At 46.9% G+C, this 70,998-nt stretch overlaps 3 protein-coding genes across 4 annotated transcripts; all 3 read right to left on the bottom strand.

The window, feature by feature from the left end:
• Positions 1-18,757: 18,757 nt before the first annotated feature.
• On the bottom strand, positions 18,758-29,729 carry BUB3 (BUB3 mitotic checkpoint protein). 2 transcript variants are annotated; one of them, XM_060126219.1, is made up of 8 exons: positions 29,594-29,729; positions 28,951-29,145; positions 28,260-28,329; positions 26,314-26,465; positions 23,651-23,809; positions 21,801-21,978; positions 21,340-21,556; positions 18,758-20,339 (listed from the first exon to the last, which is right to left on the bottom strand). In XM_060126219.1, exons 2-8 carry the CDS (start codon positions 29,143-29,145, stop codon positions 20,324-20,326), a joined length of 987 nt encoding a protein of 328 aa, XP_059982202.1. In that variant the 5' UTR covers positions 29,594-29,729; the 3' UTR covers positions 18,758-20,323. The 2 variants fall into 2 exon arrangements, with proteins under 2 accessions (XP_059982202.1, XP_059982203.1); XM_060126220.1 differs by having other exon boundaries at positions 18,758-19,103.
• Positions 29,730-33,849: 4,120 nt separating this feature from the next.
• HMX2 (H6 family homeobox 2) lies at positions 33,850-35,656 on the bottom strand. The gene is made up of 2 exons (XM_060126720.1): positions 35,389-35,656; positions 33,850-34,406 (listed from the first exon to the last, which is right to left on the bottom strand). The coding sequence occupies exons 1-2, from the start codon at positions 35,654-35,656 to the stop codon at positions 33,850-33,852; spliced, it is 825 nt and encodes a 274-aa protein (XP_059982703.1).
• Positions 35,657-46,234: 10,578 nt separating this feature from the next.
• HMX3 (H6 family homeobox 3) lies at positions 46,235-47,892 on the bottom strand. The gene is made up of 2 exons (XM_060126678.1): positions 47,505-47,892; positions 46,235-46,908 (listed from the first exon to the last, which is right to left on the bottom strand). Exons 1-2 carry the CDS (start codon positions 47,890-47,892, stop codon positions 46,235-46,237), a joined length of 1,062 nt encoding a protein of 353 aa, XP_059982661.1.
• Positions 47,893-70,998: the final 23,106 nt, after the last annotated feature.

Below are 70,998 nucleotides of genomic sequence, written 5' to 3'. Positions count from 1 at the left end.
ATCTAGGCTGCTTTGGAATGACCCCAATACATGATCCTTTCACTAATTAAAATGGAGACCTTTCAGGTTCCTAAACTCTTACAGCTCTTCTGCTGGAACCCGTGCATTTTCCAGAGGAGGAAACTGAGGCTCGAAATGGTCGTCACGCCCAAACCACACAGCCAGGTGAGGCAGAGCCTAAAACTCTAGCACCTGACTCCCAGTTCTCGGCTCTCTTTTTCTCTTTCCATCCCATTCTGCTACCTAAGAAATGTTTCTTCTTCAGAAACAAAGACCAAAAAAGCAGAAGCACACACACACACACACACACACACACACGCATGCATGGACACACATGCACACACACGTACTATTCTAAAATCAGTAAAAATATGACATGACATTGTCCTTAATTAATTATGTTCTCTTCATATTTTTCTCTCTTCAAATTTGCTTTTTAACAACAGCAAGAGTGAGGGAGAGTGACTATATTAACTCTGAATTTCTTGCCTTTTAATAGTTGGTGTCACCACTTTCATGTGATACAAATTTAGTTGCTTTGCATCTAATTGAAGCACTGCACCAAAAAAAGGTAATTTGACATCCAAAGGAGGAGTGAGGGGAGAGCAGAGAAAGAAGGGACATATTACTTAACTTTGTGATGATAATTATCCGAACACAAAGACGCTTACAAGAACATTCTACGTTGGATATCAGCCAGAAAAATTAAACCTATGTTGCTGCTTCAATACATCTGAATACTAGGAATTGGCAGAAAAACATCTATTCTATGAATAATAGCCTCTACAATCCCAGAGGACAGCAGTACATGAATTTAAAAAAAAAAAAAGAAAGAAAGAAAAGAAAAGAAAGAAAGAAAGAAAAGAAAAAGAAAAATAGTCTGGAGCTTTTTCCAAAATGGTGCTAATGCACCACTGAAACTTAATTTTATAATTTACTGGCAGTCAAGATGGCAGGAAATAAAATAATTTGCTATATTCTGTGCAACAAACCCTGCTTTTCCTGGGAAGGGGTAATTATCCCCATGGGAAAAAAAAAAAGAAAAAAATACGCCATCTCATATTAGGCTAAAGTCTCATCAAGAAGAGAAAAAGTGCCTCATTACACGTAATTACCAGGGAATTAGAAACATCATTTAACTAAATGAGCGAATAATGCTCAGGATATTGAAGAAACTTGCCTGCACTTCTGCAAAGCACTCTAAGTCCCATTACAAAAATTGCCCCTCTTTAATGGAATAATTTTAGGCCTTGTCTGCCTTGCTTTAAAAATAAAGAGCCTCCGAGAGGCAGAAAGAGGCTGAAACTGCCATAAACAACTGTTGAAAGGGACTGAAGAGAAGGCGCTGTCTCTCTTGGAGACCGAGACGCAGAATGCCTCATAATCTACCGTAATCATGAAAATTAAACCTGAGGACTTGAAAAAAGGATTACGCCTTTTAATTGTACTTCCCCAAGACTGCGATGTACTTGTGAGTATGTATTAGGGCTAACAGATGAAAGGTTTTCAGATTTCGGTCCAGCTTTCCTACTCCAATACAAAAGCAGTTACAGGTAGAAATGTTCTCTAAAAAACATAAAACTATAACATACCTGCAGACTGATGTTTATTATGGCTTAATGCAATGATTTTTCTAGCCACTCAAAAGCTTCCTGGCTTGGGTTGGGATCCCCTCCCCGTAAACTCTTCACTTTTAATATTTGTCAAGATTCAGCATCAAAGCAGTGAATAAAATATGACTGTCCCACCTTCTTGCAACGATAACCTTCATTCATATGGGGAACCAAGAGAAGAAAATGCACCGATCCTGGTCGCTTCATCTGAGTTGATTTGGCTTTAGAGCAAGTTAAATTCAGAAAGGAACTGGTATTGGTCAGATTCTTAGAAAATGGCCAAAGAAGGAACTGAAGAGGCCACTTTAAAGAAGACACCAGAGTCAGGGGTACTGCAGAATCATCCTGAGGACCCTGCCCCAGGACCCCTCAAGGAGCTTCCCTGCAGTGAGGACCAGCCCCCTTCCCCAGGACAGGCACAACCAGAGCAATAAAAAGTGCCATTCCCTGTGCTGTGGACTTTGAGCCGCATCCACAACTGCAACATCCCCATGTTAGCGGTGAGGAAGCCCAAACCAGCCCAAGGCCACAGAGCTCCTCGCTCAGGTTCCTTGTGGCCAAGTCCATATTCTTACATGTAAATCACGGTCGCCTCTCAGCAGGGCAGGAATGATGTTCCTACTTACACACCACGTCTGAATCCTCTGTCATTTTGGAGGTTCCATGGTCCACATGCATTCCTTCCTGGTGCAGCTCTCATGAATGACAGTAAGAAGAGAAAAGGACAGACAGCCCGCACCGTGAGTGTGCTCATCACAAGCACCTGTCCTCAGGAAGCGTGGAGGTGGTGGGCAAGGAGGACAGGGTGCTGGGTAGGAAACCAGCACCCTTAGCCTGATCTGCCTCCCTGGGCCCCTTGGGCATGTCCCTCCGAACCTCTTCCAAGTCCTAGGGCCCTGTAGCCAAGGAATCAAACAACAATGAAATGCAATTGGTTAGTTTTCTCAGGGATGAGAATGGCTTCACATAGATAAAGCTCTGGAAAGAGAAACCACTTTGGGGGTTGATAAAGGGCAAAGTGCCTGGGCTTCTCAAGTCCCCTATTTAACTCTGAGATGGAAATTGGCCCTACTGAAGTTTCCAGATGAGACAAAGGAAAGTTGACCTCTGATCCTAAGCTAACAGAACAAAGTAAAAGGACTGAGGAGTGACAGCTACTGTCTATCTCTTCTAAAGAAGATGAGTCAGGTTAACTGATCTACCCACTAAGATCACACAACTAGTAAGAACGTAGATCCACCTGCTTCCAAAACCGCTTTCCAGGACCACACAACACTACTCTCTCCAATGAGAATTAACAAGGAGTATTAATAACAATACCACTCACTGTGGCCTAGCTCTTCAAAATGTTTTTCAAAGTGTTTTCACAGCTGTTATTTCCAATGACGTAAATCAGGATGGCACAATCTCCATTTCACACCGAAACATGAAATGATCTGGACAAAATCATCCTGCCATTAGCCAACCAAGACAAGTGGCACTTCCTCCTGACCTGGTGGTCATAACAGTAGTGGTAGTAGAATAAAATCCGAGAGAGGATCCACCTGGCCTAAGATTTGCAAAAACAACCCCTTGGTTCATTTCATCAACCAAAATTTATTTTCAATGTAGGCAATACCAGGAGACTCTAAATATTTGAACCACTACTTTTGTTTTCTAACTCTTTCCAGTCAGATCATCCATCTTATGCCATTTGTAAAGCAAAAATGTTTAAAACACATGAGCTAGCTAGTCAAGACAACACACTAAGCTCACATTTTGATCACCCCTCTGCTCCAGACACCACAGCAATGACAGCCAAATTGTAAGGGAAAACAAAAAGCGACAGATTCAGACTCCAAAACAAGAAATAAACATTCCTATGGACTTGGCCAGCTGATCTCTGGGACTGGAAGCAGGAAGCAGCAGCAGGGAGTTTAATTTCTGCTGGGTAGAAGGGGACTACTAGACAGGAAGAGGGAAGTATAAAGAGAGAAAAATCAACATCAACAACGAAGGACCAAAAGTTAAAACCCCTATTCAAAACTCGGTGGGGGAATCCTGTCACAATGTATACGTATATCAAATCATCACACTGTATGTTTTAAATATCTTATAATTTTATTTGTCAGTTAACCTCAGTAAAGCTGGAGGGTAGGGGAAAAAAGGTCTAAAAAAACAAAATTACAAGTCAGCCACCAAAATCAAAATTGAAACATGTATTAAACTCCAGATGAAACTGATTTTACAGCTCCGTCAACCAAAGATTTTATTTATGTTCAAAATATTCAAAGAGGTAAATGAAGGCATAAATTCATTTAAAGCAATTCAAGGAATTATACAATTGACCCTTGGACAACATAGGTTTGAACTGTGTGGGTCCACTTATACGTGGATTTTTTTTTTCAATAAATATGCACTACAGTACCACACAAGCCACTGTTGGTTGAAGCCACAGAGGTGGAACTGTGGATACAGAGGGCTGACTATAAAGTTATACACAGATTTTCAACTGCAAAGGGGTCAGTGCCCCTAACCCCCACATTGTTCAACGGTCAACTGTATATCAAAAATAGGCAAGTGGGGCTTCCCTGGTGGCGCAGTGGTTGAGAGTTCACCTGCCGATGCAGGGGACATGGGTTCATGCCCTGGTCCAGGAAGATCCCACATGCCGCGGAGCGGCTGGGCCTGTGAGCCATGGCCGCTGAGCCTGCGCATCCGGAGCCTGTGCTCCGCAATGGGAGAGGCCACAACAGTGAGAGGCCCGCGTACCGCAAAAAAAAAAAAAAAAAAAAAAAAAAAAGGCAAGTGTAAAGCAAGAAGAGGTAGATATGAAAAGAATTGAAACCCTAGAAATGAGAAAAACTTACTAGGTGGAATAAATTCTGGACTAGATACAAAGAGAGAACTAGTAAATTGGAAGACTGTTCTGAGGAACTCACCCAGAACACAGCATGGAGAGAAAATAAAATTAAAATATGAAAGAGCAATTAAGAGACATGGAGGAAGAATTATAAGATTCCAACATTCATCAAGCAGGAGCCAGAACAAGAGAATACAGGGAATACTGGACAAGCAATATTCAAAGATATAAATGCTGAAAATCTTCCAGAATTGAAGATTTGTACTATATGTTGAGTATCAAGCAGGGATATAAATAAATCCACACCTAGAAACACCACAGTGAAACCACAGAATATAAAGGATACAAAGACAATATTTTGCAGAGTGTGATGGTTAATTTTATGTGCAACTCGGCTGAGCCATTATGCCCAGATACTTGGTCAAACATTATTCTGGCTGTTTCTGTGAGGGTGTTTGGGATGAGACTTATACTTAAATCAGTAGACTCTGAGTAAAGCAGATTGCCCTCCATAATGTGGGTGGGCCCCATCCAATCAACGGAAGGCCTGAATAGAACAAAAGGTTGACCTTCCCCAAGCAGGAGAGGTTCTGCCACAGACTGCCTTCAGATTTCATGTGCAACATTGGCTCATTCTACTTCACCAGCAAGCTGCCTTTGGATTTGAACTGCAACTCTTTCCTCAGTCTCCAGCCTGCAGCCTATTCTATCAGATTTTGGACTCACCAAGCCACCAAAATTGCATGAGCCAATTCCTTAAAACAAGTATCCACACACAAACATACACACACACACACACACACACACACACACACACACACCCCTTATTGGTTCTCTCTGGAGAATCCTGACTAATACACAGAGGGGGAAAAAAGACAGATGTTCTGTAAAGGAACAATAGTCTCACAACAGACCTGTCAACAGGAAATACAGTTGATTTTTAAAAAACAAGGATGCTGAGGAGAAAGTAACTTTCAAGTTAGAATTTTATATCTAGCTAAACTATCCTTCAAGAGTGAGGACAAAATAAAGGCATTATCTGGAATACAGACATATACTCAGGTTCTTACTAGGAAAACAAAAAAAACTACTAAAGGATATATTTCAGCAAGAAGAAAAATTAACCAAAGGGAACAAACAACTATGGGCAAAGATAAAAAATATATATGTTAACACATTTAATTAACTGCTAGATTATACAAAAAAAACTTTGATAATTTAAAATTGGGTAAAACTAAAACTATAAACATCAATTAAAGGATAGTGGAATAGAGTGTTCAGTGAGTAGGTAACATATGAGAGACCACTGTGGTTGATGGGAAGAGGCTAGAATTACTGAATAATTATAGAGTATGACAGAAAATTTTACAGTTAATTATGAGTGTTAACATTTTAAGGGTAACTACCAACTTATAGTTTCCAAACCAGAAGTGAGGTGGAAGAATAGGGAGGAACATGAAAAACTCTATCAATCCAATAGAGAGCAGAGAAAGAGGAAAGAGAAAACAAAAGCATAGTAAACAAAAATGTGCAACAAGACAGTAGAAACTGTAGAAATAAACTCATATGTTCAGTGATCACACACACACATACAAAATCTAAATGGATTAAATTCATCAGTTAAAAGACTGATATTATTAGATTGCTTTTGCATTTTTAATCCAGGTATGAGATACTTAAAATAGATATACGTGGGCTTCCCTGGTGGCGCAGTGGTTGAGAGTCCGCCTGCCGATGCAGGGGACACGGGTTCGTGCCCTGGTCCGGGAAGATCCCACATGCCGCAGAGCGGCTGGGCCCGTGAGCCATGGCCGCTGAGCCTGCGCGTCCGGAGCCTGTGCTCCGCAACGGGAGAGGCCACAACAGTGAGAGGCCCGTGTACCGCAAAAAAAAAAAAAAAAAAAAAAAAAAAAAAAAAAAAAAAGATATACGTGAAATCCCCAAGGCTGAAAACATACATATATATAAATATACATGACATGCAAATGTTAACCAAAATAAAGCTCACAGGGTAATATTACATCAGATAATACTTAAAGCAAAAGGTATTCATAGGGATGAAGAGGCATACTTTGTAATAATTAAAGGAAAAAAATCCACCTAGAAGTTATAATAATCATAAACTTGTATATATCTGATAACATAGCCTCAAAATATTGTAATTCATAAAATATATAAACATACATAAAGTAAAAGGCAAAAAAATACACAAAGAAAAATCAGAATTACAAGCAGAAACTGACAAATCAACATAGTGGGAGAGCTTAACACATCAGAAAACTGACAGATGATATAGTTGAAAATTAATAAGAACATAACAGGACTTCCCTGGTGGCGCAGTGGCTAAGAATCCTCCTACCAATGCAGGGGACACGGGTTCGAGCCCTGGTCCAGGAAGATCCCACATGCCACGAAGCAACTAAGCCTGTGTACCATAACTACTGAGCCTGTGTGTCACAACTACTGAAGCCCCCGTGCCTAGAGCCTGTGCTCTGCAACAAGAGAAGCCACTGCAATGAGAAGCCTGCGCACCACAACAAAGAGTAGCCCCGTTTGCCGCAACTAGAGAAAACCCACGTGCAGCAACAAAGACCCAACGCAGCCAAAAATAAATAAATAAATGTATTAAACAAACTAAAAAGCAATTTAAAGATTGGGTCTATTTAAAGAAAAAAAAAGAACATAACAGATCTGAACAACAAAATCAGCAATCCAATAAATATAAAAACTGAACCATGCACCTGACAAGTAGAGAAAAAAAATCTTTGTAGATGTATAAAAACCTACTTGTGTCACAATGGAAAACTTAAATCACAAAAATTGGTATCATTCAAAGGGTAAGCTGTGACAAAGTGAGAGAGTGGCATGGACATATATACACTACCAAATGTAAGGTGGATAGCTAGTAGGAAGCAGCCGCATGACACAGGGAGATCAGCTAGGTGGTCTGTGACCACCTAGAGGGGTGGGGTAGGGAGGGTGGGAGGGAGGGAGATGCAAGAGGGAAGAGATATGGGAACATATGTATAACTGATTCACTTTGTTGTAAAGCAGAAACTAACACACCATTGTAAAGCAATTATACTCCAATAAAGATGTTAAAAAAAAAATTGGTATCATTCAGACCACTCTTTCTGACTACACTGTCATTAAGCTATAAATCAATTAAAAAATAACCCACATGTTTGGAATTTTAAATGTACATCTCAATAATTCATGGGTAAAAGAGGAAAACTCAGTGGAAATAATTATTAAGTATGTGGAACCAAACAACTATGAAATAACTCATATCAAAACTGGTGAGATACAATGAAGAATGTACTTAAAAGTAAATATATAGCTTTATATACATTTATTTTAAAATAAGACTGAGAATTAGTGAGTTTTGTGTTCCAGTAAAGAAGCATGAAAGAGAACCAAAGAGCCAGACTGATCTATAAAAGTCACAAATAATCAATATCAGGAATAGTAAAGTAAACAGTAAAGATTTTTTAAATCAAAAGAATACTATGAACAATAAATTTGAAAATTTACATGAAATAAATAGGTTTTTAAAATATATATGTTCAAATTACTAAAATCGACTCAAAAGAATTTGCCTAAATAAATCAAACTGAACTGCTAATGTAGAGTCTCTACCACCCCTAACACTTAAAGCCTACAAGGTCCAGATGATTTTCTACACAGCTTTTACCAAACTTTCAAGGAATTTATAATCATTGTTTTAAATCATTTCAGAGACTAGAAAAATTAAGGAAGCTACCCAATTTATTTTATAAGGTGAACATAAACTTGATACAACTGGACAAGGTCCGTACAAGAAATAATAAATGGACCTATAGAACTGCATCTCAGAGACTCCAAGAAATGCAAGTAAGGCAAGAAATACAAAAGAAGACACAGCCTACACACCACTGCAAAAAATAGCCCCAGACCAAATATGTCGGTGGAAGCAAGATCTCCATTTCTCAGGGGCCCCAAGGTCTCTGCTCCTCGGTGCACACCTCTGTTCCCTTCTCCTTAACTTACCTGCTTGCACGTGGGCCAGAAGTGGCTTCCCCAGCCCCTAAATATGTAGGACCCACCATTCAGTTGTGGAACCCACCACCATTGCCTCAGTCTCTTTAGTGCCCTAGGAGGGAATTCCATTTGATCCAACTCATCTTTCTTCAGCAAGACAACAAAAGTCCAAGGTCACTACTCCGGGTCCAACCAGAAAGTCAGCTGCCCTTGAGTCAAGTATTATCTTAAATCATTTAAATGTGCTGGAGAGGGGTGAGCTGAGGTTATATACACAGTCCTGTGGCTTTGTGTCCATCCCATGGAGCCTTGGTCCAGGACTGAAAGTGCAATTGTGCAGAAGATATGTTGGGGGGTGGTAATTTGAGAGACTTTTTTTTTTTAACAATGATTATTATCATGATATGTAATATATTTACATTTGGTATGTATCCACATAATGTTCATTCACTACACCTCCAATATCTCTAGGCTTAAGAGAAAAATATCTAATTCTTATCTCCTTCCTCTCAGCCTCAGGCCACTTCGCTGGCTTATGTGCCTGCCTGACCCAGTAAACTGTAAGCTTCTTGAAGACAAAAGCAAAAATTCATCTTTGATTAATTATAACAACAATCATACCTCAATTATATCTCAATAAAGTTGGGGACAATAATAACATCACCAATTAACATTTTGTAATGGTAACAGACCATATATCAGTGTTAATCACTTTATACCCATTATCTCATCTAATCCTTATAACCACCCTATGAAATAGGCACCACATTATCATCACCACATAAAAGACCAAGGACATGGGGCTCAGAAATTAAATACCAACCGCAAATTCCATAGTTAGCTAGTAACAGCAACTGCACTCAAACCCAACATGTCAGCTACAGACCCCACCATCCTGAACCCAATGCTGTGTCCAAGTCAGGTCATTTAGAAGTGTAGGTGGGTGGGTGGATGGATGGATGGATGGATGGATGGACAGACGGATGGACGGACAGATGGATAGATGGGTGAACGGATGGATGGATGGGTAAATGGGTGGATGGAGGAAGGGAAGAATGGATTGATGGATGGGTGGGTAGATGGTGGATGAATGAAAATGTTAGGAAAACAAAAAGTGACCCACAAAGGGAATACTTTGGTGGCCAGTGAGCTTAGTGGCATTAAGGCACGTTCCTGAGTAAGGTTAAGGGCATGGATTTGTTATATTCCTACTCTAGGTAAAACCTGGACCCCTAATAAAAAATCCCTACCACTGGTCCTAAAAGCGTAAGGGTCTTGTGTGTGTGTGTGTGTGTGTGTGTGTGTGTGTGTGTGTGTGTGAAAGAGAAAGGGGGGGGGAAGGGATGAAGGACAGAAATAAACACACGGTGAGTGTCAATTCTCTTTTAGGAGCTTTCACAAATCTGAGTTTGTCTGGATCAGCACAAACCCACCCTCACAAACGCTAGTGGGTCAGAAGGGTCATCTTCTCATGAAAGACATCTTATTATGCTCTAGAGACCACGGAAGCAAGTCAGAAAGGCTTTAGCACCTTTGTTCACCTCTAAACATTTGCCCTTTATAACAACGTTAAAAGCAAAAGGCTCTGAAAGAATGAAATGCCTTTTGAAAAAAGACTTCACACTTGCTTCTAATTCTCCTACTTGTGTCAGTTAGGTTCAGTCAGGGGAGCAGAGACACCACGAGGTCATGGAATAGGGCTTTATTATAGGAACCTGACCATATATAGTTGTGGGAAAAGCTGAGGGAAGGGCGTAAAGGTCTGGAAGGGATGCTGGAGGATCAGCAGTCACCAAACCGTCTATCAGAGAGGGCAGGCATGTCCAGACACCAAAAGGACTGCAAAGGGAAGCTGGGGCGAGGCCTCTGCGCAGCTGCAGTCCTGTCATTCTGCAGCCACCCATCTGGTGGTGGGCCTCAGGGCCAAGAGTCAGAAAGAAATGCTAGATGCAGATCAGAAGAAAGCAAGGAACCCATCAGACACCTCTGCTGCCATCCATCACTGCACCTGACATCCAACAAACCTCAGAGAGTAATGGCCATCCCAGTCTGTGTATGTTCCTCTTTGGGCCAACTCTAACCCGGAAACAGGCAGGCAAGGGGATGCTGGGAAACGTAGTTCTCAGCTTAACCAAGGCAACCCAGCACAGTCCACCAGACTCCTTTAATTAAATATAGAATACTTAACGTTATTACTCACATCTTTGGGGAGACTGTGCGTTTTAATCATAATTACATGATAAATATTTCATGGTATATATCTTTGTCATATAATTAGGAATAAAAAATGTAATCTCAAAAAGATGCTAAATAATTCAAATGGCTGAGGATGTGATTAAAGCCTTGACTGAAATATGGTCAGAAGGTAACTCAAGGTCTTCAAGCATGATCTCCCAAGAAACATGTCACAATCAGGTATTTTTAAAAGTGCATTGAAATGGAAACACCCCAAAAGAAAAAAAATTATGTGGCTTTAAGTATGGGGTGAAAACCTAAAGAATATATCCACCTCAAGCTACAATCTGGCAAAAGATATTTTAGCCAGTTTATGAAATCAATATCCTTTCTTCTCTGGCCACTGCTAAGACAATGGCATTCATCTCACTCATTCATTTTGAAAATATCTTCATTTTTTCAAACCCCTGAGGTTAGGGACTATGCTATGTTACTTCTAAAGGCCCTCACAGCACCTAATACAAGGACATAGGCACTTGGGGAAAAATCTATGGACAAATTTCAATCTAGTTCCATATTTACTGCATTCACTTCATACAACGCACTGTTTGGTGCTAGGGAGCTGTGAACAAAGGGGTTCCTGACCTCTAGGGGCTCATAAGCCAGTAAGAAACTACTTATGCACAAAATTTACTCTGAAAATAGAAATAGATGGGGCTTTGATAAGTGCTGTAGCTGAAACACAAGAAAGTATGCTTTTGGGAACATAGGAAGAGGTGAGATTAATGTGATAGAGGGAATGTAGGAAGGTGTCTTGCAGGAGGTGGGAACAGGCCTTGAAGAGTAATCCTTCAGAAGGAGGATTCTGTGTGTGGATTTTGTACATGTGCGTGTGTGCGTGAGAGAGAAAGAGAGGAGATAAGCACGGAGGAGGGAAGAGTACAGCTGAAGACAAACTGAGGAACTTGTTGGGGATAAATTAGGCATGACTTCCCAATGGATCAACTTAAATATTCTCCATGCTTCTCCCTCAACCTACGGCAAAGTCAGTGCCCATGGCTTCCATCGTTACATCCTCAAACTCAGTAAGAAACACTTCTATCAAGAGTTACATCCTAGGTTTGAAGAACTCACATCCTGTGAAGGAAACTGGAAACTCTTAGATGGGTCAAGCAAACTCTTGTATCCACGAACTACACTCCCCCCCACCTCTGGCTGTCATTCATGTAGCATACATACATTTATTATGGTTTCCCCACCTGCAAAATAACATCACTCTCATTTGTTTGTTGTGAGAGGGAAGACTATTGAAGGAAATAGTGGGAAAAAACTATGGAAACAATAGTGTCCTTTAGAAGCGATGATTATCGAGTCATTTAAGGACTCTAAGCAGGAAGAGGTAAAGCATTTCAGTTTTTATTTCAAAACTTCATCCACTGAAATACTTAATATAACAAGTCCATACTTGCAGAAGCTGAGAACCTTTGCCTTTCGAAAGGAAAGAGACATCAGGTCAGGCCATGTCAGCATGGGGATGAGCCTCAGAGAGCCTCTCAGGAAGAGCTGGAGCCTCAAGTCCCTCACGCACCCCAGGACACCCAGCTAACTGCGCCAGACCTCGGTTTCCTGACGTCTAGCCCAAAGCTGTTAACCCTACTCCACATTTTCCCAAGAAGTTGTATTTCAGGGTAGAAATTTTGCTTCAATATTTTCCCAACATGTTCCTCTTCAAAGTTACTAGACTTGAAAAATCTATACACCATCCAAATAATCAGCTTACTAAGATGCATGTTTTACAATCCAGTGGTGCCCACAAACACCTACTGTTTTTCTGAATCTCCAGAGGTATGTTCTGCTTAAATGTGAGCTGGGCCCAAAGTGAGGACAAGGGCATCTCCTAAGCTACTGCCTGGCACAGTGCATGTGTTTTTGTTTTAATTACTGGAAGTAAAATGTGCTATTTCACTGTGCCCTCAAAAGGCCCAATTATTATGGCATAACGCAGGCCACGTCAGAGCCAATGCTTGGTCTTCAGGCATGCAACGGGCTGATTTATCCATTGCCACCCCCATCGCCTGGACCAATGGCACAATGGCGCCCCAAGCATCTACTTCAAAAACCCACCAATGGCCTCATTTTCCTAAGTCAACTTTTGCACAAACGGCTTTCATTATCTGCCTATTGATTGAAGGAAAGGAGAGAGGGCAAGAGGAAGAAGGAAGTGAGAGAGGATCAAAGGAACAACAAAAAAAAGTGAAGGACTATATGGTCTGAATTACAGATCCGCATGATTAGCTATAAGCAGTGGCCAACAGAAGACCCTGAAGGGTGTGCCATTGTAACCTTCAGCCTGGCACAGGCTTCTGATCCCTGAGGGCTATGAGGCTGTTGTGAGAGATCCCTGGTATTTTTTCCAGCAAGCAATTGGCAGTGATGGAAGATTACATTAGAAGAACAGCCATGTTTTCTGTGAGGCCCTCAACATTATGAAGCTTTTCAGATCTCAGTTCTCTAGGTGTCCAGGGAGTTGGGATACCCGTCATTCAGTAAGTTCCCACATATGTCAGACAAGGCTCGTTTCAAACTGGTTTCTTCAGTTTCCAGTTCCTGAACTTTATTTCTGGAGAGCCAATAAAAACAAAGATGAATCCCCTTCTCCCAAAGTAATGACAACCCCACCCACATGTATTATATAGGCTTAGCCTCTAGCACAGCTGCCACCCCTCCAACATGTCCACTTCCCTCTCCTGCCAGGTTCTTCTCCGGAGTTACCAAAAAAGCAGAACCTTTCACAGGCATTTTTGTCCCTTTAATTGCAAATCTACAATTAGCTGCTCAAGGCAACAAGTATTAAAAATAACTTTCCCTACTCTTATTTTTCTTCTCATCCACTCCACAAGAAGCTCTAATCAGGGAGAAACCAGTCCAGATTAAAAAGATGAAATCAATCAGGAAGGTTGGCAAAACAGGTCTAAACATTGGCCAAAAGAGGAAACAGGAATAACCCCCTCTTCTGAGCTCTATTCATTTTGGATCGATAATGAATAAGAAAACCTTTTCTGAAATTTGGACTCTAGCCAAATTAAAATTTTGCCTTGATAGCCCAATTTAAATTTCAGCTTAGTCCTACTATTTCCCAAGTAATCCCAAGAGGCTAGTTTTTCTGTTTCCACAGGCTTGTCCCCAAACTGTTTTCACTATTTTCAGCCAAAAAGTGCTTCTTTATAAATATTGAATGTGCCCAACCCCGGTTATGCGGATGGTTATTCTACTGCTTCCAGGCAGAAGTCCTGTTCAAAGTACAGACCAAATATTACTACTATTATTAGCAATATTACTACTATTATATGCTAATTTCCATAAAGGAGTCTCTCTTCAAGAATTAAATATATTCCCTCTGATCTCATTTGCTTTTCCTCCTAAGACAAGTCAATTTATCACAAATTCTGATAGTGAAGTCCAAATAAATGAGATTTCTCTTTCTCTTCAATAGCTTCAGATTTGAGTCCAAAACGAAACTCTGGATAATGCCTGGCAGGCACAAGCACAGGATGTTTTGAAATGGCACAAATGGTAGGTCTTATTGCAAAGTAAAGGTGAAGCCCAACATTTAACAGAGCACATTCCGTTAACATAAGTAAAGTAAGCAAGGAAGTACCAAGCTCTGAATAAACAGTGCCCATTCTAACTTGTGCTGGTAACTGAGGTCCATGTTCACCTGATGAACAACAGCAACTAAGGGCAACGATCATGGTCACAGCCTAATGGGTAACATCCTTGCCCTCCATTCCACGACCCCCTTCACGTTAGTCACATACGGAAAGCTGTGCTTCTCCACAGTATCACCAGTGATCTTGATGAACTAACAGTGAACCCAGCCAGAGGGCCGCTTCTACACCCAAAGCTTGAAGGCAAACGCTGCCATTGTTCCCAACAAGGGCATTTCTTTAAATGAAGAATGCTAATAACTGACTGCCATGTTAAGCTGTGAAATAATGAAAAAAACTGAAGGATTTCTGTCTGGCAATTCAGTAAGAATGTTAAGGCTTACAGGCTGAGGACATATGGGTAATGTAACACTAAAGACAAATCATCTGGGCTCTTTAAGAATACATGGCTGATGCTAAGAAAATCTTCAAGAGCCAAGTATTTTGAGAATTATGAAGTGATGTTATAACAAGGTCAGGAGTCTAGGTACATAGGTTTTAAATTACTGCAATAGTCTATAACAGAGTCCTATAAAGGGATGAAAGGTACTTCGTTACCACATTGGAAAAGCAAACTTAGGTGCTTCTGAGACCAGTAGGCATAATTCGTACGGCTTCCTCAGGTTTGTGTTAACTGCACAAAGTTAGCTAGGATGGTCAGAGGTGAAAGAATATTTCTTGGGAAATTAGTTAATGAAATAAACCACTGGAAATGAGCCTTCAATTACTTCAGTCTGACACCCTGCTCAGTAAAGCAAAGCATTTCTTTTTCCATTTCTCTATTCAAGTCAGGTGACTGGAAAAGTCATCCCACCAGTGGTGTATTCAAACAAAGCAAAACAAAATACCACCAATTGCTTTTCATTTAAAGTAAGTTCTAAAAGCTGGTTGCCAAATCCTGAGTTATACTAAACAAGCAGGCTAACTCATGCGTGTTCCCCCAATTATAGCTCTCTATAAATCACAGTAGAGTCCAGTTTTTACGTTCAGATTTCTTTACATCAGGACACAAAATAATTCCCAACTAAGAAGCCAATGCTCCACGACAACTCCATAAGTTCTGTGGGTATCCGTCAAAATGAAAGCATTGTTGCAACACACCACTGATCAAGGGCAAAGCGCCTTTGTACGTAATGGTCCAGTCAGTATTTGTGGCCACCAGGCTCAGCAGCTCTCATTTCTCTTAGCACTAGTCCCAAAGCAACGTAGCCAGGTGCCACTTTGAAAGGAAAACTGTTGCAACTAGTCCTAATAGCTTAAATCAGTATTTTCCCAAGTGAAAGATGGGCTACCCAGAGATATTTCAAAGACTGAGGAGGGGAAGTCACAGGAGAGAAGAACCATGAAACCAGAGCTATGGTTTCCTTCCTGGATGGCAACAAGGATGTTTTATTTTTAATACACCTAACCTATTGGGTACTATTAACACACTCATCTATTTTCTTGGGGAAAGAACAACCACTGTTAGATTATGCAGTTTTCACCCTTGAAGACCCAACACATCAGAGAACTGGTAATCCTTTTGTCATAGTGACTGATCTCATAGTTCAAGAAAGGGGGGCACTCAGGGGGACTTTCCTGACAGTCCAGTGGTTAAGACTCCACACTTCCACTGTAGGGGGCACGGGTTTGATCCCTGGTCAAGGAACTATGATCCTGCATGCAGCCCACAGCATAGCCTAAAAAAAAAAAAAAAAAAACCCTTTCCTTCTACATCTTATTAACAACACCTGATGTCAAATAGGGGTCGGTTCATTCCAGAATAGAAAACAGTATACCATTTATGCAAATTTTTTTAAACATATGCAGGCAGACCTCGTTTTATCACGCTTCACTTTATTGTACTTGGCAGATGTTGCGGTTTTTTCTCTTACAATTTGAAGTTTTGTGGCAACCCTATCTGTGCCTTTTTTCCAACAGCAGTTGCTTACTTCATGTCTGTGTCACATTTTGGTAATTCTCACAATATTCCAAACTTTTTCATTATTACTATGTTTGTTATGGTGATCTATAATCAGTGATCTTTGATAATACTCTTGCAAAAAGATTACAGCTCACTGAAGGCTCAAATGACGGCTAGCATTTTTCAGCAATAAAGTAATTAAGGTATGTACATCGTATTTTTAGACATAATGCTATTGCACACTTAACAGACTACAGTCTAAACATAACTTTTATATTCACTGCGACACCAGACACCTTGTGTGCGTCCTTCACTGCTGTAATACTCACTTCATCGCGGCAGTGTGTACCGAACCAACAATACCTCCCAGGTCTGCCTGTATATGGATACTTCACGAGCATAAAGGCATAAGTGAGTACAATACTTAAGAATGGAAAGTGGAAATGTGGTGAGACGGGGTACAAATGAGGCTTCAAACATGCGCAGTGTTTTATTTTAAAACAAAGGGAAGTAAATATGACAAAATATTAACATTTTAAAATCTGGATGGTGGGTTTATAGATGTGATTCTGAGTTTTTCTGAATGTTTAAAACAGCTGATACATGTTTTTAAAAAGATGAATATACTGACAAATTTAAGAACCTGGAATCCCACAGATATCTAAGAACATTAATTTATGGAAAAGAAAAGAACCTGAAAAGACAGCTAATAACTGAGAGCAATGGATTGAATATTTTTTCATCCTAAGAAAGCGATGACTGTGTCAGGCATGCCCTAGTCAACAATTTATATATTCATTTATAACTCCATGAGTTGGGGATTACTTTCATTTCACAGATGAGGAAACTGCTACTCAGAAATTAACTTGGCCAGTGATGCAATGAATTAAACAGCAAAGTTGGGATTCAAAGCCAGGTTCAAAGGCTGGACTCCAAGATTCAGGCTGTCTCATATGGAACAAAGGAGTTCCCCCAACTAACATACCTTTAAGTTTTTACACGGTGAAATTCAGACCAGATATTGCAGCCACCAGAACATTCCCACCTACCTGTCAGAATTCCCAGTGAAGGACAGCTCCACCCCCATTCTTCTAAGAGTAACTTGACAGTCTGCAGTCCCTTCCTGGTGATCTGCAGGCCTTGGAAGCATAGAGTCTTACAAAGTGAATGAAGGGGAACGGGGGCACTGGAGGGTCTCAAGCACAGCATGATAAAAAAGAGCAAGAGTTTTAAAAGTTTTGTGTGGTACAGAGCTGTTTTTCAAATTAGAGGTGGTAAGGCATTTGTTATAAAATCCATTCAGGGGGCCATAACGAGAATTTCCTAAAAAGAAAGGAAGGAAGGAAGGGAACTGATGTATCACATGTACAAAGGGCAAGCGATGCTTTACACAACTGTCACCACTACACATACTGTTCTGACCTCTGTGTGTTCTGGACCGTGGTTTAAATGTATTTCTTACTTGGGTCACAACCGAAAGGTTTGAAAGTCCCTGCTCTAGAAGACAGAGCATTTAGGGCCCAGACTGGAGGCTGCTGCATTCCGCTAGATGGGCAGAGGGGACCCTCTAAGGTGGTGGGATAGTAGCAGTACAAAGAAAAGAAAGATAAACAGAAGAGACACTTAAAAACAGAGAAGAGAATCTGGGTAAGGGAAACCAACGAAAATGCTAAGGTGTTACACCTGGGTCATTTGAGGGGCAAGGTGGCAATAATCATAAACAGGCCATCTGTGAAGAAGAGCTGGTGAAGAGGTCCACAGAAGAGGCAGCAGACACCTTTAAGGTGAGATACATTGGTTTCAAGAGACAAGAAGACATCGCGATAGAAAGACAAAAAAAGTTCTGCCACGCCATGCCCTCAAAACCAGGTCCCCCACATTGCTTTAATTTAGTCACCTTTTACAATACTATATTAATTCTCTTTCAGCTAAACAATGTTTTAAATTTATGCTCTGTCCTCAACCAAGTGGTTATGACTTTAAAAAGCACATAATCACACTAAAGAACCAATACCATCAGTTAGTGTCTGGCTATTACATTATTGACCATCCCAAGGGCTTCACTTTGATTTAGCATTTGATGGATAAGTACAGACGGGTCTGTCACTTGGCTGCAAGTGCGCCTGCTGGCTGCATCAGCACCGGGCTGGGCGAGCTGCAGGAGCCCGGCTGCACCAGCTACCGGGAGAGAGTCATGCCAAAAGGCGCCCGGCAGCTGCCATGCAGTCTGTGCCCATCCCGTGAAGCTGCACAGTTGGCTCGAGGGCCCTGCTGATCCAGCGAGAGGGCACGAGGGAAATGGCAGAACTCCAACAGATCACTTTATCCAAGACTGAATCCCCAAAGTACATCAGAATAGACATAATTAAATGAGGCAGTGTGGACCTAAAGGTACAATGTCATCCCCACCAGGCCCTCGATGAAGGGAGTTTTGCTTTACAGAAGCCTTTTTATGAAGTAAATTACATTAATTACCAACATTTAAAAACATCCAACATTTAAGGGTTCTGAATCTCTGATTTATTAGACAGCATGGAATTAACAGGTTTAGGTTATTTTACAAAAAGAGCTCAAGCTGCTCATACACAGCAACTGGGCTTGCTGGGGGAAAACAGTTCTTCAGACTACTGCAAAAGGACACAAAGACTCCTCATCCTACACACAGTCAGTATGAAAGGGCACACAGACAAGTTTTTTGCAAGACAGAAAACAGAGAAATCCACATACTAAATAACGCGTCCACAATGACTATAACACATCCCTTAGGGGATAAGCATGTAACTGTAGGAAGCAAAACAAAGCTTTCCATAGAGAAACCACTTTCACGAGATGATTAGGTGGACCTGCAATGAAGAAAATACATTTCAAAAGATGGGTTCAGACTTACACTAAGTTTTCACTGAAATACTTACAAATAAGACCTTTCTCTGTATCAGAAGAATTTTTTTTAAATACATCATGGATAAAATAAATTTCAGTAAAGGTCCAAGTACCATTCAGAAACATACATTTGCAAATAATGTAAATAAAAAACAAAAAGTGTGACAACAAAAATACTATTTGGTACTACCCAGAATAGGCCAAGCTAAGTTCATGTTCTGCTTCAGGGCATTATATTGAAATGAATCTCATTCTCACTATAATTTTTTTCTTTTTAACCTTAATCACCAGTGGCTGGGTAACTGAAATGGACATGAGAACTATATAAATGTCAGAGAAATATGTAAACCTCATTAATGTTTCCAAAAATTCATTTAGAGATAGAAACAGGTCCAAATAGATGCCTGTCTAAATGTACTGCAATTACGTTACAATTATTTTTCCAAATACACAGATATGCTCTGTCTTTTCTCAGCTCATTACTGACTCAAACAATTTGCTCTTCTGGGATCAATTGTTTGCTAATAAATAATTGTTTACAGTCACAAAATGATGTTAGGAGGTTTTCTTATTAGTTTTCCTTCTGCACCCTAATAAGATTGAAAACGAGCTGATTCCCCAGAGTCTAACCTTAACCTTGCTTTGTTTCACAGCCCAGGAAATGATGACCCATCTGCTTCAGAAAATAATGGACGGCCGAGAGGAAATATTGTTTAATTGTAGATTAACCTCCTCATGAGGCAGTCTGAAGCAGCTTTAGAATTAGCAACTATAACCAGCAAGAGAAACAAATGGCTCAAGAGCCTTTTTCTCTACCATTTAAGGTCCACAAAGAATGCAAAGGGGGTTTTACTACCTACATTTATTCACAAACATTTATTTCCACAATAGAAACAAACACCATCAAGGTCAAAACTGATTCTCAAAAGTGCTGTCGCTGCCCTCAAATTCTGTTTGTCCAAATACCTTTAAATGCAGCAAACCATCAAACCATCTCATGCACTAAAGAAAGTGTTTGTTTTAAAAAAAGCAATAAAAACCTCTTTTCCAATATTTTCAGGTTCTTATAATATTAAAATTAAATTTTTTCCCTGGTTTCTTTGTTAAAAGTAATAAATCCACCATTGGGGAGTACGAATTGTTTTATTATCATCAACATGGCACTTAAGTAAATGAAATCTTGTCAAGTACATGGTGACCTACAAGTTCAAAAGAAAAAAGAACAGCATGAGATCAAAATGGCCAGCCAGGACAAGAGATACAAAAGTGAGAGATTAAATGCAAACACAGCCCTTTATCCAACAGGCTTCACATGCTAAGTCTGTTCTAAAGTCAAACCTGTAAAAACACACATGATATTGAGTATTTAATACTCTGTCCCCTTCTCAGGGACTCAACCAATTTAGCAACGGGACTCTATACCATTCTAACTCAGAGAGGTACAGGAATCCTGAAAAGTCAGTTATTCCATAAATATTTACTGAGGACTTCCTTCCAGGGCCTGAGTAGACAGGGCCAAGGAACAGGACAAAGACTCTTGGGGGTTGGTATTTCATGGTTAAACAAGTGCCTAAGTATCAGGTTTCCCTAAAGCCTGGAAGCCTGGTGCGGGTAATTAAGTAAAAAGCTTTGCTCTAGGTACCAAAAAATGGAAATGGTTCCTCTCTGTCAGCAGTTACAACCAAGAGCCGAAGACATCTATGAAAATTTCGAAACTAAGGAAATCTGCTATCGCAGGCAAGGCCATATTACTCTGAATTTCCAGTAAGACCTGAAGGTCATTCATTCTGTGTAAATATTAAAGAAACAACCTCTGTGGAGAGGGAAGATTTTTGGTAGTTCAAATTCTTAAATATCTTAAATAGAATTTGCTAAAATAAATTATTCTTGAATTCCTCAACTTAATTTTGAAGCAATGAGCTAGTAATAACTCCAGAGATTCAAATAATAGTGCCTATTCAAGAAGAATGAGAGTTTGACATTCTTCTCTACAAAACAACTAGGCACAATTTTATCCATCAGACGTCTATCAACCTACGGATATTGAAAGCTTGGGAGAACAAGATAAAATCAACTCCAACCCTAGAGTCAGCTGTAATATCGAGCAGGCATCAACAATGCTATTCATGAATTTAGAAAAATTAATAAATCCTGGGTTGAATGCAAGAAAAGGCTCAAATACAGGTGAAGCATACTCACTTGGGTTTTGTTTCTGCATCTGTCACTTGGCGAATGAAGATACCATCTTCGGGATGTTCCGTGTCATCCATTTCATACATATACGATGATGCTATTGCAAGTGTAGTCCCATCATTACTGAAGGCGAGTGACGCAATGCTGGTGGGGTACCGATGGAACTGGCACAGCCGCTTTTTGTTAAATGGATCCCAAATATTTACAAATCCATCAGAACCACCTGCAAGTAATTTCAAGAGTTACAACAGTCCTTAAAAGCAGATACAAAAATAACCATTATTTTAACCATTTTTAAGGTCACAGAAGTTACATTTTCCCCAGGGAGTATTATACCAGTTTTTCTTCCCTGTAAATATCATAAAAAGCAAGCACAATTTTTTAAAACTCTGCCCAAGTACAAACGTGCACTGTTCAATTAATAGCAAAATGTTGTTATCTTAACAACTAGATACAGGTTAGCATACCTGTGGCAAAGGTATTGTGGATGTTGTGAAACGAAATGGCGTTGACTGGGTAAATTTGCTCAATATTATTTTCTTTCAGTCTGTGACACTTGAAGGCATACTTCTTCTTCTGTACCTCAGGGCTTGGGTCCAAGTACTCAACTGCCACTCGGCCTTCAATAGAGCTTAATACATAACCCTGACAAGAGGAAATCAGAGGACAAAAATGGTGAATCCAGCTTCCAAAACTAGGCCTGGATTCCCAAACTCAACCCAATTCCAAAATTCAGCCCACAGTAAAGAAAGATGATTATTTTTAAAATGAAAAGAGAATACGGCCAGGTTTTAACCACGTGTTTAAGCTGTACTAACATAGTTAAGATCACTCCAAAGTTTAAGAACACTTATATCTGTTTTATTACAAGTAAATAAATAAAAGGCCACCATCACTTGCCTTCTTCATTCTACCAGTACCCTGCACACTGCAATCAAAAATGTTGAGTTATTCTGTCAAACCTCAACAGGAATTTTAAAGTGTTTCAGTATCATTTATTTGTTGTCCTGTCCAGAAGGGGACTAGAATTCATTCCATCAGCTGGAATATGTTTTTCTTTGCTCTACGCCTCCTCACCTCTAACAACTCTAAGAGAATTGTGTCTCCTTCACTGAGGGTACCAATAATCCAAACCAAGTGGAAAACCAGCCTTCCATCTTGGTCATCCTGCCTCTCGCATTTAACTACACCAAGTCAAGTGTACACACAAACCACACAGATTTTCAGTGATGTTCAAACGTGGCTTATAATTTCAAACCTTTCCTCACTTTGCCTCGAAATAGTATGTCAAAGAAAGTAAGAGATGAAGATAAATATGAAATCTATATTTTTAATTCTTCAAGATATGAAAAAGATTTACTCCTAAAAAACTACTTATGGAGGGAAAAAAAATCAGTAAAATGTTACTTTTAAACTTCCATTATAAACTGGAAATAAACTCTGACGGAAAATTTTAGATAGAAGACGTAATAACATTCATAAATGCAAGCATATTTTAATCATGCACTTAAATCTCTAAAGTTCACATAACTGCAATTCCTTATCTTCAATGGAAATTTACAATATCCTGAGAAGAACTGTGATCATCATTTGAGGTACTAGCCTTCTGATAAGCACTAAGGATAGCCATTAGATTCCAAAGACACCCACTGTTTTTAATGACTTTTCCTCTTGTAAAATTCCTACAGCAGCTGACCCCACCACCAACTTCCCTTTGAACTTTAAGGATTTGGGGACGAAAGGGCAGATTAATAGTGTCACCTCATCTAGTAATGATGATGGGAAGGGTGACCTACCCTGTTCGTCATTATATGAGGGACAACGCCTCTCTACCCTCAATGGCATTCTTTTAGAAAAGAAAAATCCAGGTCTGCTAGCAGACTGACTAAACTCTATTAGCATTAGGGTAAAAAGAGGTGCAAAAAAAAAAAAGAAAAAGAGAGAGAGAACAGCAAATTCCATAATCCTAAATTTCCAGATTTAAATTTGAATTCACTGTTTTGTAAATTAAAATACCTGCAAAACTCTCTCTGATTACTGTATACCTGTCAAGCATCCTGGACTAGCATCACCAAGGAATCTGAAAACCTCTACTCTAGCCACTGGCAGATTACTTATCCTCTCTGAACATCAAAGCTTTCTCTAAAATTGAGTTAACATACCACCTTTTAACAAAAGGCTGGCAAAAATTTACAACAAATTCTAAATCACTACTCAAAAAAAAAAAGCAAAGCTTTAAAAGGCAGTGACCAAATCATTATCATATAAGATCCTCTTATTTTCAAATTCCCCGGGCACAGGGAGGAGAGGTCAGTACCTGCTTGTTTGGAAATGCTCGTATGCAGCGAGTCTGGTACTTGAGGCTGGACTCCCGGCGCTGCTGCACGTAGCCCATGTTCCGTAAGTCCCACACCAACACTCTGCGGCCTGCGGTGCCCACAATCAGCCGGTCTCCAGACACTGAGAGGGTATACACCTTTCAAGAAAGATCAAAACTTGCTGAAAATCATCTGCTTGCCTGCAAATGGCATTTCGCACCAAGATAAAGTCCACTAATCATAAAACCATAAAAAAGTTAGCTGATCAGGTTCACAAACACAGGTATGAAATTTTAAATGCTACAGTTACACAATCCAATTGGCACAAAATAATAAACACAAGATATTCTTAATACTTAACCAAGTATCACATAATGCACATTCTAATTAACTCTCCGAAAGCATCTCTGAAACAATTCTCTTCGTTACTAAAACAAGTTAAATTATTAAACAGTTTTTACAGCCCTCTTGTTTCATTCAGTGACAATATAAAATTGTAGAAAATACTCAAAAAGGAGATAATAAAGCCATAAAAACTCAAAATAGCTTTCAATGGGCTTCTGGCTTTTCATAAAACAATCATTTTCAAAGTTATTTTTCTATGACCACCTTTTGGAAGGATATTTCATGTTGTAACTCTAAAAATCTTGACTCTCCCAGCTGTCACACTGAATAAATAGGCCTTCCCAGGAAGAGTGAGAGAGCTATCATTAATTAGCTTCTTAGTTGCTTTTGGTGGCATACGAACTCAAAATTAAAAGACAAGGATAGTGGTCTGGCATATGACAAGGCAAATTCTTATACCCTGACGTCATACTGAACACTCAGGACAGTGTTATCTTCAGGGAAAATTTAAAAAGCATTTTATTCCCTAAAAGCATCTATTTTTTTCCCCTCAAAATTCCTTTTCTTCAATATCAAAACAACTTCCACAAAAACATTCCTTTAAAACAAATCACAAAATTTCCTGCCAATAAGCATTTAAAGTTACTTATTTTCAAATATGTGATCTGGGGACTAAATAGAGGTAGCAAATTCATGAAAACGGTGGCAAAACGTATGTTCCTGATCAGGTTAAACCATTTTTTTAAAGTCTAGACTTCAGGTATATATAACTATGCCCTGATCATTACTTTCAATTAATAAGCAACTCATCTAATATTTTAAAACCTGAAAAATCATTATAAAAAATGAAGAGGCCTCATGACATGGTAAGATATCTCTTTAACATTCAGTAATTAAACCTTATGGTTAGTAATCACTAATATGTTAACCACATACTACCAGCCCGGAGGAAAAAAACAAATTGGGTTTCACAATGTAACGAGCGGACACTCTCTACAATCTGGCCTTTAAATTCAACAGCTAATTTGACCAAGGGAAAAACAAGAAATTTAAAAGATTCAAAACAGTAGATTTAACACAAGAATATTTCAATAACAGACATATTAAGATTTACCGCTGTTTATTCAGAAAACATGTTTGCAGAAAAACAGAAATTAACCTAAGATATATGAAACACCAAATTTTAAGAAACACAGAAAGAGATCAGTTGATAACAGTACAATCAGAATGGGAATTTTATCTTAAATCTTTACTATACAGGTGACACACAAGCTTCTAAAAGTGCTTTCTATCCCCACGAATCATAAATCAAGTAAAAACACTGTCATGCTACTGACTAGGCATATACATTTATCAAAAACAATATTAAAAAAGTGACATAATGAACCTTGCTGAACCAATAAGCAGCTTGATTCAGTGTGGCTGTCCATTATATGATATTCTGTCAGCAATTTATCACAGCTCTTAACACGTTACATACAACCATAAATCAAAACCAGAAACAATGCAATTATTTTATTCTGAACAAAGGTCTTGCCAGGAGTAGATTCGAATGTGATGTGACAAAAATAATGGCTCTTTGGATGCACTACGGTATATAATGACAGCTAACAGGAACTGAACAGTATATTTACATTGAGGAAATAGACTCAAGTGAAGGATACCTTTAAATTGCTAAAACAATCAATCTTTAAAATTAACTACCACCTGATAAAGTCTGATAAAGGATACAGCAAGAATGCTCAATTACACTTCCACTGTACAGATAAAAAGGTTACAATAATACACAAAGTTTCAGTTTTAAGAAGCTTCCTTCACTACAGCCTTCAAACTACATCTGTTAGTATTAACAATAAATAAATGGTAAAAGCCAGGGAATATAGAACATCTTTTTCACTAAACTTCAAATGATAACCCATTTCACCCTCTTAGTCAACGCAAGAGAAACCTCAGGTCATAAGTGAAAATGAGTGATGCTCCATCCCACTTCCTGGTTTGGGGCCGTCAGACCCAAATGAAGGCAATGGAACAGTCTTTGCTAAATGACTTCTCTGAAAAGTTGCTTCTCAGCCCTAGGACTGAAAGCATTAATACATGGAAGTGGGTTTAGGACTAGTGCTATCCAGTACAAATACGACAACTGACAGAAAATGTTGCCCAAAATACCAAAATTAGTTTTCCTTCACATATTTAGCTGAGTTTGTAAAGCAGACTCATCAACTCTTAACCTCTAAATTGAACATCATATTCATCAAACATTTATCAAGTCAAACCACCCCAAGGACCATAATTCCTGTTACGAATATAAAGAGCCTACCTTTTCAGGCTGAGAGAAGGTCCCAGCATTACAAGGGGTTCTGGGATCCCACAATTTAACTGTCTGATCCCAACTCCCAGTAACCATCACATTCACTTCTGGACAATATTCAACACATCTGATAGGGGCATCATGGGTTCCAACAAGATTTTCTGTAGGAAAAAACAAACCAACAAACCACACCTAGCTTTACTAAACAAAGATTCCTCAAGTGAACAATAGAAGGAAACATTCATCGCACTGTAACAAATCCGCTTCCACCCACTCAATGGAACTACTACACACAGAAAAATTTCTCCGCGACTAAGAAAAGTCATCCTTTCATCTCTGTTCACCTCACAGTGCATAGCTTGATTCACTGGCATGGTAATACCAAAAGCTGACTTCAGTTTCAGATTACATTAAAATGGTGGCATATTTGTTATGTTCCTCACTTGATTCTAGATTCCTTCAAATCAGGAACCTTGTTTAAACTTCTGACTATCTAGTACAGGTTCTTATACACGGTAGGTGCTCAAGAAATACCTGATGAAATGAACCAATGAGTGGAGAACTCTGGTCAAATGGATCTGGATAAAACTTACCGAGTTAAGCTGATGTTTCAAAGAAACTTATTTAAGTGGTAACAGGATTATCTGAGAGCTGGGGATGAGGAAGGCAGGGAGTCTTATGATTAACCCACTTGGTTTTCATGGTGGGTCAAATTTCTAACACACAATTTCTTTCGTCTCAGTTTCAACTCTTCACCCTATCTGATTCATTCATTCAACTAACATCTACTAAATGTCTACTATGTGCCAGAATCTATACCACATGCTAAGGATACAACAAAGAACAAACAATATGTGGCCCTGATCCTCAAAGAGGAAAACTACCTGTTTAAATACATACTTTTTTTTCTTGTTTAAATGGTATCTCGTGAAGTTCAGCAATGACCTTCTGAGAATAAACAGCTAATTCCCTTCATTATGGCCTATAACTTCAAAAACTTTTGTTTCCTTTTCAGTGCTTTTTTTCTCCTGAGTTTTCAAACAAATAGAATCTAAACCTGCAAGCTAACTTCCTATCTAGAATAAGCTGCTAGCAAACAAAACCAAACACCTGCAGTTGTAAGTTACATGACAAAACGGCTTTCATTCAAAAGCCTCTTCTGACTGGATCCTTCTTTATTTTTTTTTTGGATAAGATATAGTCCCCATCCTCTATCCATCCCACTGTCCAACTCATCCTCGTTAGTCGTATCTCTGTGCCTTGCCATGTCCTTCAAGTACATCTATGTCTAACGTACGCATATACCAAAAAAAAAAAACCTCCACTAGAGAGCTCTGTGTGTATTCGGGTTCCATTCCAATCTCTACTCTGCTCCAAAGTCACCACAAAAATGTGGGTAAGTTATTTCATATCTCTTAGAAATTAACTAAAAGAAAATGTGTCATCTTGTTCTTCATTCAATAAACGCAACTGAAGCATATTCTATGCTAAACAATTATACAAGCGGGGTTAACATGGTATCTGGACAGGGTTGGCTATTTTATAATGTTAAATTTTTTAAAACCTATCTTCCTTCAGTCTAAACTAAATTAGTTTCTGAAAAGAGAACGCTGAAACATCAGCACTGTCCTGGAAAAATCCTACTGAAAGGTAGTCCACTGCGGGACCCAGTCCCCTTCTGAGGGCAAGGGAAAGGGCAAATACTTAAGTGCCACTTCATGTAAACACTGTGGATGGAGATCATGAGTTTCACTGATAAAATACATGCGTAATATTTTGTGATTGTAATTTAATGGTTATCATTTAAACGAAAAAGTCCTAAATTCAAGCCATTTTTACTTGTATCTAAGCAACTTAGGAACTAAGCAATTCAGGAACTACTCTTCATGAATAAACATTTACAAGTAAGCACTAACTAAGAAAACACTAAACTGGTAAAAACGTGGCTATGTTACCTTGATCAGTGTTCAAATCATGCATTTTCAATTGATGGTCTAATCCTCCACTCCAGGCATGTGTTGGATCCTGCAAAATAAAGGTGCAAGTCATTTAAAACTTACAGAGCTTTAAAGAGCATTTTAAAATTCCTGTTTCTACAGCCAACTATCCAGTTTATGCTCAGGACGAGAGGTACACTGGGCTCAGCTACTCACTGTAAACAAACAAAAAAACAGTACAAAAAATAAAGCAAATTAAGGAGCTGAGAAAAGTACTACGCCAGCAAATTAAGGAAGAACTGTTCACCACACTGGCTGACAGTCAACAGGCATTCCCATGTACTCGCAAACAGACCTTTCTTTTAACAGGACAGCCAAATGTTACTGTCTTGTTGTGCGTTTCAAACACATTACGTCCAAAAGGTTTGCAGGGTTGCGCCATTAGAACACAAGGGGAGACCGAGTTCTTGACGTCTGCAAGTCCCCAGCGCCAAAAAAAAAAAAAACCCCACACACACAAAAAAAACAAAAACAAACAAAAAGACAGTACCTGGGGCTCAAGGTAAGTGCTGGGGGAAGGGAGGGGAGCTATCCAAATGACCCCACCGACAAAAGCCTCGGCCCAACAACGGAAAACGGATACTGTTGACCAGAAACACCATACCGAGACTATTAAAGGGGGGCAGAAGCGGAAGCGGAGGACACCTACGTAGAAAGCGCAGTCCAGGACGGCGCCGGTGTGCTGGTACTTGAGCCGCATGGAGTTGGCCGGCACATCGTAAAGGCGCACGGACGTGTCCCAGGAGGAGACCAACAGGAACTGAGAGGTGTTCGGGCTGAACTTCACCGAGGAGATGCCGTCCTCGGGTGGCTGGTTCAGCTTGAACTCGTTAGAACCGGTCATCTACAGAACAAGCGCCTAGTTAGAGTCCCCAAGGGTCCGGGGACTGGACTCGCCGACGGCGGGGCAGCGAGGGGGCCCCACGGGGGCCGGGCCTAGGGAAGGCCGCAGACACGGCCTCTGCGCCTGCGCGGAACCGCCGCGCCCGCCGCGGTCCGGCCTCATCTTCCCCCACCCCACCCCACGCCGCCCCTTCTAAGCGCCCCAGCCGGCCGCGTCGCCGCCACCGCACCCCTAACTCCACCCTCCAGGGTGGCCCGCCGCGGGCTCCTGCACCCCGGCCTCCCCCACTGGGCCTGCCGCCCCGCCTGCTCCTGAAATAAAAGAAAACCTGTGGAAGAGGAACCGGTTCCCAGAGGACGGCTCCGCCAGCTCCGGGCCCGGGGGGCGGGGGGTGGTGGAGGGGTTCCCAGAGAATTCGCTACTGCGCCCGGCCGCCTCTCCCCGTTACCCTAGCTCCTTCTGAAGCAACTTCGCCGCTACTCGCCGCCGCCTAGCTTCCCTCGTAGCTCTCGCAGGCCGGACGAAAGGGGCGGAGAGGAAGTTCCAGCCAATGCCTGCCATTGGCTGATTTCAAACGCCAACGTCTCGCTCTAGGCAGCCGATTGGTCCGCCGGGCGTCAGTCAACCCAGGCAACCTGTTCCGGCACAAAGGCGAATGACGGCTTTTCCGGTCACGTGGCCTCTTTTCACCACCAGGCTGAGGCGCCAGCGCAGGTGCCGGACGAGTGAAAACTACAACTCCCAAAGAGCACCGCGCCAAGGCTGCGCTCACGCCCTCGCCCCTCCGTGTGCGGCACGCTGGGAAATGTAGTCTCCCAGGGGCCGACGCCTGGCCTGTCCTCTGAATAGTAGGCGGGAAAGATACTCTTCCCAGTTGACTCTTGGGGCCCTCCCCATCTCAGTTAATCTCTCAGACACAAAAACCTTATTTTGGTCAGTACTTTTATAGAGCTAAATTAGTTTCCCTTCCACTGCACATGCATATGCCCATGAAGTTGACCAAAATTGGAATGGAGAAAAAACTATTTGTTCAAATGAAGTGTATATTTTGCCCTACTTTTTTCTCATTTTCCTGGACATTCCACCTATGAACCAGGCTCTCACATTTCCCACTGTCGAAGATCTACTGACCTTAAAGATACTCATCCTTATTTATACTCTGCTTATCTCTTCATTCCATTTTCCTGCAAACATTTATTGAGCACCCAGCGCATGCCAGGCCTGGTGAGAAAACCGGGAAGATGCATTAATCAGACCGATTCTTGCTCTTGAGGAACTCTTTCTCCAGAAGGTTGGACAGACTGAGAAACAAATGATTACTCTGCAGTGTGTTAAAGCTCAAAAGCCTCTTTGAGACATATGTTCAGGTAGGGCCCTAAAATGACACCTACAAGCTTCTCTCCGTCCACCCCCTCCCACTCCAAGAACTCGCCAGACTTGCAGGCTCGGTTTGCTGGATTTTCTGTTTCTAGAATCCTCCAGAAATAGAATCAAGAACGTTGCTCCTGTAATGAGAAATAATTTGGTCTCCATGAAAGAAAAGCAATACTTAATTTATAACTAGAATGCTGTGACTCAGTTACTCTTGAATATCAAAAGTGCACTGAAAATTTTCAATTTAATCCATGCTATAACCTCTTTTTCACAGGCTTTTGTAAAAAAAAAATCTTATTATTAAATGATCTTGTATGAAGTGGGAGGAAACTGCTGAGGTTAAAGTGTTTAATTTCTACCTTGATAGAGAAAAAGTGTTGTTGGTCCTTATGCATTCATATATGCTGACTCAGGTGCACTTTTTTATGAATGGTGACGCAGTAAACACACAACAACCACCCTTCTGCCCGGTGTATTGATGATATTCCTGTCAAAAAGACAGATTCTTGCCCTGTCTCCTCACCAGTCCTCATACTTGGTTCTCTCTCCTCTTTCAACAACTTAATGGCTAGGTTAAGAATTTTAAAGTGCAGTGCCTTGCCTCCATTCTAATTTTGGCTAAATAATTTTATCTCCAAATAATTTTATTTGGTTCCCTCTCCCAGTTGTTTATTTAATTCTACTAGTGTTTCGAGATTCTGAGCATGAATTACCCACTAATAAAATCTAAGCGTATTTCATTAACCAGTGTGTGTATGATTCAGGTCCCTCTGGGCAGGCAGTTGCAGCCGGACTCGATTTGAGTTTTAAGAAACGTCAATCTTTTAAATCCAGTTTAGAGCCTGAAAGGAGGCTGATGATTTTGCTGCTTATTCAAATGAATTGATAGTCTTGAGATAGGAAACCTGGCCACAATGGAGTCTTGAACATTTCAAATCCACATGCAAAGCCGTGTGTGTGTGTGTGTGTGTGTGTGTGTGTGTGTGTGTGTGTGTGTACTTAGTTACCTATAAGAAAGAGGAATTCCTAGAAACTAATCACACTGTTGGATCACCTTTGACTACTAATTTCTGGATTAGTAAAAAAAGTGAAGTACCCGCTATATGACAAACTGGAAAATGATCATCCCTAAAATCTTAAGGGCAAAAACCACTCCGCCATTAACTGCCTACAGGAAACAACTTCCTATGAAGGAAGTAAGCCCAAGAAGTATATAGTGACCCAATACTGTAATGTAATCTATTGAAGTGCAGACAAAAATGATATGGGTGAAATATTCCTATTCAAGTAGTTCCTTGAAGGCAGTTCCGTTACTTCTGCATGGAATATTCAAATAGCAGCTTGAGAGGAAAGAAAAATTTAAAGCAGGTTTCTGGAAAGAGAAAACTTCATTGAAATATGCGTACCAAATAAATCAGAAAAAAACAGATCCAGTGTCAGTTCTGTTTTCTCTCTCTGACTAGCCAATATCTAGCATAGTTTTCAGCAAGTACTAGGGCTCAGTAAATATTTATTGAATTGAACTCAGTTGAAATGAAATAAATGCAATTGACCTCACAGCACTGGCACATGTGTTCTTGAATTTTATGAAATCTAACATAAAAAAAATATGACCTCACAAATGGACAAGACACCAGGCATTTAAGACATGACACTGCGGGTCACATAGTCGGGTAACAGATATCCTGCATACTTTCATAAAATGCAGATAATTTCGATGCCTCTCGGCTCAAACAGACAGGTCTATCACGCAAATATTCCCCCTCTAGAGGATGGGATCCGGGCTCCGCGCTGCCGACTCCCGACACCTTTGCAGCGGCTAAGGAGTAGCCCGGGGCTGGAGGCAGGAGGACCCGGGAGCTCGCCCCACGTGACACCGAACCATCAGCATCCTCAAAGCTCAGGCAATTTTTTTTTCTGACGTTTTACAAGGAACAGGTGGCTGCGATCTAACACTGCGAGACTGCGATTTGCATGACACTCGGCACGCGTCTGTCCTCTCGGTGCCGCGCCCGCCCAGCCAGGGTGAGGCAGCAGGTGCTGGGGCGCCGAGGTCCGTGGGCGCGCAAACCGCGCACCAAGGTTCCATTCAGTGCCCGCTGCCACGTACTCGCCCGCGACCCGGCCCCTTAGCCACGCACAAGGCAAACTATAAACAACAACAAAACAGTGTGGGGAGGAGCCTTTGCCTCCCGCGCTTTCTTTGCCTAGTCTCGCGCCTCATCCCTCTTCAGCCGAAGTGCTGCCTTTCCGCGACCTGTTCCCGCACCGCGCGGCTCGGAAACTGTGAGCGCGCCAGTCTGGGGGACGAGCAAACCGGGCTCTATACCTGATCCAGGCAGCGCCGCCCCACCTGCCCTGTGCCCTCGGAGAGGAGGCTCCTGTCACAGGTTGGACCACGACGCACGACGCCCTGCTGCCGTCAACCCCGAGGCGCTCCCAGGGCTGGAAAGAAGCTCGTTCCGGGAGGCAACTGCTTCGGCAGTGAAGCCTGCCGCCCCCCCGTCTGTACCTCTCCGCGCGGGCTCCAGAGTTGGGTTCCCGCCGAGGTGAGCCTCCGCCGCGCGGAGACTACGGGCACCAGCTAGTGGAAAGGGGTGCGCCTCCAGCCCACGTGCCGCCTCGGCGGGGCCAAGGTCCCAACCTTTAACCTCTGACCCCCGCCCCACCTTCCACGGGGCTCGAGCCAGACCTCTTCTGACGCCCGCCTGCAAGCTCTTCCATGGAAAAGCGAGAACACCTGCGCGTTAGTACGCCGGACAATCAATTCCACCAAAGTTAGCAACGATGCTTAAAATGTTTTATTTTTTTCTTTTTAAAAATATTTACAGATCTGAAATCTCCCCCCCCCTTTCTCCCCTACCCATCCTCGGGACAAGGGAAACGAAAAGAGGAGTCGAGATCATTGTTCGAAGCCCCCAAGGGCTGGCTTGGCCAGCCGTGTGTGCGTGTACATATATACAGGTGTATATATGGGGGAGAAGAATGTACCTGGTCTGGTGTTTTACTGCTTTTTTTTTCCCACCGATCAGTGTCGATCTGGCCGAAACTCCCTTTCCCACCACCACCGTAGAACATCCCCTAGAACATGGTTTTCAAAACGTATTGGTTTGTTTGGGGTAGAAAGCAGATGATCTGGCTGGAGGAATGCCGATAAATACGAGAAACAATCAAAACAAAAAGTAGGGCAGAGACCATAAATAAGAGGTAACGAATACACATGGTGTATCTCGTAATATTTCTGGAAACGCGCAGCCCTGGCTCCGGAGTGGGGGCAGCCCGCGCCAGGCTGGCGGGGAGCGGGCGGGCGGCGCGGGGCCGGCGGGCCGCTCAGTAGTCGAGCTTGCTGTAGAGGTTGTAGAGAGGTAAGGCCGAGAGGTTGCTGCCCGGGTAGTAGAGCGGCGCGGGGAAGGCGAGCGAGCGTGGCACCGGCACGCGCAGCAGCGAGCTGTCCCGGAACACCAGCGGCATTCCCACCAGAGTCTGCGCCGACGCGTGCGCCATGTTGGCCGCCTCCAGCTCCGCGGAGAGCTGCCGCTTCCACTTGTTGCGGCGGTTCTGGAACCAAGTCTTGACCTGGGTCTCGGTGAGCTGCAGGCTGGAGGCAAGGCAGGCGCGCTCCGAGCTGCTCAGGTAGCGCTTCATGTCGAAGGTGGACTCGAGCTGGTACACCTGGCTGCGCGAGAAGACCGTGCGCGTCTTCTTCTTGGCCGCGCCCGCCTGCCTCTCGGCGCCGCCGCCGTCCAGCGGCCGCTCGGGCCCCGGCGACGGCGAGCCCGCGGGCAAGAGCCTCTCTTTCTCTTCCTTAAAGTCTGGGTGCGAAGAAGAAAGGAAAGGCGTGCGCTCCGAGCTCGCCGGCCCCGCGCCTCCGCTGCCCTTGGGGGTACCTGGGGAGTGAGAACAAAGAGGAAGGCCATGGAGTTGGGAAGCCTCAAAGACCCCCAGCTCTCGCCGGAACCAGGGAGTTGGCAGGCGCCTGCAGCCTTGGTCTCATCTTCCTTGGTCCCCACCCCCATCCTCTTCTCTCCCTCTCGCTGAAACCCAAAGCCCGGCACCCGCCTTTTGAAAAGCAACAGGACAGGGATCCAGCTACTTCGAGTCTGGGGTCTCTTGTGCTCCCAGCTTCGTGAAAGGACGTGTGGCAACAGGGGGAGGAGATCTGGAGGGGGGGACATTAGCATCATTTTAAAAGATGATTTTGCCTTGTAACTGAACTGGAAGAGTTCCCTGAGCTTTATAGTGTGGCATCATTTCACAGGCCGTTTGTTCTGAAATCACGCTAAGGACTAACGCGGGGCTCCCCTTGGTCAGATGTTGTAAAGAGGAACCATCTACGAAAGGCACCATTGTCAATCATCTTGGAGTGCTAATCATTCCGAGGAGGAGGAGGGAGAGAGAGAGAGAGAGAGAGAGAGAGAGAGAGAGAGAGAGAGAGAGAGAGAGAGGCAGAGGTCGAGAGAGCGGAAGAGAGAGAGAAGAAAAAGACGCTGAAAGAGATTGCGGTAGAGAAGGACCGACCGCTCAGATCCGACTTCCAGACCTCATGTGCAGAAAGTATACGATGTGCAAAGGGGATATTGAGGGCACAGCCACGCGTGCGGCAGGCCCTGTGCCCAACCCACTATGGTACACTCTCCCCCCAACCCAACCTTCCCCAAAACCGCGCCGCGCCACACCTGTGCTCGCGGTTTCTTCCCGAGCGCCCGCCGGGCGGAGGAGTCAGCACAGAGCGCGCGTCTCCTCCCCTCGGCACTGCACCCCGCGCGGCCGCGGCTCTGGCCAGGCGAGGGGGGGCGACGCGAGAGCCCCCGCACAGCTTCCCTCCCCTAGAGCTTGCTCGCTGCTGACCCGGGGGCGTGCGATCCTTACCCAGGCAAGGAAAGGGGATGGGGGGGTGGTGCTTGGGGCCGGGCTCCTTGGGACCGTGCGGGTCTGGGCAGAAGCAGGCGGGTGCCTTCCAGCCTTCGTCCGGCTCCTCCTCCTCCGAGGACACAGACAGGCTGCGCTTCCTGGCCGGCCAGCCGGCGGGCTCCCGTGGCGCCTCCGAGGGGCCCCCGCCCAAGATGGACTGAATGGTGAAGCTGGAGACGCCGCCGGCCGCCGGACACCCCTTGCCCGCATCTTCCTTGCTTCCCATCCTGGGTTCATAAGAAATCGGAGGAAACCAAGAACTCCCTTTAGAGATGATCTGGGTGGAAGGTGGTGCAGGCAGGCAGGCAGGCAGGCGGAGGGGGTGGGGGGAGGGGGGAGGGGAGCCAGGGGGAGGGGGGAGGGGAGCCAGGGGGAGGGGGCGGCGAAGCTGGCGAGGCGTCCCCTACGCGCGGGGGACACGCGGGCACCGGACGGCTGCGCTGGGGTCCGTGCCCGCCCGGCTTTAGGTGCGGCCGCCCAGCCCCGGCGCGAATGCCCCTTCCTTGCCCGCCAGCTCGCCGAGTCCCCGGCGGCGCAGAGGTGGCGCGGCCTCATTTGCATAGAGGTTACTCAGACGCGGCCAATCGCAGCGCCGCCGAGCGGCCCGGAAAATTTCAAAAAAGCCCAGGCCCCGCATGCAGCGCCTGTGCTCCCAGGAGCGTGCAAAGAGCCAGCCTGGACCGAAAGCAACATAGATTCCAGCCCAAGTTCCTACCCTGTGTGGCGACACTGATCGCTCGGACCCCTGCCCTCTCGAGAGGTAGGGGCAGTTCGGGGCTCAGCTGGAGTGACCCGACGCCTCCCATAGGCGACGGGTCCTCGAACCCTCAGAGGGACTCACAGGCTGTTCCACGACCCTCCCCAAACTCACTCCTTCTCGCCTGGGCAGGCCAGCAGGGCTGGCACCCCGCAGACCGCTGCGCCCGGCGCAGGAGGCCGGGGGGCGGGGGATTTAGGAGCGTGCGCATAGGAACTGATGCTCTTTCCGGGAGCTTACCGGGGAGGCCTGGGAACAGACAACTTGGGCCCTTCCCCGCCTACAGACCCCACCCCTGTCACAGGCCCAACGGGGCTGCAAGATCGTTGGGGGTGCGGGAGGGAAGCCCTAGATCTTGTTTCAAGAGATTCGGGTTCAAGTCCCAGCACCCTCATTTCCATGCTGCGTGAACTTGGACAAGTGAAATCCCAGTCAGAGCCTCACTGCCCTCCTAGGTGATATGAACTTCTCATTAATATCTCCCCTTCACCTGTTTCGAGGATGGCTTTAGGTAGGAATGAAAAAGCACTGGAAAGCCTAGAATCACTAGGAACTCATTGTAGGTCCTCTGTAAACCTTTGTAAACAGCCCAAAGCTCGGCCTCCTCTTCCATAAGTGACTCTCACTTTTAGGCAAATATTGGAGGTGAGGGAATTGCTGCAAAAAGAGAAGCGCTTTGCTCCAGGAAAGGAAAGAAGGAGGTGAGGATAGCGACATGGTTTTAGAATTAGACAAAGTGTATTCAAATGGCTAGGTGACCTTGGACAGGATACTTAAACTTTCTGAGCCTCGGTTTCCTCATTCCTAAAATTGGGGGGAGAAGCAACGATTACCTCGCAGAAGCTGTATGAGGTCAAAGTGCGTAACTCTGAGCACAGCTTGCGGTGGGCGCTCAATTAATCATATTTCCCTACCTCATCCTCACGGCCCCCTCAAAGCCCTGATTCTTGTTCTTTTAATTCCCAGATCAGCTGGTACTGGATGTGGAACCAGTCCGGCGCAGGCAAAATGTTTCGGGGGCACAGCTGTCTACACAAGCGTCGAAGAACCGAAGGTGGAAGCAAGGCTCCAGGGCGTTCAGGCAACCCCACCCCCTGGGTCTGAGGCCTCGAGACCGCTCGACCAAATGATCCCGGGAGCCCTGACCCTAGGGTGCCCCCCAAATGCAGCCAAGGGTGAGAGGAGACTCTGGAATCAGTCCCTACAAATGTCCAGACTCTGCATCATGACGGTGCAGTTCCCTCCTCGCCCGCGCCGCGCCCGGGTTATTGAGCAAAGCGCTTATATCATTAGCCGCGGTGAGTTACCGACTGCAGCCTTACCCGTGGCAGAACCTCTCCCTACTTAACTCCTCCAAGGGCTCGTTAATGGGCTAATTGATTAGGAGTCGGCGGCGCAACCCGGGCAGAGGCAGGCAAGGGGGCGGGGCGGGGGGGGCAGAGGCTGTGCGCCACGGCCCGGGAGGCCCGCGAGGGGCAGGTGCCGGCCTCCGTCACCGCATTAACCTCTTCAGGGCTCGGCGGCGGGGTCGAGACACATTACAAATGGTCAGCTTTAATCATGGTGTCAGCTCATTAACCCGGAAGGACCCGGTGCTGAAATACAATTTGTGCGTCCCCCTCTGCGGGGCCGCGGCGCAGGCTCCCGGGCCACGTCACAGCCCGTCCCGCGCGCTCCCGCACGGTTGGGGGGTAGAAGGGAGCATCCTGAAAACAAACACCCGACTCTCACCCGCCTGCGACCTCTCCGCCTCCCGCAAGGACCCTGAGTGGGAGCTGTCTCCCGGCCCGCGCTGAAGCCACCCGGCGGGAAATTGGCGGACCGGACGAGCTGAGCCTGCCCTCCACTGGGGACGAAAGAGGATTTGGGGTAAGGGGAGGGCATTGATTGAACCCTTCTAAGCTAGCAAATACTTGGTGCCGGCAACCTGGAATATTCTGAGAGCATCCTAACATTCTTCACTTTAATCCTCACAGCAAACCTGTGGTGCAGATCTGTACCGCCCCCCCCCCAATGTACAGGTGGAGGAACTGAGGCTCAGGGAAAAAAAAAAAAAAAAAAAAGCCCAAGCAGAGTAAGTAAGATTGAAGCCCGAGGCTGTTCCACTGCCAATACAGGACTCTTTGGAAGGGGCGAGGGGCGGGGCGTGCACTGGCCTTGAGCTTGGGAGTGGCTGCGGGGTAGACTGTGAGGACCCCCGCCATCTCGGGACCGCGGGGCACATGTTTGGGTTGAGTCAAGGGCCCACAGGGTTGGCCTCAGCCAGAGCAGTGACCAAGTGAGGCAGCAGCTGGGCCTCCGGGATGGGCCTCGGAGAAGCAGCTCCCAGACCCGGGAACGGCGAGGGACTGGGGAGCTGACCTGTGCGGCCTCCTCCACCCCGGCACCCTGTGCACCTTTAGATGCGAACGCCTGAAGCCTCACGCACGCGCTTGCATAAACACTTTCACAGTCACACACAGTCAGCAAACGTTCACTGAGCTCCGACTAGTGTGTGCCTCACACTGACACACTCTAAACTGAGCCGGGGAAGTGGTGCTGCTGGCGCAGGACGGAGGCAGGGAGGCTGTGGCGGAGACCAGGCAGACTCTCCTCTCCTCCAGTCTCTTCAACTGGGCACCTGCAGGATCTCCCCCACCTCGGGCAGACAGCAGTCCCAGGGCAGGGGCCAGAGAGCCAAGACACGATCTTCCCGCCGTCCCTTCAGGGCATTTGGAGGGGGGGTCCCTAAGACTTCACGGCGAGTGCAGAGGCCCACACGCCCTCTCCTGGGCTCAACGCAGCTGCCAAACGCACTCCCAGGAACCTTAAGCTTCAGGAACCACCACCCACAGACACCCCATCTCTCTGCCCTCAAGTGTGGCAATTCTTCAACTCAGTCTCACCTCCCACCCCACCCTCCAAGCCTCCGGATAGCTGCGCCCCGCCCTACTCCAGTCAGATCAACAGCCCCTACCCAGGAGGAAGGCCCCTCATCATCTTTGGGATGCCCCCCACCCTTCCTAGGAATTAGGCATAAACGGGTTCCAAGGAATGGTAAACTTTCCGAGACTGAAAAGACGCTTAAAGTTTAGGTCCCGAGATTATGCCACTGCTCGATATTAAAGCGGCCCAGAGCAAACTTGCCGAGGAGCGTAATAAAAATTGATCCTCTCTTCTCTGCGGCAGTTGGGAAATAGGCTGGCTGAGCCGGGTAATAGTAGAAGAAGGCTCCCTCCGAAATGACAGATGAAGTCATAAACAAGTTTGATCTTGGAATCAAGCTTCGATAAATATTAAACACAGGCTGACCCCCCCTTTACGCGAGTGGATTATGATATATGGCGCGTCCAAACTTTAAAATAAGGAAATACCAGAGAAAATGATCTCAATAAATTTTCTAAGTATAAACGTTGATTATGTTTCGATTTTCATTCAAGGGCCTCTGCTGTTCGTTCTTTGGTGCAAATGACATCTCGCAATAGGCTTTTGGGGAAAAGGGCTCCCTATTTGAAAAAGAGAGCCCCAGAGGTGTACAATTTATGTAATCTGCGGCTGGAAAATGAATTGTGTAATTTATTGGAAAACAGAAAGTCGTGAAGATTGGATCAGCATAGCCGAGTCCCAACACCCCCCTCCCCACATCCATCAAGTTCCAATTAACAGCCTAACCAGAGAGCTTTAATGGGTTTCCAATCTAGTGGCCTGATAGACTCATCAATTCCTCTGGGAGAAATTAAGAAAATCGACCGCCCCTTGGCGACGCAGTGTCATTCCTTTCTGCAACTATATGTCAAATTAAAAACACAATTAAAATTTAAACTGTTTCAATCAAAGGGTGCCCTGCAACCTATGTTTCACTTAATAGAACTTTGATGAAAATCTGATGCGTGCACTCCATCACCAAGGGGGGCGAGGGCGGCGAAGGAGCTCACGAGAGAAGGGGATTCTTTCTATTTCTTTAAGACTTTAGCGCTCCGGTGAGGCACACCAGGTGACTCCACCTCGCCGCTCCTGACTAAATGATGGGCGCAACTCTCTGTCGGCGTGCTCTCGCTCGCTCGCGCTACACCTCTCCCCCAACTCTTTTTCCTCTCCGTCCACTGCAACCAGAAGGGATCCTTTTGGAACCCGGGCGACAGAGATTTGGGCCAGTTTCGCCGCGAAGACGCATCGGCTGGAGCAGCAGCCAAGAAGGGACCTGGGCGAGTACAAGGGCTCATCTCCTGGGAACTGTCCGAGGATGCACGCTGCTTCCAGCGATCTCTTGTCTCTTGTCTCGGGAATTGCCCGGACACACGGTTGAAGTGCTATGGGATTCTGGAGGCAGAATGGTGGGGGGAAAGCCCTGGCGGATAACTGGACCCCAGCTGCGATGCTGTCTGAGATCGGATTCCCCAGAAGCTGTGGCTCCCCACCCGATAAGCCTCCAGGGTACTTCCGCAGGAGAAGCAAGCTCGGGAACAGGCGCGTCCGAAATCTCAACTCAAGATCCGGGTCCGAGTCACTAGGCAGGGCTCCAAAGTATAGCAGGCCCACTTATCTTTACAGCCCTTTTCTCCCTTCCGCCAACCACCCACAGCACCCCTCCCCGACTATTTGTGAGGTCAAAGGGTAAACATTCGCCCTGCACACCCAGACGGGCGCACGTGCACACAAAGGCGTGCACACCGCGATTCGCGTACGCCCAGACGCGCGGATCGCTCGCACCCACAAGGCAGAGACTGCCTGCAGGCTGGGCGGGAGGGGATGGGCAGAGAGTGGGCGGCAAGCCGCGAGGAGGGGCGGAGGAGTGCCTCTGCCTGGCCCGGTGTAAGTGCCTGGGCGGGCGACGTCCCAGGGGCTTCCCCGGCTGTGCTCTGGACCCCAAGTGGGTATTTCTATGGGGCTCATGGTTTTTGCACCCTGACCCCGTCGCGGTGACCCAGTAGAGTGGTCTTTTCCTAGCCGCTTTGCATTCTAAGTTTGGATCGCTGAGGGGAAGAAGCCTCCTGGATGGGTCACAGGACTCGGGGCGTGGACAAGCGCGAGGGGTGGGGCAAAATGGAGCCTTGGAGGCGGGCAGGGCGGTGCTCAGCAACGTCTCCGGTCCCCGCAGGGCCTTTCCAGGGAAGTCCAGGTGCCCCGCGCGCGCAGAGGAGTAGAAGCTGGAATGCTTGGCCCGGGCCCAGGCAGCCCTACGACGCCAGCTCTCGCCAAAGCTCCCGAAGGTCGGAAGGCTGTGCAGCCCTCTAGGCCCCCACTGCTCTGACCCCAGCTCCCATCGCCCGGGCTGCGGCTGACCCAGCGTGCTCTTGCAGACGAGAAAGCGAACCCCACCGACCTTCGTACCTCCCCCTCCTTCTCCCCGCCCCACCCTGCAGCGCGCACTCTGGGGCTCTGGCGTGCCAGGGGACGTCCTGGCTCAGAATGAAGGCCCAGTGGCGGGGGTGGGGCCGTTTATATCTGTCTTGCTCTTGTTTGATGTACACACACCCGCTCTATTTACTACCAAATAAAAGAAATACATCTGTGTTGCCAACAGAAACAGCTCGAGCGAGAGCTGGCTCTCTGGTCTCCCAGGGCCCGGAGACGCTCCCGGGCACTCAGAGCCGCAAAGCCCAGCACCGTGAGGACCCCGGCTCCGAGTGAGGCCCCGGCCCATAGGCATATGGGGGGTCTGAAGTGGGATGATGGCGGCTCCCATAGTTTGTCCCAGGTGGCTTGTGACGAGGGAACATGAGGCATCTCTGCCCAGAGGATTTCCAGCTTCACGCCCCAGAAGTAGGAGCACCACCTCGCTCCCTGCCCAATCCTTTCTACAAGGTTCTTCCCAGCTTGCCTTAGCCTGGGGCCATCAGAGAAAACCAGCTGCCCAGGGTCACCCAGAACAAAGTGTGCCTGACTGTGCCTGTGCTGTTGTGATGCTATGTGATCACAATGTATATGTGATGCTAAACACATATACAGGTTGGGCCCTGGGAGCCCCTGGATGTGGTGTCTGTTAGGAGGTCTAACAGAAGTGGGGGGGGACAGTGAGTGTTTCGTGTCACCCTTGAGGGTGAGTGTATCCTGTACGTTGTCTGCATGCATGTCTGGATAATGCAGAGAGGATTAAGCCAGGAAGCCGATTAAGCCATTGCACTGGCTTGACTAATTGGGGGTGCCAATAGGGAAGGATCTGAAGTTAGGATAGGAGAGAAGGCTGGGTTCCACAATCTGAAGGGAGGGGAAGATAAAAGGATGAAATCGGGGATGTTGGCTCAGTGTCCTAGGGATTTCTTGGAGGAGTTGAGTGGAGGTACGCTCACTCCGCCACAGAGCCCCTTCTGCTGAGCAGTTCCAGCAGTTCCTGGCAATCCTTGCAGAGGCGTCGCCTAGAGAAGCACTCTGTGTGGGGGAAGACGGCCCCGGGCTAGCTCTCGAGATGCGACGGTTCCATCAAAGTGCTGTCTTGGCCTCTCCCAACACGAAAGCTTGCGGTAGAGCCTAGGATGCTTCGCGCTCGGGGAGCAGCTTCCGTGCTCCCTGTCTCTTGCATTGTGAGAAATACCACGACCCCCAGCCGACGGGAGCAAAGCAGATGTTTCCTGCCTGGGCAGGCTTCTAGGTTCATATCACTGCCAGTCCCAGGCGACGGCCGAGCCACATTCCTCCCCCAGGGCTTCACCTTGGCTCCTGGGAGGGACTCACCGGCCTAGGGCAACGGGGTCCTCAAAGGGAGGGAAAGGGAGGCTGCAGGAGCAGGACAAAGAACAAACTGTGCGTGTGGAGAACCAGTTATTTCTCGACTTTGTAAAGACCAGGTCAGTCAAGAACCATTTTCTAGAATCCAAACACAAATAAAGGAGTATTTTCTTAGCGCTTGATAGCATCGTGTTCTGGCTGTAAAATCTAGGAACGTGTTTGCTATTGCAACATTATTTTTAATGAGCTGTTATTGGCCTGTCCCGCAGTTAGTATTGCCGACAGTAAAAGGCATCACTGTGTTTGCAGGTAACACAAGGAACGACATATTTGGACCCCGAATTTCTGTTTATTTTTCATTTGTGACACATGCCCTCGTTTTTATCCCAAACCAGAGGAAAATAAAGGGAGATCCATCTTCACTGAGGTCCAGGCTAAATTTTGCCATAACTACACATGCCAGTTTATTCGGAGGCAGTTTCCCATCCATAGGAAACGATACTTGACGTTTCAGCCACAGAAGAATCAATCGTGTGGATTGGGTTTGAGCAACTGCAACTGTAAAGCTCTGGGAGAGGGAATGAGAGCGCGTGCAGGCGCTCCCCAGCGGACGCGCCCGCGGTGTGCTCACAGGGATCTTCACCGTCTCCCCTTTCTCGGCTCCCCAGCTTCAAACGCGCCCTGACAGGAGCTGGGCGTGCAGACCCCAAGCCCTAGGGCAGGCAGTCGCGCCGCGTTGGCAAGGGGCGCCCAAGCACCTGCTTCCGCCCTCCGGGCCCGCGCTCTCGAGCAGCTCCGGGAGCGCCGCGCTCGGCAGGCCGCCCACCCGGTGCGTGGAGGCCGGGCGCCCGGCAGGAGCTTGGGAACCGCTAGCGCTGCACTTCCCGGCGGCTGCCGGGATCGGGGTACAGGGCCCAGAGAAACCCTGCGCCTGTGAGCCTTTGGGCGCGGTGCACAGAAAAGGATCTGCCCGGGAGGAGGCAAAGTCCTCTCGGTTGTCGCCGCCGCAGTCAGGTGGTCTCTGCTCCCCGGCACTGGACTCACCATGACCGCGCCCACACCCTAGCCGCCCCGGGAGCCACAGTTGCTCCAGGCTTGCGGAGGCCTCCCTGTCCCGGAGCTGGGAGCCGCCGTCCCTAGGCCTGGTTGGCCTCCCTGGGGTCGCCCGCTCGCAGCCTGGCCTCTCCCAGCTGGACATCGCGATCTGCCTCGGGCCGCAGCTAAACTCCAAGTTCACTCCCTTCTTCCCTCCCCCGACCCTGGAGGCAGCCGGAGCCGACCCCGCTCCGGCCCAGTGAGTGCTCAGGGATGTTCTGCCCAAAAGCTCGCGGCTCCCAAAGGACCCCGCGGTCTGGGAACGGAATGCGAGGCTGCTGCCCTGCGATCGGAAATACCAGCGGTCTCTGAGCTTGCGGCTGTCGCTGCGCTCAATTCCGCGAACTAGATAAGCCCGGGTCCTCACCCGTTCCGCCCCGCATTCTTCCCTTGCTCACAGGGCGTTTCAAGAGGCGTACGGTACGGAGAGAGCGGATCTGGTCGCGAACAAAGCCGCCTCTGTCTCCGCCGCCTCCTGGATTATAGGGATGTGCGTCCAGGTCGGACTCGGCCATTGCAGAGGCAGTCAGAGAGCGAGGCACAAGAGAGTTCGCAGATACCTGCTCTGGGGAAAATCGTCCAAAGTTACACACTCTGGCAACAGGAAATGCCTCGCTTTTCTTTTCTTTTTAATTAATTCCATTTCACGACAACATTAAGTGTAACAATATTTTGTGATTTTTTTCCCTCTTTTTCTTAAAAAGCGACTGAATCCGGGCAGAGGTGAGGGAGATGGGTGGGAGGGACAAACTATCGCAGAACAACAGGTGTAGCCGACAGAAAGAAAACAGATTGGGTGGCAGAGCAAGGAGCCCTGAGGAGTTGAGGGTGAACTTTACAAGAAATCTGTACATTTATCAAATAAGTTAAAATTCTCCTAAATTGATTGTCCTTCACTTAAAGCGCTCCGGTATGCCTATCTTACTCCTTTGAGCATTGCTACCTATCCTTGTTTCCTTCCTTCCCCCCTTTCCCCTTCTTAATTTCTTCCTCATAAACGAATGACCGGAATTATGCATTGAAGACGTCTGCTTCTCTCCGTGGAGGAAGAAGCAGGCTCTCAGGAAATTTTGTTCAATATTGCACAGGTCAAAAGTACAACAGTTACTGCAGAACAAAACGGTAGGTGGAGAGGATAAAAGATAAGGTTTTTTTAATATTGAAATATTCTCTCAAAATAGGGAACAAAGTAATAAAGGTAACATTAATAATAATTTACCAACAAATGAAATTCCCCAAATATAGGCTGCTAATAAATAAGACCGTCCGCACCAGGCCAGATGTGGAGTTGTTTCAATAATCAGAAGTCTGATTTGGGGCTGCCTCGTCTTTTCCCTTTAAACACTTAATTAGAGAATTCATCGGTCCCAAAAAGGACAGATGAAGAGGTCAATTGCGACAGACCTCTGCCGGGGAGAGAAAAGTGGCCTGAGTCGGGGTTCTTATGAGAGGCTGCTCAGGTTCTGAAAACTGGGGAATATCTGATTGGGAGTGGAGAGGAAGAACCACACCCAGAAATTCAGAAATAAAAGTACTACAACGTGAATTTCTCCCTCTCTCCCTCTCTCTCTCTCTCTCTCTCTCTCTCTCTCTCTCTCTCTCTCTCGACTTCTGAAAATAGTTCTATAGAAAATGAATCAATTAGAGGGGTTCAGGATTTGCGCTTACTTTCCTTCCATAAAAATAAAACCCAAAAAGCCACCGCGCAAGGCAAACTGGGGGCGGGGGTTGGGGAGGGCGGCACATTTTGCAAAAGCTTTTTCAGCCGAAATATTTGACCTGGAAATTTTGTCTTTTTCCTGCTTTCTCTTTTTTTTTTTTAAATTACTTTATTTAATTAATTAATTAATTAATTTTTTTGTGGCACGCGGGCCTCTCGCTGTTGTGGCCTCTCCCATTGCGGAGCACAGGCTCCGGATGCGCAGGCTCAGCGGCCATGGCTCACGGGCCCAGCCGCTCCGCGGCATGTGGGATCTTCCCAGTCCGGGGCACGAACCCGTGTCCCCTGCATCGGCAGGCGGACTCTCAACCACTGCGCCACCAGGGAAGCCCCCTGCTTTCTCTTAATATAAACCAAAACCAAAAGTAAGAGGGGAAGCGCCTCAAATCCATTAGGGGTGAATTGCACGAAAATGCATTGCAAATACTTACAAAAACGCTACCGATTGGGGGAGGGGAGGCCGGAGCCGCGCGCCGAAGCCCCGGTTCCCGAAGGCCGCTGGACGTCTCTGCGCCCTCGGCCCGGCCCAGTCTCCTCTGGGGTCTGGGAAGGGGGCCGGGTGCTCCCTCCTCCTCCCCTCTCGGGCCTCAGACGGGCCGGAGCAGCGGCACGGACGAGACCACCGGGTGAGAGTAATACACGGGGTGCGGGAAGGTGAGCAGCGGCTGGCTGACTGGCACCGGGGCCCCCGCGGCCGCGGCCGCCGCGCCCTCGGCCGCCGAGTTCTCGTGATAGAGGATGGGCACCCGTACGATGCGCTGCGCCGCGGCGTGGCTCAGGTTGGCCGCCTCCAGCTCGGCTGCCAGCTGCCGCTTCCACTTGTTGCGGCGGTTCTGGAACCAGATCTTGACCTGCGTCTCGGTGAGGTGCAGCGACGCGGCCAGGCCGGCGCGCTCCGAGCTGCTCAGGTAGCGCTTCATGTCGAAGGTGGACTCGAGCTGGAAGACCTGGCTGCGCGAGAAGACCGTGCGCGTCTTCTTCTTGCGGCACGCGGGCTTCTTCTCCGGGCTCTCCGCGCCCTTCTTCCAGTCCTCGGCGCCCGGCGTCGCCGCCGCCGCTCCCACGCTCGCCCCGGCCGCGCCCGGCGCCGCCTCGCCCTCCTTCTTGCCTTCCTCCGAGTCGCTCTCCTCCAGAATGATCTCGTCCGGGCTCTTGGAGTCCAGCTCCTTGTGGTCCGGGTCGGCTTTAAGCAGCGGCTCCGGGGAGTCGCGGTCGGTGCCCGAGGCGGGGGAGGAGTCTCGTAGCAGGGCCTTCTCCGAGGCTGGAGAGAGACAGACAGACGGACGCACACACACGCACACGGACACAGCCTTCAGCGAGGCCTGGCGCCTGGGAGCGGCAGGCTCAACCCGCGCCGGCCTCTGGGCCCCAGGCCTCGAGGCCTCACCATTCCCGCGGGCCTCCTCCTTCCCGGCTGGGCCAGAAGAGGGGTGCCACATCCTGGCATCCAACCTTCTCCCGAGGAGAGGCTAGGGAGACCCGGAGTGGGCAGCACGGCCGGTTCCTTTCTTTCCCTCAGTTCCCTCGCCGGGGGCCCGCGGAGATTCACTCCCTCCATCCAGGCCAGGTCCCCAGTCCCAGCCACCTGAAGCCTCCCCATTCATGCCCGAGGCCACTTTCCCGGGAAGCGCCGCGCCCCGGACTCCAACTCCATTTCTTTTCTCACCAAGTGGGATTGGATTCCCTAGCAGCGCAACAGAGCGCGCGGGCAGGAGTTGCAAGCCAGGGGACGGAGGAAGCCGGCCAAACAGCGCGTTTGAGGGTGCGGGGGTCCCAGGGCTGCGGTGGAAGGCAGCGCGGACCGGACTGGGACAGGCGCGCAGGGAGGACAACGAAAGTTCAAAGAGAGGTCGGTACCTTCAGGTCGTGGGAGGTGGCCGCCGACGGGGGTCAGGGTGTAGGGGTACCACCAGGCCGGGGAGCGCTCCAGGTAGTGCGCGGGCAGGGCGAACCTCTGCGCCGGGATCTCAAAGCGGGGGAAAGCCAGGTCGCCCACCTGCGAGAGCGCGAAGCCCGCGGCGCCCTCCAGGGCCCCCTTGGCCGCAGCGGCAGCGGCGGCGGCGGCGGCCGAGGCCGGAGCGAAGAGCGTCCGTGGGGGCGGCTGCGGCTTAGGGGGCGGCCGGTGGTGGTCTCCGTTGAGCAGGTTCTTGATGGAGAATGGGGACTCCTTGGGCGCGGGAGGCGGGGGCGGCGGCGGGGGCTGCGCGCTAGCGGTGCCGGGGGCGTCCGGCCCGGGCTCCGGCATTGTCCCCTCTCCTCCGGGTCCCCGGGAGGGAGGGAACGGGACAGGCAGGCGGCCGGGCGAGCAGACGGGCGCCGGAAATCAGACCATAAACGGAACTCAACTACGGGGCGCAAAGTCGGGGGCCGCCCCGGGCGCAAATCCAACGGCAGGAGGGCGGGGTGAGGACCCGGCCGGGGCTGGCTCGCATGGGGGAGGGGTGCTGAGGGGCGGGGAGCGGCCCCGTAGCGGCACCGAGCGAGCGAGGCGGCAAGGCGGCGGCTGCAGCTCCCGGGGAGGAGGCGGCTAGAGCAGTCCCCGGCTTGGGGCTGCGTCAATCCGGCGCCGGATGCTAATGATGAAATCAAAATGTCATCCAAGTTAAATGCGGGGAGTATACGGCGATTGGGCGCGTACAATGGCAAATGGGATTAGGCAGGCGAAGGCGCAGCCGAGCCCGGGTCCCGCAGCCGCCTCCGCCACTGCCCCCTCCTCGCCTTCCCTCGGATTTTGGCGCTTTGGCTTCGGGCTATAAGAGCCCGCCTATTATTGGCTTTATATAGTCCAATTAGGCAGCAAATGAGGACAAGCCTATTAGCACAAAAGGATATTGGCTCCTGCTAAAGAGGCACTCGGAGCGCTCCGGCGAGCGCAGGAGGCGAGCTAGGGACGCTGAGCCGGCGGCGCCCCCGGCCGGAGCGCACTGACAGCCGCGGCTATCGGAGCCCGCGCCTCCCTCTCCCCCCTGCAGCTCGGGGACCCGCTTCCAGCCGCATGGCCCGCGGGAGGGGGAAGGGGCGGTCCAGGCCCGCCCGGGTCACCTCGGGGTTATCCGCGCTCGCAGCTGCCTCTTCCCCGCCCCCAGGGGTTTGGCAGGGGCCCTCCGCCCCGACTCAGCTGGAGAGCCACGCAGCGCCGACCCAGGAGGCAGGACTCGACCTCCGGCCCGCGGTGAACTCAGCACTTTCCTACCCTTTGGGGGTCCAGCGACCTCAGCATTTTCCCTAAAGCTTGCTAAAGGCGCGGCCAGGAAGAGGGGGATTTGGGTTCCCCACCCACCATCTAGTCGATAGGAAGGGAATCGGGGTGTAAGTCCTTGCACTGCGTCAGCCGTCTCAGAAATCCGCATGGCCTTGGCCTTTGGCCTTGGGAAACCGAAGAGTGAGCCTTTCCCGGAGAGCGTGAGCGGTTGTGCCTCTCTGCGCACCCAGGTGTGCGCGCAGAACAGGCTGACGCCCGCGCGTCACTTGGTGGGGCGGTGGGGCAGCGGCATCTCGGCACCGACGGCTACGCTCTGCAGGGCATTCTTTTCCTCTGGTCGCCGGGACCCAAACCTTGACGAGCAACTCTGAGCCCGCTGCCCCGAAGACTGCATTTTCTCCCGGGAAGTCTCTCTGGCCAGCCTTTGGAGCTGCCTAACGCTTTAAGAGGAGCAGTGCGAACCGAAGGCACAATGGCGTACCTTCCTCTGTGGCGGCTTTGGCAGCGACACCGCAGCACGTCCCGCCTGCCGTCAAGTCCCTAGAGAACCCTGCTGGACCTGTGAGCTGTGCGGACGGTTACTCTACTCCATGGACTTTAAAAACGACTCCCCAAATTGCACAAGAAAGCCGGAAAACAGGCATCTAAGACTCTAAACTTAAGCATCAAATAAACCAGAATTACTTGTGGGGTCCCTTCCCAAGAACAGCTCCCTGGTCAGAGAAAGGTGGAAAAGTGGCCGTCACTCCCCTCCACCCATTGTGAGCTTCCATACGCCCGAGGTCTTTTTGTGGCCCCTTCCTTTACCATCGCCTTTTTTTTGTTAGATCAAGCCCTCACCTAACTCAAGGCTGCCCTGCATTGGCAGGCGCGACCGCTTTGGTTACCCAGTTGAGAAGTGGGTATGTTTTATTTTCCGATCTGGGGCTTCAGACCCTCCCCCACCAAATCTCGAAGGGCACATTTAACACTTCTTTCACCAAACATTCACCTACAGTAGTGAGCCCTATATTGATTTGCTTTGGGAACCTGTAAGCATTGTAAATGGTACTTCCATAAACAATTATTATTCTCATTCTCATTACTCCCTTGAGTTTGTACAGGGCTTTACTGGAATATAAAACCCTATTCCATCCAAAAATCTGATTGGAGCCAGTTACAGCCCTGAGATTCGAACAGGGTGGATCTCACACTCAGGTTTTACAGATAGAAACAGGCTCCCAGAGAGGAGGAGACCGGGCCAAGGTCACCCAACACTGGGTGCTGGACACCCAGAAGTCATTTTCTCTCCAACTGCAGAAATAGCTCGAGGGGCCTATGTCCAAACCCGTTCGGTGGGCAGCGCCCACACCTGCCGGCCAAGCGGCAGAGGTTGTGACGAAGAGGCCCGTGCGTGTCTGTGTGTGCGCGCTTGCGTTTTGGGAGCTCTTCCCGTTCGAGGCAGAGGCGTGCAAACTTGGCCAAAGTTCTGACGCATGGAGCCGCCTTTAAGCTGAAACAAGCAGAAAAGCTGCTGGCCTCCCAGGAAAAATAAGCGTTCAGCAGACGTCGCCGAAAAGTTCTGGCTGAGGAAGTGGTCTCTTGGCTGATTGCAACTGGGGACCAGACCCAGATGGAGAGGGGTGCAGGCGAGTGGGGGAAGAGTCCTCTGGGACAGCAGCCCCTGCACCTGTGGCGCCGCTACAGGAGCCTCACTGTCTCTTGACCCAAGTTCTCCCGGTGTCCTGCCTCCCAGGGCGCGCAGGTACGCTGGCTTTTGTGTGTGCGTTTTGACCAGGGAGAGAGGAGATGCTCAGGTGTCAGCACCCCCAGCCCGTCCCCCAAGTTTCAGGGATGCTGGGTTTGAACAGCCAGAAACACAGATTAAATCTTTTTTCCCCTCCCACTTCCAGAAAGCTCGTGGACCTAAGGCCCCAGGCGCGGACTCGCCCTCTGGCGAGTGGTGTTGCCTCGGTTCACTTGCGCCCGCAACTGCAGTCAAAGTCAGGCAAACAGCGCCCTCTATGGGACATCCTCTAAACCAAACCTGTTGGCTGCGCGGGAGAAACCACCGTCCAGGCACAAAGCATTTAAAACCCCGGCGGTCTTACCCTTCCCGGCTTTGGCTTGAGAACAAAAGCAGAAAGAGAGAAACAGAGAGTGAAACACCTGCAGATCTCTGCTGATCTTTACCTGGCCACCACAGGAAATGGTCCTGTCTCTCACCCTCCCTCCCTCCTTTCCTGACCCTGTTTTAGGGCACATTTTATGTTCCCGCTTGTAACCGATCCCTTAGGCTCCCATCCTGACTGCAGGCTAGATGTGAGCTGCTGGAAGGGCGGTGGGCCTGTCTAATTCCTCTTCCCAGGACTCAGAGCACAGATGGCCAACCAGTGGTACTCAGTAACCGCTTGTTAATGCCTGAATGCTTGAGTGAATGAAGGAGTGAATGAATGAACGGACTCACAGTTTCCATGGCAGAGGATTTGCCTAGCTGATTAGGGTCCTTCAGGTAGCCTGTTCATACCCAAAAGCAGTTTTTAAAAGGTTTAATGAGAACTTGAGGTCTTTGGTGACACATTTTACAAAACCTAAAGGAGCTCCAGCAGCAGGACCCCTGGAGGGCCCCCTCACAGGCTGATCCAAGGCAGGTGGGCTGTGCAGAGCAGGGCCTCTGCGGCACTGTGCAGGGGGGACAAGCAGCTAAGAGGGCAGAGGGGGCCTGGAGACGCTAGTGACTAACACCCAACTTTTCCCAAAAGAATGAGGTCTGGCAAAGGGTGCTTAGGATGGCACCTGACTCATCATCCCCACCACACGTGCACAGCACATACACACACATGCACACATCCCACCACACATGCACAGCACATATACACACACGCACTTATCCCACCACACATGCACAGCACATATATACACATGCACACATCCCACCACACATGCACAGCACATATATACACACACACTCATCCCCACCACACAGCACATATACACACATGCACACATCCCACCACACATGCACAGCACATATATACACACGCACACATCCCCACCACACAGCACATATACACACATGCACACATCCCCACCACACATGCACAGCACATATATACACATGCACACATACAGGTCAGCAAGTGTGAGCTCCTGGGGAGGGAGTATTTCCATATTCTCTAAAACTTCTGCTTCCTTCCATAGGGTCCTTCTTCTTGGGACAGCTTCCTGGGTTAGTCCAGCTGCTTATCTGTGGAATGGGAAGGACTGTTTAGGCTTCTAGCCAAGACTACAAAGCCCCAGGCATGGAGGCTCCCCACAATTAACATAGCCAGGGTTTGCATTGGTCCTGAGGGTGACAACTCTCCTGACCTACAGGTCCTGTAGGCAGAAGGGACAAAAGCCTGCAGTTGTGGTCCTGAGGAAACTGCCTCAGGCTGCCTGTGCTCTGGCCCTCTTTCCTGGTAAGTTCTCTCCCATCTGGTTCCAGTGCTGCCAGGAATTCCACCAAAGACCCCTCCCTTAGGCCAATGACTGTGACTCTGAGAAAATGCACAGCCATGCTGTCCTCAATCATATAAAATGATACACAATGTCCTTAGAGTGGCTGCATGTCTAGTCCTTCCCTGAGAGGAAAATCCAATCATTTTTGGATTTGTCAAGTTCCAGAGGGATTCTTATCCTGAAAAGTCCACATCCCAGGATTGAATAGAGAAAATCGGGTTATACCCATACAATGGAATATCACTCCGCAGTGAAACGAAATAGTGATATATGCTACAATATGGGTGAACCTTTGAAAGCATTATGCTAAGTGAAAGAAGCCAGACATAAAAGGAACACATATCGTATGGTTACATTTATATGAAATTTTGCCCCAATAGGCAACTTCATAGAGACAACAAGTGAAAAAGTGGTTGCCTAGGGCTGGGGGATTGAGGGCAAATGGGGAGTGACCGCTAGTGGGTACCAGGTCTCTTTGGGGCATGATGAAAATGGCCTAAAATTGATTGTGATGATGGTTGCCCAGTTCTGTGACTATATTAAATCCTGTTGAAGTGTGTGGTTTAAATGGGGAGATTGTGTGATCCATAAATGGTATCTCAATCAAGTTGTTATTTAAAAATCCACCTCCCAGCAACCAGGCACAGGTACAGTCTTTCCAAAGCCTCTTGTCTTGTGAGCCCCATGGAGCCGGCCCAGTGACCCACTTGGGGCTCCCTCACCTCTTCCCACTCAGTTCCTGTTTCTGCTGGTGAAGGCAGGGAGCAAGGGACACAGGAACCACAGGCTCAGTCTCCTGTGTGTGAGCAACTCTCTCTCCACACCAGAGGGGGGAGCTTTTCCCTCTCAGCCCTCGGTGGAGCCATCTGAGCTGGGCCCCTTCACCACGCCCGTGGTCCACATAGGCTTGTTGTCCTGGATGCCTCCCTTTCAGCTCCGATATTCTTTGCATCTGTGCTCCTTGTTTCAGTGCCTGGGGAACGACCCATTCTCCCTGAACCGTCAATTCTCTTCTGCCACATGAAGGTGGCACAGTCATTACCATCGAAATCAGTGGAAGGATTTTCAACAGGAAGCAAGAGGATTTGATCAGATTTAAGTTTTGGAAAGGTCACTTGAATAAGTTGAAGGGTTTGTCAGAGAAGGAAGGGATAGAAAGCTGGAAAGTCCAATATCAAGGTGCTGGCAGATATGGTGTCTGATGAGGGCCCTCTTCCTGGTTTGCAGACAGTCACCTCCTTGCTGTATGTATCCTCATGTGGCAGAGAGAGGTCTCATGTCTCATCTTATAAGGGCACTAATCCCTTCTTGCGGGCTCCACTCTCAGGACCTAATTACCTCCCCAAAGCCCCGTCTTGAAATATGATTGCTTTGGGGATTGGGCTTCAACATATGAATTTGGTGGGGTCAGGAGGACACAATTCAGTCCATAGCAATAAGGAAGTGAGGATCCGGATAGGGTCAGAGCTGAGGGTCCCACAGGAGATCCTGTGCACCCAGAACTGCCCAGGTCATCCCAACCAGGCCTTAAATGTGTGCTGCACTTTGGAAAGCGCTTTCACACCTAACCTCCCCACCTTCCTCATGAGGCTATGATCAGGAATATTTAGGGACTTCCCTGGTGATCCAGTAGCTACGACTTCACCTTCCAATGCAGGGGGTACGGGTTCGATCTCTGGTCGGGGAGCTAAGATCCCATATGCCTCACGGCCAAAACAAACCAAAGCATAAAACAGAAGCAATATTGTAACAAATTCAATAAAGACTTTAAAACTGGTCCACATCAGAAAAATCTTTTTTTTTTAAAAAAGGAATATTTATTATTCCTTTTCAGAAAATAAACAAAAGTATGAAGTCTCAAAAAAATTGAGCAACTTGCCTTCCTCTTCCTCACCCAGTCTGCCAAGTCTTTACCTTCCCTGAAAACTCGGCTCAAATCCATTTATTAGAAATTAGTATGAGGCCCTCAAATGCTGAGTCAGGCCAGATTGAGCTGAGGTCTTTACACAGGGCTCAGGTTTCTTCCGAGAGGTCATGAAAGAAAACTCTCTCCTTTTGTTGTAGATTATCACGGGCTTGAGAGGGAATGGGAATTCAGTTGAAGCATAGAATAATAGATTTAGAATCAGAGAGACCTTGCGTTAGATCCCAAATTGGCTGCTCGTGGGCTGTGTGAATTCTGGCAAGTATTTACCCCTAAGTCTTGGTCTCCTCATCTGAACCACAGTGATGATCCTGCCCACTTCTCAGGGCAGTGGTGAGGTTGAGATGAGGTCCTGTGTGAGGAGTGCTCAGCATGGTATATCTGCCTAGTCCACGCTCAGTAAGTGGTAGCTGATCATAGGTTACAGGGTGGACAGAGGGCAGGAGGGAGGTGACAGGGTGTCTTAGTTCAGGCTCTCCTAACAAAAATACCATAGTCTGCTGCCCTAATAGCTCACATTACTGGAGGCTGGAAGTCTGAGATCAGGGTTCTAGCAAGACCTTCTTCCTGCTTTCTGATGGCCATCTTCTCACTGTATCCTCACTTGGCAGAAGGAGAAACTCTCTGTGTCTCTTAGAAGGGCACTACTTCCATTCAGGAGGGCTCCACCCTCATGACCTAATCACCTCCCAAGGGCCCCACTTCCTAGTTCCATCACATCTGGGGTTAGGGCTTTGACATATGAAATTTGAGTGGAGGGGGGACACAAACATTCACTCCATAACCCAGGAAAAGTGCTTGAAGCCTGGATTTGAGTCAATCCTGGTTGTCACTGGCACCTGTGTGGCTTGTCTGAGTCATGTCACCTCCCTAGAGCTCAATTGTCCTTGTTTCCTCATCCATAAAGTGAAGGGCTGCGCTAGACAGATCTAGCTCAAAAGTGCTGTGATTCTGTCGTGCCCTTTTCTCACCTCCCTGAAAAACTCCTGCAGATTAGATAGAATTGAAAGAGGGGCGCATTCTCACACTTGCAGTTCATAAATGACCTTCCATGAGGCTGGTTCTCTCAGGAACGCCAGCCAGAAGGAAATCATCCCAGGACATGAGTGCCCCAGTTTTCTTCCTAAATAGGCAGTCCAAAAGCAACGATATCTCTGAAGATTTCTCTCTGAAAGATGTAAGCGTTTTCTAAAACTCTGAAAGGGCTATAATGATTGATCAGATAAACTGATTACCTGAAGTATGCAGGACCCTGTGATCTGTGTGGTTTACACGCTGACACTCCCTGTGTGTATGCAGATTTTCTGCAACACGGGGTGACTAAAATGCTGAACAACTGAATTCAATTTGGCAAACGTGTGGAGCAACTACCATGTGTCAAAGCCCCCATAAAGGGGCACAAGCTTGACTGAGATGTGGTCTCTCTCCTTGGGAGGGCAGGAGTCAGACAAAGGCCACAAATAGCTTAAAGTCAAGTTGGAACAGGATGCGTGCTAGCACAGAGATAGGAAGCACCAGGTGAGATCTGAGAAAGTGGAGGTGAATTCTGAGGAGAGGGCACAGGGGGGAAGGGGTGCAGCAGTCTTGGAAAGTCTCATGGTTGGGGGAGGAGAGGCAGGTGGCATTGAATCCAGGTCTTTAAGATGGAGATGATTTCAACAAGCACAGATGGGAGGGGAGGAGAAGGCATTCCAGGTAGAGGGAACAGCATGTGCGAAGACCCAGAGACTTGCACGTGCAGGATGGGGCTGATCCATTTGCTGTGCGTGGAGCATAGTCTGTGTGTGAGGAGGGGGGCAGTGGGAGTGAGAGTTAGCTGTAAAGGTGGGTTGGGTCCAAGTCATGAGACTCCTAATGTCAGCCTAGGAAGCTGGGATATTCTTGTGGCAGTGGGAAGCCAGAGAAGGTTTTGGAGCAAAAGCACTGTAGGATCAGAGCTGCAGTCCATGAAGATAAACCTGCCATCTGAGTGAGGCAGGATGGGAGCAGGGAGAGTCTGGTGCCCGGGAGACCAGGCAGGAGGTTATGGCTACAGTTCAGGGGAGAGGTTATGAGGTCTGAACCAGAAAAATGGCCATGAGAATGGAAGAGAGGGGCTGGATTTGAGATTCACTGAGAAGGCAGAGCCACAGGACCTGGTAACTAATTCGACACAGGAGTCAGGGAGAGAGAAGAGTTGAACATGCTTGAGATTCCAGTATCCTGGAAGATGATCATAAATTGCTGAATTTCCACCATTCTAAGACAGTATCAATCTTGAAAGGCACCATCAATTTAATAACAGTTTTTAGGCAAAAAAAAAAAGTAAGAAATCACTACATTAAATATACACACTAATTGTCATTCATATCCCAATTTCAGAAAAGTTAAATATAAAAGCATACATACCTTAGATTGAGGAAATACAATAATTGGGAGAACATAAGAGGAAAACCTGGTTTGAGGATGTAACAGATTAAATTGCTATTCAAAATAAGTCAGCCGTCCATGCGAAGATTTCACTTCCTACCCCATTGATGTGGAGCTTGTCCCCAGACTTGCTTTTGGCCTTAGGTTTGTACTTGGCCGCCCCTTGTCAGGCTTAGCCAAGCCTGATTTGCCTGGGCCAGTGGGATGGTAGCAGGCATGTTCCAAACAGAGGCTTGAAATGTGCTCGTAGAGTGGACCTAGCCCTTTTATGCCATAGAGATGGAGAAATTCCCCCGGGGTAACTGCTGTCCTTTCATCTTGGGGCCCAGACTAAACAGACCTGGGTCCAACCCCTAATGAGGAGCAAAGTCCTGCTCGACACTCAGCCTGAAGCCGAGTCACTCAGCTTGAAGTGAGTGACTATACACTTCAGCTGTGGGTTTAATTCCCAGATTACCAAACCTAGAGATTAAGCCTAGTGACCAGGGCAAGCCTTTATTGAAAGACTGACATTTTTCTCGTCATCCTTTCATTAAAATGTCCTGGGTGCCTACTCTAGGCCAGGTGCTGTACTAGGCATGTGTTGAATGAATCTTCTTACATTTCTGCAGCACCACACTTGAGAAAGCAGAGGTTGACCAACCTGCCCAAGGACCCAAAGCCAGAAGGGGTGGGACTCTGAGATACGACCTCTGAGTACAGTCAGCCCTCTGCATCTTGGGTTTCTACAGCTCAACCAATCTTGGATAGAAAATATTCAGAAAAAAATTTCGAGAAAGTTCCAAAAAGCAAAGTTTGAAGTTGCCGTTCTCCTGTAACTATTTACATAACAATTATGTTGTATTTACAGCTATTTATATAGCATTTACATTGTACTATGTGTTATAAGTAATCTAGAGATGATTTAAAGTATACAGAGAATGTGCATAAGTTATATGCAAATACTATTCCATTTTATATAAAGGACTTGATCATTCTTAAATTTTGGTATCCAAGGGGGGTCCTGGAACCAATCCCGCATGGATACTGAGGGACGACTGTAGAGCCTTCTTTTCATAAGCCACTGCTTATGCCCACAGCCTTATGCTCTCACTCCCAGCAGGAAATGGACCTCAATTTACTGAGATACCTCCTTGCTGGGAATTGTCCTTCCCTCTCCCTCCCCATCCTCCATTCCCAGGAGCCATGTTTGTAGCACATGACAATGCCCACTGATTGGCAGTGTTTGGACATGTTTCACTAGCCACAGGCACAATGAAGTGGAGGAAGTAGGTCTGGAGAAAGAGAAGCCCAGTAGAGAGGAGATGGCCTGATCCCTGGTGACTCTCTTATCCCTAGAGTCACACTCACCTCCTGAGGCCTGGCTGCATTTCTGTCTCTGGGCTCTGTGTATCCTTACACTAAATTTCCCTTCTCTGCTTAGGCTAGCTTGAAAACTCATTCTCATTTGTCTGTCAATTTGGAAAGAGTTTGACTGATTCTTTCTGAAGTGTATTCAAAAGAGAACTCCCTAAAATATTTGTAGCACGTGTATTGAAAGACTAGGAGCCAGTCACGATGCTCAGTGTTTCATGTGCCTTATCTGACTTTCAGCCCATGCCCTTAAGTTTTTACTATACCACCATGTCGCTGATAGAGGATACTTACAAGTATGAAGCTATAAGCTTGGGATGTCATACCTCACAGGTAGCCTGGGTTTGGAGGCTCAGGGAGAATGTGTGAGATGGAACCAGCAAAGAGCTCCCTGGCCCATCAAATCCCCACCATCGCCTTCTCTGTTAACCCAGCTGAGAGGCCTGAGGTTCTACAGATACCTCATGACTGTTTTCTCTCTCAGGAAATCTTGGTTGTGGCGTTAAGATGTAGCCTCGATGCCCTTATTACACAGATGCTTTTAATCTACAGAGGGAGCAGGCCAGCGTCACTACTCCAGGAAGCTATGTGTGTGTTGGCGAGGGGTGTTCACCAGCCATGCAGGAGCCTCTTGAGCTGGGAGAAGCTGCAGGATTTGGCTGGAGCAGGCGTCCCGCTGCATCTCCCTGCAAGACCATGAGGTCTGCACAGAGGAAGGAGCGATGTGGCAGCACCCATGACCTGGACGATCTCCCCTGTCTCCCCTGGGGACTAAGGTGACACAGAATGCTAAGGGCGAGCATCATTTGTCTTGAGGTGACCCCAGGCCCTCTGCTTCACCCACTGCTTCATAACCTTCTCCTTCATCTGCACCATAGCTCTGCCCAGTGCATGAGGGAGGGGCGAAGATGGCGTGCTCTGCCACAAATCTCCTGGGTTTGAATCCTGTCCCTGCCACTTACCAGCCATGTGAATGTCAACAAAGTGCTTAACTGCTCTGTGCTTTAGTATCCCCGTCGGTAAAATGGGGATAATATGAGTATCTTCCTCCTGGAGCTGCTGAGAGGATCAGACGAGACAGCGTGTGGAAGTGTCTGCACAGGAGCTTCCAGACACCCGCTCCACAAGCGCCAGAATTGGGATCGCTGCTACTATTTTGTCTACTTTGTAGGTGATGGCTCTGGGGCCAGAGAAGTCAAGAGGCTTGCCAAGGTCACTCAGCTAGACAGCGGTTATCCTTGGATGGGTTCCCCCAAAGCGGACCCTCAGGTAAGGATTTCTTGAGCAAAGCGGTGCTCCCAGGAGACCTGGGAAGAGCAAGCAGAAGCGGATGGGAAGGAAGCCTAGCCAGGTGCGATGTCAGGCCAAGTTCCGATCCCTAGTGGGGGCAGCTCCCAAGTGAGAGTTATGCCTCAGAGTGTCCTTGTCAGAGGCAAGGATGCTTGCTGAGCCTGTCATGTTCCTGCACCTCCAGGCAGTCTGGCCAAGGCCGCCATGTGGGGGACACAAACTCCTAGGCTTTTCCAGAAATCTGGCCATTTGGGCAAAGTGGCTCCGGGAGACCCAAGGCAGTCCGCCGAAAAAGTCACGTGCTTGCAGTTGGAAGCAGAAGCGCCCACAGCAGTGCAGGGGTGGCGCAAGGCGGGCTGTGTGTGTGCAGGATCTGGGGGTCTGGCTGGAGCACCATTGCCGTCACACTCAGTGCGTGAAAGCAGGATCCCAATCTACAGCTTCTGGATTTAAGTTCACTCCTCACCAGGCCCGCCCATCCCTTAAAGGACCTAATGCAGACAGACACGTTCCTCCCACGTGTGCCCTAGGGGGGCTATCAGCTGCTGCCCTGCTTTGGTGGGAACGCTGAAACATGGGAGGCGTCCCCACTTGGAGGACAAAAGAAGGCCCTCTCCTCAATCTGCTTTTTGTCTTGGGAAATTTGTAGCAACCATTTCAGTTTAAACATATGACAATTAAATCGTTAAGAGTTTCAATGCCAAATTAATTACCCAGTAGAAAAGGGATCAATTGTGTAAATATATCATTTATGTAATGAGTCCTGGCTGTGATTTAGATGTCCAGATTGGTTTTTCTTCCAGCTTCTGTCCTGAAAACAAGTCTAGCCTTTGGGCCCAGGCCAAACAAACAGCCTCTATTAGGTCCGAAGGCAGAGCGTTAAGCGGCCCAAACAGGCAGGTTGGGGCAGGTGATACAGGGGGGTCGAGATTGTGGGAAAATTGGAGCAATCTGAGCCAAAATGAGACAAGTTTGTCCTATTATCCTTCATGTCTCTGCGGAAAATTGCTCTTCAGAAACAGGGAGTGGAAGTTAAACATCCCCGTACATGACACTACAGGCATGGCCCATTCACCCCGACTCCCACCCCTGGCACCCGACACCACAGTCCACTTGTGACAGCCTTTCCTGAAAAAGGAGCCACCGTCGGGTTCCAGGACATGGCAGAGGCCCCCAAACATTTAACATTCTTGGGATCGTCAGCAGTGGCCATCCAGCCTGTCGCCTGCCCACCCAGCCCGAGGGCAAGGTAGCAGTTTCACCGCAGCAGGTTTCCAGACAAGGCAGTCGGCGAGCTCTTCTGGTGGTGAAGCAATCACTGCTTCAAATTCTAAAAATCCGTTTAACACTTTATTGAGTGCCCACTGTGTGTTACTGTGTCAGTCCCTCCCTCCCTGACTCCCCCAGGCTCTCAACACACTGGGTTTATTCATCTTTTGGCACTGAGCACGGCCCCACGGCTCTCCCCGGGATGTCTGAGAGCTGGAACTGCCCTGGGTCATCCAGTCTCCAGGGCCTGCACGGAACCCAGAACCTAGGGGACCCTCAGACATGTTTGCAGAATGTCACCGACTCAGGGGACTTGGCGTAGAAAGGGGTGTCTGTCTGCACAGTCTTCTCAGCCAGGTGCCCACTGCCCCTGGATCTCCCAGGGAGTCCCCCTTCTCTGAGATACAACCCCAGGCATCCCGGGCTTTTTCTAGTTCCTTCCTTTCCTCCTTCCTTCCTTGCTTCCTTCCTCCGTCCCTGCCTTCCTTTCTTCCTTCCCTCTGCATAGGGAATCACCCTGCCTCTACTGTCAAGAATTAGTATGGTGGAAAGCGAGCTGACCTGAGTTCCAGGCTCAGCTCGGATTCCCAGAGGTGAGGGGGAGACCGTGAAGGGGTCATGCAAGGCTATTGCTTCCCTGAGACCTGGTTTCCTGATTTGAATAACAAGGCCGTTAATTCACTATTACAAGAGCCCCACCAGCCCAGCTGCCTCTGGGTGAACTGTATCCAAGATGCCCATCCTGGGGGGAGAGGGGCGAGAAGCTCCTGCTGGATTTTAGAGGGTGAAACTTGGAACATAAATGGTCCCGGAAGCCTTGGCCTTGAGGAAAATGAGATTGGAGGGGGGCAATTACACATCAAATGCCATGTATTTGTCAGGAATTCATTGCTTAATTGATGCTTTATTGCTCCCACTGACACGTGTGATTGAAATGAAATTGCATCTACAGGGGAGGAAGTGAAATTTATTTCTGCTTGTATCTTAATAGGGGGAATAAAGTGTCGATTAAACAATGAAGATGACATATATTCGATGTATGATCTGAAGAAGGAATACTACTCACTAAAATGTTATTTTACAATTTACAGTTATAGAGCACCTGGCAGTAAGGAGAGGCACAGTTCACACATTTTCCATTATTTAAAAATAGCAAAAAAGTATCATTATTAAATAATACAAGAAAACTTCACTTCTAATAACATAGTATAAGAATCGTACCAGTAACTCTTCTGTTGAGTTACCCGCTAATTAATAATAGGTATGGGGCAGGGGAACCAGGGAAGTAGAATGAGAAACGATATTGATACATCTCTTCCCTGATCTTGAAAAGAGATGGACATGTAGCTCAGGAAGCCAGAATCATAGTAGGGGCTGCTTACTGAGCTCCTGCTCGCCAGGCTGAACTTGACCTTGATCCTAACCCTCAAAGTAACCCTGCTTTACAGGTAAAGAGACTGAGGCTTGGAGACCTGGCCAAAGGTAACACAGCAGATACGCAGCAAATCCAGGATTTGAACCCCGGTCAACCTGACCAAGTGTCCTCTCTTTCCTGTCTGTCAGAAGTTAGTTAACAGGTGAGAAGCAGAAAGTTTTCCTGAATGCAGGGAAAAGGTGAGGGAGGAAGGAGTTTATGTAGATCAAAGGCCATCAGAAAGGAGTGGAGAGGAAGGAAACTGGAACCACAAGGAAGCACAGGGAAAGTTCTGAAAAAAGGCCACTGTGGACATCTAGCTGAGTTACGTGCCTTTCGTAAAGATTGCCTTATTTTAGAAGTTAGTTCTGTACCTGCACAGTTAAGCCTCTACGTGCTTCATGAAAGAGACAGATTCTGTAAATGGAATGTCTGTATATCAAGTCATTTATTTTAAATTTATTTTGCATTTATTTTTATTATCAGATGAGAAGTTTAGGCCTTTTCAAAAGATATATGGCCTCATTATGCAACCAAAAGATGCCTATGAATACAAAAAAGCGATCAGAAAGATTCTTTGTTGTAAATATGATAGTTAGTATTCTTAATGTGTAAAAAGTATTTATGCATCATTACAAAAATATTTAACCAGTACAGAGATCTAGGCAAAGAATGTAAGCAGCAAGTCTCAGACATAATGAACTGATTAGGGGTTATTAGGGGTTATGCTCTCTATCAAACAGGTAAATGTAAATGAAAACGGCAGTGAAATACTTTATTATTATGAAATTAACAAAACTAAGAGGAAGAGAATATTTAGTGCTGGCGAAGATGTAGAGAAATATTCTTATATCACAGTTGGGACATAAATCAGTATAAGTTTTCCAGAAAATAATTTGTCAGTATGATTAAGAACTTTTAAAAAGTTTGAACTTGTGCCAATAGGTTCCCTTTAGAATATACCCTAAAGAAATCATTATAAGCTTAAACACACACACACACACACACACACACACACACACACACACACATACACACACACACACAGAGATATATTTCACTGTTATTTTAATACAATATGATCTAAAAAAGCAAATGCTTAAATAAGTTGGGTACAGGCAAGCATACCTATATGTGATGGAATGTCACATAAGCCATCAAAAATGGTGTTTTGGGGGGATTCCCTGGAGGTCCATTGGTTAGGACTCTGCACTTTTGCTGCCGAGGGCCTGGGTTCGATCCCTAGTCGGGGAACTAAGATCCCACAAGCTGCGCAGCACGCCCCCCCAAAAAGAAAGAAAAAAATGGTGTTTTTGAAGTCTATTTAACGACAAGGAAAAGTTCTTATGATATAATCTTAATCAAAAATATTATGTTACAAAGCACAATATGGACACAATTTTCAAAAAGCACTGTGTGTGTGTGTGTGTGTGTGTGTGTGTGTGTAGGAAAAGAAACTAAAAATATAAAACTTTCACAGTTCTTTTTTTAATGATGAGATAAAGGGTAATTTTATTTTAGACTTTGTACTTTTGCATAATTTTCAAATTCTCTACATTAAGCAAATATAATTTTTGTAATCAGAAAAAAAAATTTTTTTAAACAGCAAAGTGCATTTGAAATGAAACATTTAAAGGAAAGTATTTTGAGCATAAAGTATTTATGCTATTTGTAACAAATCACAAAATGAACACAGAAGAGTGAGTGTGGGTTTCTATTAAGCATCAATTTGCTTTGAAATCTAAGGACAAAATGACTGTCAAATAAATTGAAGTAAGTTTATTTGAACAAATAATAGTGAAGCTGATGGCTGAGAATAAGTTAACTGGCTGTGCTCTGACAAGACCAGCCAGCTCAGTCCAGCAGTGCCCGAGTCTACCTCCTGCAGAGTCGTCTGAGGATCAGACTAACCAGAGTGGGTTCGTCTGTGTGCAGAGTATTTACTATTTTCGTGGCGTGGTAGTTCCTAGATAAAAATACAATGCGATTTAAGATTTGGCTCATTTTAAAATGAGTGACCCCAGTCGTCTCTCTTTTACTAAGTTTATGTAGATGGAGTTGGAATTTTGGGGGGTTTTGTTTGTTTTGTTTTTTGGCAGAAGGATGAGCAAGAATTCTGTTTTACTTACCCTGAAGGAATGATGAGAGAAGAGACATTTGTCTGGTGACTGATTTGGGGCCCTGATAAGGAGAGAGACTGGGAACAGAAAGTGAGGCAGCTGTTTTCACGGAGAATTTGAGAGACCCTGGGCTCAGGCACGGGGAGGGAGGCCAGTCTTGTGTCTCATCACAGAGGGGACAGCCAGCACCCCCAAGCACTGTTGGGGCTCAGGGTGGGCCCCAACAGATGTGGCGGTGGGATTTGGCAGAAAGAAATGCTTTGCAAGGACATGGGCCTATTCAAGAAGAGTTGGGAAGGCTGGAGACCTGACTCAGAAAAAAGTGGCAGCCAAGGGAATCTAGACGTGGCGGACACAAAGTCCTGCCAGAACTTGCTAGTTGGAGTGGCTGCTGCCGAGGCGACCAGCATAGGACCTCAACAGCATGGCCACCAGCCTCTGCTGGGAACAGCCAGTTAACTATCCTTCCTCCCAAGATGCACAGTCCTGGCAAGAGCATCAGATTGGTCAAGCCCAGGTCACAAGCCATGTTCCTGCTGCCAGAGGTGGGGAGATAGGTTTGCCCCACCTCGGTAACTTCTGAACAGAAGTGAGCCTCTGTCTCCACCTCCAAGATCTGTGCAACGGTGCAAGTTCCCTGTATGAGGCTGGTGTTCCCACGCTCTGTGGCCAAGACACAGCAAACGTCCACTACACAACCTTGAGGTGGTGTGGAGAAGATTAACTGAGAAAATGAGTATGAAGACCTTGGCACAAAGCCTGGAACACAATATGGGCTCATTAATGTGTGCTATGATCATTATTATAATATTTATTATTATTATTGTTGTTGTTTTTGGCCGCAGGATCTTAGTTTCCCGCCTAGGGATTGAACCTGGGCACCAGCAGTGAAAGTGCCGAGTGCTAACCACTGGACCACTGGGGGATTCCCTATTTATTATTATTTTAATAATTATTAAACATGAGACCTAGACTTGACCAACTGATGGACCTCCCAGGAACTCTGACTCCTGGGAGAGTAATGCAAGTTTTATACAAAAGCAGTAGTACTATTTAGTGGAAATCTAAAGTGACAGCTTTTGCATAGAAAACATTCCATTCAGAAGGAGGAATAATCAACAATACTGATCAATAAAGATCTCATCAATAACCAATATTGGTAACCATGTGCTCTGAGCTCCACAGAACAGCTTGCGTGGATGTCTTTGCAGAGGCATCCCTTGGATGTCTCGGGTTGTTCAGGAAGATCCTCAGATTGTATTTGGGGCGGAGGCTACTGGACGCCTCTCCCAGCATCTTCTCCCCTCCTCCTGGTAAGAGACCCCAGTTTTTAGAGGGCACTTTGCTGCCTGGACTAAAGGACTTCCTTGCAGCCAGGAGTGTCCATGCAATCAGATTTTAGCCAAACGGGTGTAAGCAGAAGTGTTGTAAGCATCTCAGGAAATCTGCTTAAGGTCTCTTTCTGTGCAGCCCAATCCTCCCCAGCACAGCCTTAGCATCTTTGTCTCTGTTTGATGGATGGAAAGCTGGGGCACAGAGGGATGAAGCAACACATTTGGATGCCATGAAATTCCAGGGCTAATGAAGTCAGGTCCTCTCACCTGGAGAACTACGTTCTCTTCAATGTACCATTCTATCTTGCCTTTTGAAAAGTCAACATTATTGAGGTACAATTTGCATGCCATCAAAATGTAGCAATTTAAAGTGTACAGTTCGATAACTTTTGTCAAATGCATACACCCGTGTAAGCCCCACCATGTCAAGAGAGAGCGTTTCCATTTGCCCAGAGAGTTCCCTGCTGCTTCTCTGCAGTTGCCCTCCCGGCCCCAGCCTCAGGCCACCACTGACCTTCTTTCTGTCACTATGGATTAGTTTGCCCGTTCTAGGATTTCATATAAATGGACTCATGCATTATCTATTCTTTTGTGTCTGGCTTCTTTGGCTCAGCAGAATGTTTTGGACGTTGATTCAAATTGTTGCTGGTATCAGTAGCTCATTTGTTTTTCTTGCCGACTAGTACACCACTGTTTATCTATTCACCTGTTGATTCATATTTGGGTTGCTCCCAGGTTAGGGCTGCTATGAATATTTTTGTGTAAGTCTGTGTGGACATATGTGTTCATTTATCTTGAGTAAGTGCTCAGGAGTGGAGCTGCTGGGTCCACAGGGTAGGATCATGTTTAAGTTTATATGGAAGGTGCCAAACAATTTTCAGAAGTGTTCCGTATGGTATTTTGCCTTTTTTAAAACTGGTTTTGAAACTCTGATTTTTAAACAAGGTAATTTTGAAATACCTGATTTATTTAGATGAGGTTCAACTTATGCCCCTCAGGGTGAGCTGCTGTGAGACGCATAGTCCCTTAGATCCCAAAGATCAGGTTTGAAATCTGCCATGGACTGAATGTTTGTGTTCCCTGTTAAATCCGTATGTTGAAGCCCTAAACTTCAATGTGATGGTATTAAGGGGTGGGGCCTTTGGGAGATAATTAGGTTTGGGTAAGGTCAAATCCCATCCCAGTGATGGGATTAGTGCCCTTTTATGGAGAGGAGGAGACCAGAACCCTCTTCCTCTCTCTCTCTCTCTCTCTCTCTCTCTCTCTCTCTCTCTCTCTCTCTCTCTCTCTCCCCTTCGTCCCCATGTGGAGACATGGCTGAGAAGGCAGCTGGCTACAAGCCAGGAAGGGGGCTCTCACCGGAACCCGACCATGCCCTCACCTTGATCTGGGACTTCAAGCCTTCAGAACCGTGAGAAATCGATTTCTGTTGTTTCAGCCACTCAGTGCATGGGCTTTTGTCATAGCAACCCAACCTGACTAAGACAAAAATCCACGTTCAGCCTCTAAATGTGACCTTGAACAAGGTACTTTACCTCAATGAGAATTAGCTTCTTCAGCTATAACGTGGCTAACAGTAATAACATCCACCTCACCTAGTTGTTAGGATTCAGTGAGATACTATTCGTGGAAATGCCTGGCACATCATGGTTGCTTGTAATCTTGACATTAGCTTTATGATAAGGGCTTTTACTGGAGAATAAGGCATCTTTTGTACCCTACAGTTGGAGAGCAATCTATCATCACATTTTATAAGTTGTAGAAATAAGTCCTTTCAAATGGATTTGCTTCAACAGTTCATATTAGAATTGTTGACACTTCTTGGAGTCATCATAGTCTAGATGGCTGTGCGTAACTCAGCAGGTGGGAAGGCTGTTGACAACATTAATTGTTTCATAAATAGTGTCAGGATGGGATTTTTTTCCCCTCTGGCTTAAACCAAGTTACTGAAAAACCAATACTGTGCCATATGTTTATACTTTTCTTGGCACATAAACCAGATATTTTACAGACAGGGATGGGTAATAAAAGGTAAATATTCACTCAAGTCACATGTTTGATTCTCCATCAAAGAAAAACAGCCATAACCATCCTGATTCCACTGGAAGTTTATCAGAATTAGTTGTAAATCTCAGACATTGGAGACAGCATCTTAAGTAGAAATGGCTATAGAACTAAGAAAACCCCCTGATCCCTTCTAGGTGGTAATATGTCAAGTAAAATTTGGAATATGTGCCCCTTTTTTCATTGGCTTTCAGTATAGGAAATAAGTTAGGTGAAATAAATTTGACATTTGGAAAACCAAAGAATTGTCACCATTTATTGTAAGGGTAAATCCAGGACCCGTAAGAATTTTTAATAGTTGAATTGTTCTGGGTAGATGACCCCGAGGAGGGCTGACTGGCTTCTCAATGGACCTGTGAATTGCATCACGTATATATATGCAACCTAAGTATATTCCCCCAATAACTGGAGATTGAGAGAGATTGATTCTGCTGGAGCTCGTGCCCGGGCGGAGTGTGGGATCCAAGACCTGACCCTGTTCTTGCTTCCAAAGCCTTGTTGCTGTGCCCCTCTCCAAGTGAGAATCAGAGCAAAGTCGAGTGTGACTCTAGGATTTCAAGTTTTGTCTTCTTTATAGCCTAGCCCCCCCAATGCCAACCTACTGTTTCATGATGGCGCTCTGCCCCAAACCCCAGGAAGACCCTTGTGCCCAAGCTGGGCTTGCTGGGAGATGACATGTCAGTCTCCCGAGTGGCAGATAACCATGGCATGGATACTACACTTAAGGCTGATTTAAAGAACTTTCCAACCTAGGGGCAGGACAGGAGTAAAGACACAGAGGTAAAGAATGGACTTGAGGACATGGGGAGGGGGAAGGGTTAGCTGGGATGAAGTGAGAGAGTGGCATGGACATGTATACACTACCAAATGTAAAATAGATAGCTAGTGGGAAGCAGCTGCATTGCACGGGGAGATCAGCTCCGTGCTTTGCGACCAGACCACCGTGAGGGGTGGGATAGGGAGGGTGGGAGGGAGTCACTAGAGGGAGGGGATATGGGGACATGTGTATGCACATAGCTGATTCACTTTGTTATACAGCAGAAACTAACACAACATTGTAAAGCAATTATACTCCAATAAAGATGTTAAAAATAATAATAAAATAAAAGTAGTTTTTAAAAGAAAAAAATAATAAAGAACTTTCCAGAGCGATTTTGTCACTTGACACCACACTCATTTTGGACTTCTGCCTTCGCTCCTCTGTCTGGAAGGGCTGCTGGCTCTCCCACTAATTCGGAGGCACAATCCAAATCCAGCCTCTGTCTGCAGCCCTCCCTCCCACCCCCCACCCCAGTGACCACAGGACACCCCCATCTCCTCCAGGGGCAGGCTAGGGACCTGTCTGTATTGGGGTGGCATATGTTCTTGGAAGGTGAGCTTTGGAGCTGGAAGGGCCCTCGCACATTATCACCGTGCTGCTTCCCTCAGCCATGAGACTCCATCTCATAAAGGCAAACGCAGACCCACGGCGGATGAAACAGACAGGAGGGGAGCTGCCCCCGGAAGCTGGGGGAGCGGTGCGGTTCACACCAACCCACCATTTTACCAATGAGAAAATGTGCGTGCGGTTTCACATCTCCGACATTTTTAAGCAGAATATGGTGCAATTGCAAACGTTTAATTTTTTTCTGGAAGAAATTACTAGAAACTGTTGACAGTGATTCCTTTTGTGGGAGGGGCTGGGGGAGCGGTAGCTTTCGCTTTCTTTTTAATACCTTTTCATTTAAGAGGCAGTAGAACATAACGTTACATTAAAGGGCGCTAGAGATGGGCTGTTGTCTTCACAACCCGGTGCTGCCCCTTCGTGCCCGGGGAACCTTGGCCTCAATGCTCACGTTCCCTGAGTGTCCATTTCCTCATCCACAAGCAGGGATAATGGCCGTGTCTGCCTGGCACAATTTTTGTATACTGAGAACCACATGAGAGCCCTATGAGTATTAGCTACTTCTCTCTTCTTCCTGAACTTTCTGAGTATACCTACCCCCTTTATTTTCAAGAGCTCAATATGCATTATCTATTCAATAAGACCATTGAATTTTCTTTATAATGTCCTGTATTTATAAAATCCTAATAAAAAAAAATCCTAATAAGTATTTCAGAAAATAAAACATAATTGCCTCAACGTTTGTGCAAGAGATGCCCACACAAGAGGGGGGACTAGAGAATTAGGGAGGACCAACATCTCTCCGGGGTCACAGGGACAGAAACCAAATAGGAGGTGCTGGGCACCCAGGCTCCCTGGGCCGTGCTGTCTAGCTGCCTCATTTTGGCTGGGCCTGTGCTAGTCTCATCAGCTCCTCTGGAGATGGGCTAGCTGCAGGAAGTATCTCTGAGGTCCTTAGTCTGGAAAGGATTCTTTCTAGAAGGAATCAGGACCTCTGCCCCCCGCCTCTGGCAAGGCTGCTGAAACTTATTTTTCTTTAACTTACATTTTAATTAAGAAAGTCACTCTTTGGTGGAAATTGCAAGATTCTTGTACTTAAGAATCAATAAAATGTGCACAGTCTAAAAGGAGATTAATAACGGCCAAACTCTCTATTTTGGGTGCAATTATTTATTCATCAAAGAAAACCAGCTGCTTAAAACCATAGTCCATCATGAACGCCTAAGACACTTCCACTTCAATTCTGTTGTTAAAATTCCCTTCTATTGCTCCATCTGGTGTTAAATATAAAAAGCAGGAAGGCTCATTCTCTACCTGCATACATTTTAAATAAGAATTTCAACATTATCTTGTCCATTTAAAATAATTGTATGAAAGTGTGAAGAAATATGATCTTGTAAAAGCTGCAGTCTGACGCACCCAGGGAGTGAGCGACAAAGAGCAAAGCCGCTATTATTTAAAATTCATGGAGACCATGGCAAGATTGATCGCCAGAAATTCCTTCCCAAGACAGGGCAGGCAGGCGGCTGAGGCCTGGCCAGGGGCTCGGCCAAGACCCCAGACCCTGAAAGGGCCCAAGGGCATTCACTGCCTCCGCCTGCACAGACAGGGCCTGGGCGCTTGCACGGCGCGGGTCCCCATCAGGCCGGCCTTGGAGAAGAAGGACAGAACCAACATCTCTGGGGTCTGGGCAGGGTGGAGCCTCGTTTTGTAGGTGGGGGCAGGTGGAGGCTGGCTTGTGGGGCAGGAAGCTCAGGCCAGGGCTGAGGACCGGAAGGGAGGGGACGTAACAACCCCCTGCTCAGGGCTTCAGCTGGAGTTTGAATCATCTACCATCTCGCTGTTGTAATCACTGCTCCCACAGGGAAAAAGTAGCTGAGATCCCAGTATTTCCTTTCACCTGTGTCTGTACCTCCCAACTGGCCTCTGCAGTGCGGGGTCCTGGACTGAGCCGGGGACTTTGGGCTCAATTCCGCTCTTTTCTTTCTGTGTGATTGCATTCGTTTGTTATGGCTGCTCTTACAAAGCACCACAATTTAGTGGCTTAAAACAACACAACTTTATTATCTTACAGCTCTGCGGTTCAGCAGTCCAAAGTGAGTCTCATC

Source organism: Lagenorhynchus albirostris, chromosome 16 (assembly GCF_949774975.1).
Source record: "Lagenorhynchus albirostris chromosome 16, mLagAlb1.1, whole genome shotgun sequence".
Classification (NCBI taxonomy): Eukaryota; Metazoa; Chordata; class Mammalia; order Artiodactyla; family Delphinidae; genus Lagenorhynchus; species Lagenorhynchus albirostris.
Note: the sequence above shows the minus strand (reverse complement) of the source record. Positions and strands in the feature narration are given on the sequence as shown.

What these genes read in the sequence shown, in the direction of transcription:
- BUB3 (XM_060126219.1), bottom strand. Translation starts at nt 29,145, where the DNA reads ATGACCGGTTCTAACGAGTTCAAGCTGAACCAGCCACCCGAGGACGGC. An exon ending in TCCTGGACTGCGCTTTCTAC is followed by an intron (nt 28,330 to 28,950) that starts GTAGGTGTCCTC and finishes TTTATTTTGCAG; the next exon opens with GATCCAACACATGCCTGGAG. An exon ending in CCACAATACCTTTGCCACAG is followed by an intron (nt 21,557 to 21,800) that starts GTATGCTAACCT and finishes AATTACTTGCAG; the next exon opens with GTGGTTCTGATGGATTTGTA.
- HMX2 (XM_060126720.1), bottom strand. Translation starts at nt 35,656, where the DNA reads ATGGGAAGCAAGGAAGATGCGGGCAAGGGGTGTCCGGCGGCCGGCGGC. An exon ending in CATCCCCTTTCCTTGCCTGG is followed by an intron (nt 34,407 to 35,388) that starts GTAAGGATCGCA and finishes CTCACTCCCCAG; the next exon opens with GTACCCCCAAGGGCAGCGGA.
- HMX3 (XM_060126678.1), bottom strand. Translation starts at nt 47,892, where the DNA reads ATGCCGGAGCCCGGGCCGGACGCCCCCGGCACCGCTAGCGCGCAGCCC. An exon ending in CCACCTCCCACGACCTGAAG is followed by an intron (nt 46,909 to 47,504) that starts GTACCGACCTCT and finishes GTCTCTCTCCAG; the next exon opens with CCTCGGAGAAGGCCCTGCTA.